This window comes from Eptesicus fuscus, chromosome 13, assembly GCF_027574615.1.
Source record: "Eptesicus fuscus isolate TK198812 chromosome 13, DD_ASM_mEF_20220401, whole genome shotgun sequence".
Lineage (NCBI taxonomy): Eukaryota > Metazoa > Chordata > Mammalia > Chiroptera > Vespertilionidae > Eptesicus > Eptesicus fuscus.
In genome coordinates this window covers 13,967,611-14,038,406 of record NC_072485.1, presented here as the reverse complement: position 1 = coordinate 14,038,406, position 70,796 = coordinate 13,967,611, and the positions used below count along the sequence as shown (strand labels likewise).

At 45.6% G+C, this 70,796-nt stretch overlaps 7 protein-coding genes across 7 annotated transcripts; all 7 read left to right on the top strand.

Annotated features, from left to right (window-relative positions):
• The first annotated feature begins 26,398 nt into the window (after positions 1-26,398).
• Positions 26,399-28,090, top strand: LOC129151131 (beta-catenin-like protein 1). Its single transcript, XM_054725027.1, has one exon. It carries the CDS (start codon positions 26,399-26,401, stop codon positions 28,088-28,090), a length of 1,692 nt encoding a protein of 563 aa, XP_054581002.1.
• A 2,629-nt stretch (positions 28,091-30,719) lies between these two features.
• Positions 30,720-32,411, top strand: LOC129151130 (beta-catenin-like protein 1). The gene has a single exon (XM_054725026.1). It carries the CDS (start codon positions 30,720-30,722, stop codon positions 32,409-32,411), a length of 1,692 nt encoding a protein of 563 aa, XP_054581001.1.
• A 2,634-nt stretch (positions 32,412-35,045) lies between these two features.
• Positions 35,046-36,737, top strand: LOC129151128 (beta-catenin-like protein 1). Its single transcript, XM_054725020.1, has one exon. The coding sequence runs from the start codon at positions 35,046-35,048 to the stop codon at positions 36,735-36,737; it is 1,692 nt and encodes a 563-aa protein (XP_054580995.1).
• A 2,640-nt stretch (positions 36,738-39,377) lies between these two features.
• Positions 39,378-41,069, top strand: LOC129151126 (beta-catenin-like protein 1). The gene has a single exon (XM_054725019.1). It carries the CDS (start codon positions 39,378-39,380, stop codon positions 41,067-41,069), a length of 1,692 nt encoding a protein of 563 aa, XP_054580994.1.
• Positions 41,070-43,701: 2,632 nt separating this feature from the next.
• Positions 43,702-45,393, top strand: LOC129151125 (beta-catenin-like protein 1). Its single transcript, XM_054725018.1, has one exon. It carries the CDS (start codon positions 43,702-43,704, stop codon positions 45,391-45,393), a length of 1,692 nt encoding a protein of 563 aa, XP_054580993.1.
• Positions 45,394-48,027: 2,634 nt separating this feature from the next.
• Positions 48,028-49,719, top strand: LOC129151124 (beta-catenin-like protein 1). Its single transcript, XM_054725017.1, has one exon. It carries the CDS (start codon positions 48,028-48,030, stop codon positions 49,717-49,719), a length of 1,692 nt encoding a protein of 563 aa, XP_054580992.1.
• Positions 49,720-52,357: 2,638 nt separating this feature from the next.
• LOC129151123 (beta-catenin-like protein 1) lies at positions 52,358-54,049 on the top strand. Its single transcript, XM_054725016.1, has one exon. It carries the CDS (start codon positions 52,358-52,360, stop codon positions 54,047-54,049), a length of 1,692 nt encoding a protein of 563 aa, XP_054580991.1.
• Positions 54,050-70,796: the final 16,747 nt, after the last annotated feature.

The following is a 70,796-nucleotide window of genomic DNA, read 5'->3' as shown; positions in this document are numbered from 1 at the left end:
GGCCTCTTCTGGTAAAAAAAAAAAAAAAACAGTCAGGAAGGGGTAGATTTTGTACTTTTTGCTTTCTAAATGCCATGTCCTATACCCTCACTCCAACCTCATACCTAAGTCTTAAACTGGAGTCTACAGTGTGAAAAAGTGATTGACCCACTGATAAACTTAGGAAAGTGCTTCCAAAATATTTTATTAGTTACACTTGTTTACGCATAAGTGGTTATTTCAAGTTGAATGGCAGGAATTCAATGACATCAGAAAGACACCATTTTCCCCTTCTATTTGCCACTGTGTAAAGTTCCAACTGAGCCCTTAACTAACATAAGAGCTTGATTCCAGTGGTTTAAGTTGTAAGTCCCTGTCAAGTACATTGGAGAGAGATCATAGGTGTCACCAGTATTTTGTGCTTCAGTATGGAGCAGTCTTCTAGAGATCCTGTGATAGAAAGGACCGGAGGAAGTGTAAGTCCCTAAGTTCCAAAGGGCAGCCATCATCAGAAGAACAAGGAAAGGAGAGGCCAGAGGACACACTTCTAAAGCTTTGCCCTGTGGGTTGGACCCCCTCCACCAGTCACAGTGTATCTTGGGCACAAAGTGTGGTGAGAATGTGGTCATGATGTGGCAAGATTATTTGCAGGGTCTACAGAGTTAGTCCTATTTGTTGACTCATAACTCCACTCCTTTACTCCAGTTATATGGCTCTGTTTTTCACAGTTGCCAGCAGTACCCACTGTTTGGCCACATTCCATAGCTAATTCTGGATTGACCACTGATTAGGTGTCATTGCTAGATTAAAAAAAAAAAATTGGTGAGATGATTCCTTTTTTATACCTGTAACATTTGAGAGTTCCTTCAGTAAACAGATACTCATTTCAGAGTCCAGTATATGCTAGCCAGCCATCATCTTGAGTGCCAAAAATATAGCAGTGAGCAATATAGGTAAAATGTTCTTCCCTCATGGGGATTTAGTTCTAGTGAAAAGAGACAAAAATAAAACACTTAAGTTAATTAAGGAGTATGTTATAGGGAGAAAAGTGCTGTAAAGACAATAAAGCAGGAAAAAAGAATAATGAGTGTGCCAGAAGAGAGTGTTGGGATTTTTAAAGGGTGGTCAGAAAAGGACTCACTAAAAAAATGATATTTGAGCAAAGACTTGAAAAAGCCATACATTATATGAGTTAGTTGATTAAAAATTATTTCACTAGAAGGATTTGTTAAACTGGTTTCATCCAAACCCCTAATTCTGCAAATGAGCAAATAGAGATTTTGGTAGGGAGAAGGCAAAAAAAAAAAAAAAAAAAAAAAAAAAAGATGCTTGCTGAATAATGAACCCAAGTAGGGAAGAGGAGTAAAATCTGCTCCTAACCTTGAGGAGCTTATAGTTGAATTAACAGATAAATTTCAATTATGTTCAAGTGTGTAAATAATTATATGTAAAAGGTACTTTGGGAGCACAAAATAAATAATAACTGTGTAAAGGAAAGCTAGAAAATGTTTTCCAGAGGAGTTAATACTTTTGTTGGGTTTTAAAGGGTGAGTAGTAGTTTACCAAGAGGTTAAAAAAAGTGTTTTAGGCTGAAAGAAAAGCATGTTCAAAAGCATAAAGGTAAGAGTGCTGTGCATATTTTGGGAATGTTATGATGTTCATATTGGGAGAGACTTAAAAGAAGTATGAAAAGTAGAAGTAAGCCAGATCATTAGTCTTTTAAGAGTAGCTTTTGAGAATTTGTCTTTTGTGGTCTGTGGGGAGTCAGTGAGAAATTTTGAATATGGAGTTATAGATTTGGATTTTTAAAAAGATAACTCTGGCAGCATCAATGCATAGAATAGATGCAATGGTGGTTGCAGAACTGGATGTAGAGACACCAGTTATAAAGCAACTGCAGTAATCTTGCAATACATGATGAGGGTTTGAACCAATGTGGATGGGGATGAAAAAATATGGATATATTTGACAGCATGTTAAGTTATGGAATTGATGGAGTTGGTGATTACTAGATACATGGTGTGAAAGAGAGAAAGCAGAAAGAGGAGAAAAGGGCAGCGTAGATTTATGCTTTCTATTTTGTGGATTAGGGCAACCCTGCCCTGGGTCCTGCTTAGCTGTCATGACTTGGGGACAAAGTTAATCATTAATAAGAGGGAGTACCAGTGGAGGTTTGGGTTTTGCTTGCACAGCCTGAATGCGTTAGACCCAGGCCATGCTTAGACTGTGACGAAGCTTAGCTCTATGGAGCAGCCTACAATTTGGCATTTGAGCTTCAAGGAATGGTACCATCACTACTATGTAATTTCTAAATGAATACTCATCATCTGTCAAGTTGTAGGAGTTTTCCACATATCTAGAAATATGTGTGTTCTGACATTAGCTTTCAGTCCATGTGTTCTGAGACATGCCTGCAGAGAATTATGAAGTTATATAGGATCTACTATAAACCCTGCTTGACTCTATTGGAATGGAGAAATGATCAGATAGATACCATTGGCAGTGATAAGAATTGATATACTTCTGAGAAGGAATCCTAGGGTATTGGTGAATTTGACGAAAAACCAATATAACTAGGATTAAAGGGAAAAGACCCCAGTTCAAATCTTGGCTCTGCCATTTGGTAGTCATGAGATTTTGGAAAAATTCTTTAATTTTCCATGCTTCAGTTTTATGAAGTTTTGTTGTGTGGATTAAATGAGAAAATAAATGCAAAGGTCTACCAATAGTGGGCAATGAGTGTATTGCAGTTCCTATTTTCCTCCTTTATGTGGATTGGGTAGGAGAGGAAGAGGGTAGCTTTCTGTTAGATTTTTAGTACCAAACTTATATACTTTGTGCTCTAAAGTCACGTTCCAGTCTGTAGGAAAGTGCCTGGCACATGGTAGTTATTCAATAAAAATGTGAATAAATGAATTTAAATTCTGTGGACCCATGCCAGATGAAATATTGTGATACTACTATAGGAGTCTAGCCAGAATCATACCAGAAGCAGAAAAGTAAAAATCAATAAGATATTTGTGATAGTCACCAATTTTATTTGACTTCCAGATTGCAATAACAGTAGCTTCATTGGAATCATTGGCATTTTCCAATAACTTATATCTTCAAAGAATGTGTTGCAAATACAGTGCTCCCCATCACACACTATCCTTACTCCATCCTTGTCTGCATAGCCTAGCAAAGGACCTGAGTCTTAATACCTCCCCTGGCTGGTACAGGAACAGTGAGTCAACCATAGGAACTGAGGCCTAATTTGTTGAAGGAAAAGGATCGGGTAAGTGATCAGTCACCTGGCATTTTCTGTATTCACCAAATCTTCTGCAGTGGGGGAAATGCTGAAGAAGATAGGACCCAATCCTTTCAAAGAGATTCTGACTCTGGGAGACAAGATTTCCGGAATGAAACAACACAAGTAAAATCAAGTTGAAGTGGCAATCACAGTTAAATAATAAGCCATGTTGAATGAATGCAAACTGATCACTGTATAATTATTCATGTTCAGAAAAGGACCCATAAGATTCCACTTATATTTAGACAGAGAAATCTGGGTCAGAAAGTAAGATTTGGAGTTCAGGCTAAGAGAAGCCTAGGCTCTGTCCCTTTGGACTACAAAGCATGTTGCTATCCCTGTACAGCTTTATGAACACTACGGGCGTTGGGCAGAATTGCCATAACCCATTGTTCCTCTTTTTAATCCTTCCACTACTTCACAACGCTCTCAGGCTCTCCATATGGCTCCATGTTCCACTCTGTGCTCTATATCCACTGAAAGATGGTTCCTCTTCTTATGAGGTTTCTGGACTCAATTCCAATGTGTGGAGGGAGAGGCTTCCCACACCAACAGTATAGCACAATTTATATTGAGGCACAATTCTTGGATCCCAGCTGGATGTCCTATAATTCAAGTCAATTCTGACACTGTCTACTGGAGATAGCATCGGATTCCCCAGGTAAAGGGTTCAGTCACACAAAACTGTGCCACCCCTACTTCAGATGCCAGTTGAAGTTTGGGTTGTTACCTGTGTTTCTGAACCACTGACTATAAATTAGAGGTTCCCATGACACTCTCCTTGGGTTTGATTAATTTGCTGGAGTGTCTTACAGAACTCAGAGAAAATATTTTACTTACTAGATCACTGGTTTATTATAAAAAAATATATCTCAGGAATAGTCAGATGGGAGAGAGGCATGGAGCAAAATTTGAGGAAAGGGCATGGAGCCTCCATATCTCTTCAGGTGTTCTACTCTACCCAAATATCCATGTGTTCACCAACCCAAAACTAATCTGAGCCCTGTTCTCTAAGGTTTTTGTGTGGGCTTTATTACACAGGATGGTTGATTAAATAATTTACCATTGTTTATTCAACTCTATAGCCAGCCCCTCTCCCCTTCTAGGAGGTCAGGAGGTGAGAAGGAAATTTCCAACTTTCTAATCTCATGGTTGAATCTACTGGCAACCAGCCACCATCCTTAGGTGCCTCCTCATTAACATAACAAAAGGCACCTATATCACTCTCAAGACTTAAGAAATTCCAAGGGTTTGGGGAACTGCTAGCCAGGAAACTTGGACTAAAACCAAATATATATGAGAAATATGTTTGATCATATGAATCAATGAATGACCAAACACATATCTTTCTCCAAATCACAAACTGCATTTCTTAAAATTATATTTTCTACTTAGATCATTTTCTCTCTCACAATTCAAAATGAAAGTGTAAATTCCTGTCATAATATTATCTGTGACCTATTCCTTTCCTTCTTAGACGTGAACTCTTTACAATATCGAGCATGTATAGTTAGTATTAATCACCAACAATAATTATTAATGATTTAAGATAACATTCTCATTTTCATAGAAACATATAAGGCCTTGGGTAGAAGGAGAACTTTGGGTTCAAGAGGGTTGATCTCAGTACCCTTATCATCCTCCCAAGGGGGTAGCCACCTATCTAAATTTTCCCCCAGCAGGCAAGATCCAGGACAGATTAAGACCTGTAGAGGCAGCAGGCCTTGAAAAAAAGTGTGACTTCTCAATTTATCCCCATATTGTGATTTAATATAAAGATAACACAAAAGTGTAAAATAAATAAGGAAGTCCATGCATAAAGTTGTGTTTTGTTGTTTTGCCATGGCAACTATTTTAATGCTTTGTTAAAATAACTGTTTTTATTTTTTCACATTCAGACTGCCTGATCTAAAATCTAGCCAGCACCAAACAGACCCTAACAGAGTAATTTGACAGCTTAATTGACCTCTGTAAAGGCTAACATCTTGGATCATGACTGAGAGGCTGTCTGTGGAAAGTTAATCAACAAACCCTTTATACCTGCTGGTGTCAGTCCCCAAAGAAGGGGTGCTTTTGGATTCACACTGATACGGTTCCTCCTATGCAGGGAGGAAACACTGGGACCACAGGGTTTTGTCATATCTGGTTGACTCTGCTTTCTACACTGCCCCTAAGGTTTGAGAGTCACCTTGGCTAAGTGGAGCATAAGAGCATGCTGAGTCTTGCAGCCTTTAACCGGTAGGCTCTTTTCCTCTTTGGATGCCACAACTTCCACAGGAGCTGGTGCGGGGCCATCAAGTCATCACTGATGCAGGCCCCCTCTGAGTCACTCTTCCTGTGGACCTGTTGTGGGGTTTGCCCAGCCTTCATTCCCTTCCCTGGAATGCAGAAGAAAGAAAAATATTAAGGAGGAATCTTTAGAAAGACCCCATTTCAACCCAACAGGGCATCATTGTTGACCTTGGTTCTTTTTCCTTCTAGGAATCCACCAATATCATTTAAAGGAAGATTTCATTTAGCACCGCTTATGATCTATTCCATCTAAATTCATTCTGGGTGACTTTGTTTACACCTGCTTTGTATTTAACCAAGATATATTAGTTAACCTTCAAGATAAACTTTCAGGGACTATTATTTCATTTTATAAATGAAAAACAGAGACTTAGAGAGATTGATTTTCCCATGATCACTCAGGTAGTAATTTGTCAAGTCTGGATTTAAATTAAGGTTTGCCTAACTCCAAAGCCTTTATCTTTCTTTTCCATGCCACTAGAGCAAAATACTATTCCTGTGACTTTTTCATATCAATTTTAAATAATTAGATTATTTCTGTGAGACCATTTAAGCACTCTGTGAAGCTCACCTCAATAACAAAGGGACATAGCAAACCAAAAATATATACAGCCTGTTAGAGCACTCCTCAAAATGCAGTACAGGGACCCATTTACATCAGAATCTGAAGGGTGTCTGTGTATAGCAGAGAGTATTATGAAGCCTATTAAATCTATTGGTGACCTGGGCCCTGCCCACAGTTACAGATCTGAACTGCTGGAGATGTCTTAGGAATTTGCATCTTTAGAAAACCCCCCCAAAATGATGTTAACACACACTGAAACCATTTCAGATGGATGCCTAATGAGGAAGAATGAGGATCTTGAAGGACATCTAATATCTGTATATTTTATTAATATTTGAATGGGAAACAGCTAATTTTTCAGGATTCTGTGGAGGACATATGCTAATTATCTGTGGTACTGGTGGAAGAGAAACATTATTTCTCTGTGTAGTAACATGTAGCATTTCTGCTGAAGAGAATGGCCCAGCTTTTTTATCCCTGTTCCTTTTGTTGCCGTGAAGAGATGGAAGAACCTCATGATCCTCAGACCCTGTTATAAGAATCAATAAATCTGACAAGGTCTCTCCTTCTAAAGACAAATAAATGGAATTATGCAGATTGAGTTGGCAAAGTCATTGCCTCTGAAACACACCTAAAAGCTAAGGGCATTCGCTAGATTGTATAAAACAGAGCTGTGGCCCAGAGGCAGTACACAACAGCTCCAAATGAAATGCTACCAAAAAAATAAATAAATAAAAAATAAAATAAAATGCTACCAATATAGCTATTATTATATTGGCATCACTGGTGAAAATAATCAGTCATTCCTTTAGGACTAAAGAAGATCATGTGGTATAACGAAAGTACTAATATTATTCTTTTCCAATGAGTCAGATACAGAGGGAAAACAGCTTAAATTATGTCGAAGAGGAAGGAAGAATGAGGAAAGGGGCGTCTATATGAAAAGTGGGGCCAAGACGTCAAATGTTTGAAATGGAGATTTGGCTTGTTCATTAAAAAATGGTAGTAATGGAATGATTGGAAAGGTTTTGCTATCATTTATTCAATAATGAACTGCTTAAATGATGCTAAAATTTTTGAGTTATTCATTCTTCTCAAAACTCTGTGGATTGGGAGTTGTCCTTACTCATAATTTACTGATGAGAAAACCAGGTTTAGAGAAGGTGGGTGACTTGATGAGGCCACATGGTGACTTGCAGAGCCTGTCTGTCCTTGGAGCTCTGTTTCCCTCGATTCTGTCGGAATCACCCTATTTCTGTGTTGTCTCTGCATTCCCATCCAGGTTCTTTGCTGACAGCAGGTTATGCCTGGTCCAAAATGAGAATTTTTTCCTCTGTGGTTGCCTGCTCCATGAATGCTGAAAATGACATATAGCAAGGGATTCAAAATCCCTCTCAGCTTATTTATGCCACCGGTCTCTACATTCTGATGGAGAAAGAGCTGGCCAGGTGCAGATAACCCATTTTTGAATTGTGATAGGGTCTAGTTAGGAGCATAGTGTCTAGAGTAAGACTACCTGGGTTTAAATGCTGTATCCATGACTTATGAGCCACGTGAAAGTGATTTTGTGCAGGTTAGTTAATCTCTCTACTCCTTAATCTTCGGTTTGCCAAAGCTACTATGAGAATGAAAGAGTGAAAGTGTTGCAGTGAGGATTAAATGAGTTAATATATTAAATAAATGAATATATGACTAGCACAAAGTAAATGCTCAATAGATGTTGTTGCTATGTTTGTTATCGTTAAAAAGTAGTAATTAGGGGCTTCCATCAAGATGGCGGCACAGGTAAATGTGGTACTCAAAGCCTCCTACAACCACATCAAAATTACAACTAAAATACAAAACCACCACCATTCATATAGACCTGAAATCTATTTGAACAGAAGTCCTACAACTTTAGGGTATAAACAAGAAGCCACACAGAGACTGGCAAAAGTAGCAAGATGAGGAAGGGGCTGGTCCAATACCCACATGTGGCAGATAAAAATTGGGAGGGATTTCTGGGCTGCAGAGGTCCCCTCTGTGGAGCGAGTGGGTCCTAGCCCCACCCTAGGTTCTGTAGCCCAGGGTTCCAGTACTAGGAAGAGAAGTACCCATAACTTCTCACTGTGAAAACCAACAGGGATTGTGGCTGCATGAGAATGAGGGCTGCTAAAGTCCCAGGCATTCCTCTTAAAGGTTCCTCACACAGACTTACATGGATTCACTTGCTCTCAGCAATAGTGCTGGGGTGGCAACAAGAAAATTGCCAGGGACATATGGGAAGAACTGAATTGTCTGGCATCTGGGAAAGAGCTGAAAGAGCAGCTTTCTCCCAGACAGAAGTGCTGGCAGAGCCCATTGTTTTTTGCTGAACCCTCCTCCCACAGACTCCAAAAGTGGGCACTATATCTGGTCTCCATCAACCTGTCTAACATGTTCACCCTGCCCTGCTTATTCCCTGAGACCCTCTCCCCCGAACTGGGGGCCTACCCAAGATTTCTCAACAGAAACTTTAAAGGCCAGAAGTGATTGGCACAAAATATTCAAAGTAGTGAAAAGTAAGGATCTGCAACCAAGATTAATCTACCCAACAAAGTTGTCATTTATAATAGAAGGATACAAAAGAGCTTCCCAAACAAACAAAAAACCAACAAAAAACTAAATGAGCCAAAACCAGTTTGGCTCAGTGGATAGAGCGTCGGTCTGCGGACTGAAAGGTCCCAGGTTCGATTCCGGTCAAGGGCATGTACATTGGTTGCGGGCACATCCCCGGTAGGGGGTGTGCAGGAGGCAGCTGGTCGATGTTTCTCTCTCATCGATGTTTCTAGCTCTCTATCCCTCTTCCTTCCTCTCTGTAAAAAATCAATAAAATATAAAACAAACAAACAAACAAACAAACAAAAAAACTAAATGAGTTTATCACCACCAAACCAATATTACATGAAAATGGCCTGTTTTGGCTCATGCTGGCGAATTTCCTAAATTCTCTCCCACAAGAGGCATCTGGCCTCAGTGTGCTCCTTGTTAAAGGACCCCAAGCCCAGCACTAGTGGTAGCTGGCCTTGATTCACAGCTTGGCCTCTCATGGGCACCTCCAAGCCCAACACAAGTGGCAGTCTTCTGAATATTGCTTTGTAGCTCATGCTGGGTGGCCCTGGGTAGGGAACAGGCAGAGATGACCTTTACCTGAACCTCCCAGGAGGCCGTAGAGCCACGGCACTTGGTGGACAGTTTCAGACCATGCCAGAACACTACGCAACACTTCCACAGGCAACACACTCAAGGGGTGGACTCAGCTGGCATCAGAGCCCCTCTAAAGTGAGTATTGTACCCCTGGGGTTGGCCCCTACACAGCTAATCTTCCATGATGGTCACATTAACATATCAATAGCAATGAAGGCTCAACTACAACATGAGGGTGCCCAAAGCCCACAGAGGGGGGGACACAGCTCTTGTATTCAGGGAGGCCATGTCATTGGCCCATACAGAACACCTATTACATAAGGCCACTCTACCAAGACTGGGAAATATATCAGCTCTACCTGATACATAGAAGCAAGCACAGAAAGGCATCCAAAATGAGGAGACAAAAAAACTTGCCCCAAATACAAGAACAGAATAGAACTCCAGAAAGAGAACTAAACAAAATGGAGAAAAACAATCTACCAGATGCAGAGTTAAAAACACTCATTATAAAGATAACTAATGAATTTAGGAGAAGAGTAGATGAACTTAGTGAAAACTTCAACAAAGAGATAGGAAACAAAAATAGAGATAGAAAACATTAAAAAAACAAGTCAGATATGAGTAAGTAATACACTAACTGAAATGAAGAACACATTATAGGGAATCAACAATAGAGTAGATGAAACAGGATCATATCAGTATTTGGAAGATAAGGAAGCAAAAAACACCAATCATAACAGCAAAAAGAAAAGGAATCAAGAGGATAGTTTAAAATCCTCTGGGACAACTTCAAGTGTACCACCATTTGCATCATGGAAGTGCCAGTAAGGGAAGACAGAGAGCAAGAAATTGAAAACCTATTTGAAAAAAGCTTTCCTAATTTGGTGAAGGAGATAAACATACAATTCCAGTAAGTACAGAACAAATGAACACAAAGAGGCCCACACGAAGACATCATAATTAAAATGCCAAAGTGAGAATTGTTAAGCATAAAAAAAAAAAAGCAATTAGTTACCTACAAGGGACCTCCCATCAGACTGTCAGCTGATTTATCAACAGAAACTTTGGAGGCCAGAAGTATTTGGCACAAAATATTCAAAGTGGTGAAAAGCAAGGACCTGCAACCAAGATTAATCTACCCAACAAAGCTATCATTTATAACGGAAGGACATGAAAGAGCTTCCCAGACAATAAAAAGCTAAATGAGCTTATTTCCACCAAACTAGTATTATAAGAAATGTTAAAGGATGTTCTTTAAGAAGAAGAAAAAGGTAAAAATATGAATAATAAAATGTAAATTATCAACGATTACTTTAAATGCAAATGGAATAATTGCTCCAATTAAAAGACATATGGAGGCTGAAAAGATAACAAAACATGACCATTACATATGCTGTCTACAAGAGACTCACTTTAGATGAGAAGACACACATGGACTGCAAGTAAAGAGATAGAAAAATATATTTCATGAAAATTGAAAAAAACAACCTGAGTTAACAATAATTATACCAGACAAAATAGATTTTAAAACAAAGGCCATAACAAGGACAAAGAAGAGCCCAGCAATTCCACTTCTGGATATTTATCTGAAGAAACACAAAACACCAAATCAAAAAGACATATGCTTACATATGTTAACTGCAGCATTATTTACAAGTGCCCATCAATAGATGAATGGGTAAAGAAGTGGTGCATATATACTATGAAATATGACTCAAACATAGAAAAGAATGAAATCTTGCCATCTGCAAAAACATGTATGGTCCTAGAGGGTCTTGTGCTGAGTGAAATAAATCAGACAAAGACAAATGCCAGATGATTTTACTCATAAGTGGATTCTAAAATACAAAGTAAATGAACAAGCAGAACATAAAAAGATTCATAGATACAAAGAACATTTTGAGGGTTGCCAAAGAGGTTGGGGGCATGGGTGAAAAAGGTGAAGGAATTAAGAAGTACAAATTCATAGTTACACGATAGTCATGGGGCTGTAAAGTGCAGCATAGAAAATATAGCCAATGATCCTATATAATAAAAGGCTAATATGCAAATCGACCAAACAGCAGAATGACCGGTTGCTATGACATGCACTGACCACTAGGGGGCAGATACTCAATGCAGGAGCTGTCCCCTGGTGGTCAGTGTGCTCCCACAGGGGGAGTGCCGCTCAGCCAGAAGCTGGGCTCATGGCTGGCTAGCTCAGCAGCGGTGGTGGGAGCCTCTCCCGCCTCCGTGGCAGCACTAGGGATGTTTGACCCATAGGGAGCAGGCCTAAGCCATCAGTTGGACATCCCCTGAGGGCTCCTGGACTATGAGAGGGTGCAATCTGGGCTGAGGCTCCCCGCCCCAAGTGCATGAATTTCGTGCACCGGATCTCTGGTATTGTAATAACTATATGGTGTAAAATGGGTACTGGATTTATCAGGTTGATCACTTTGTAAGTTATATAAATGTCTAATCACTGGGTAGTACACATGAAACTAATATAGCATTGTATGTTAACTGTAATTGAAAAACAAAATTTATTTAGAAAAAATAAATTTATTCCTAGGTTAAAAAAAAAAAGCAATTAAAAACTTTGGAGCCATTGATATGTTAATATGTAATATTACCCAAACAATCCACAACCAGTAAAACCAATAGTAAATTTCAAAGATATAACATAGTGAGGCCCAATGGCTAAGATTGTGGACTATGAACCAGACCACCTGTCTTCAAATCTTGGCTTGTCATTCATTAGCTTGTGACCTTGAGTAATTTTCTCAACTTTTTAATGCCTCAAGTTTTCTATGAAAAAATAGTAATAGTATGAGTATTTATCTCATAGAATTATTATGAATATTAAAAGCAAGTTAACATTTCTAAAGTTATTGGAAAATGGGAAAATGCCCAGCACACAGTACAAATTGCATATTGAGTGAGATTTTTGATTTCCTGGTTAGGCATTCCTTTGTTCAGAAATTAGATCAAGGATATTTATCCTTCCATTCTGAAGGGAGAGAGCTATTGCTCTTTCACCAAGATGGCCTTCGGAATGGCAGATATCCTGGTAAATATGAATCGCTACTCACTGTCCTAACAATCCACCACATCCGTCCCCATTGCTCTGCTACTTCTCTCTTTGCTCTTTCTTGCTTTCACAATGTGCTCCATGTTGGCTGCCTATTATGGCTCCTGCTGTCCCTTATAACCCTTTTCTCCAGGACCCAGTTTCAGTCTTGTTATGTGTGACAGATGCAGTCAGTGCCTCCCCCATATTCCTTTGATATCAGTGAGTATTATGTGGATTCCCTTGTAGTTGGATGGCTTCTTATTGCAATCACTGCAAGTCTTTGCTTGAATGCTTTTCAGGCTGCAGAACAAGCGTGCTGAGCCTTCTGCCATGGCAGCCAGAAGTCCTAGGGAGTTAACATTCCTGGGAGGAGACCACCAACAAAGACAAATGGGAGTTGGTGAATAGATTCCCCAGCTTTCTTGCCCCTAAGATCAATGCAGAGATCTGTTCGACAGAATTTCCTAAAGATTCTAGATTCATTTTTCCCCTGCATAACCGGTGCTTTCTAGAATCAGCTCCTAAATAAACAAGTCTTTGTCTCATTACTATCCCAGTTTTAGACACAAGCTTCCTCTAGTACATAAACTTTTATCTGCCTTTCAGACCTAGAGTAAGAAATCCCAGCCTGTAATTCCTAACATAGTCCCCTCAGAAATGCCTCAATCAAACCAGATCCTCAGCCAGGTTCCTCCAGGTGGGAGGAGCTTCAGACATTACAATGAACTAAATTGATGCAGAATTTCATTGTTTACACAAGTAGATAGACTAAATAGACAGCTTGGGAGGAACTTTCTTAAATTATGTGATTATTTTAGCAATCATTTTGTATGAACTTGGCTTGGTATGGTGAGGCAGTACAATATGGTAGTTAGGAGCTTTTGCTCTGGAGTCACAAAAAACTGGGTTCAGATCCCAGTTCTAACTCATGCGATCTATATGACCTTGGGGCATAGTACCTTATCTCTAGGTCACAATTCCTTTATCTATAAAATGGGAATGTTAATAATAAGACCTACTTCAGAAACATGTGAGAGTTAAATTCCATAATACTAAAGGCTCTTATCATAGAGCCTAACCCATTATACATATCCAAATAAGTATTGGCTATCATTAATATGTCAAAGTATATTCCAAGGCATAAAATAGGATATTATGTCTTATTTCAAGAAAGAGGAAAGTATACAGTATGTCCTTTGGATACATCGGAGATCAGTTCCTATCATACGACATAACGCGATTTTCCCTGAAAGTTGGAACCCACCTACATAAGCACCTACGTCACTCACATGGAGCACATACACAGCAGTAATGAAGTGAAACAGTAAAACAAATTTAAGAGAAATATAACAATTTCTGACCTTTACTTGTGGTAAATAAATAATAAAAAACATAAAGCACATATGTACATACATCGAAATGACGGAATTTTTTTTAAATAAATAAATGGGAGATGGGGCGCAGTAACCATGAAACAATATACATCGAGTCTGATGTAAACCAAGGACTGCCTGTATATGGATAAACTCAGAAATCTGTATATTATATTTTTCTGCTAAATAATAAGTAGAGATTTGGGGGGAAGTAGGGTCCATTTGGACTAACACATTGCTCCTGGTTTGAGGACTTGTCCCCTCAAAGCAGAGCCTGATGTGGGTATTCTGGTACAAGTGACTTATTGTGAGGGAGGTCTCAGGTAAAACCTGCATGAGAGTGGTGAAGCAGGATTGGGCAGAGAGAGTAGCTAAGCAAAGATGGAGATTGAGCTGAATCTAGACTCAGTCTCATCTCTAATCCCAGTAGCTTTAGAGTGTGACTGGCCCCACAGAGTTATTCTATTTTGAGGAAAGGGGCAGCCCTTATGTACCATATATCAGTCAGCCAGTCCCTGTGTGGTGTGCCTGCAAGGGAAAGGCACAATGTCCTAGATATTTCTGGGGGAAGTGGCTTTCATTTGCTGGGAACCCTCTCAGCAGAAGGATGCAGCTGTAAACTCTTAGCAGCCAATACTCCCAGCCGCTATGGGATGGGTAAAGAGGACCTAAGTGGGACCTCAACAGTCACTATTGCACTCCTCTATTTCCATAAAATGTATATCATGTTGGTAATAGAGTTCTACTGTCATTTCTGCTATTGTAATTAGAGAAAGTCCATCAATGCTTATCCTACCTCTTGACCAGTTAGTAACACAAAGTATACTAGTAGTCCGCTTCTTCCCTCTCCAGCCCAAGTGTGTCACTTCCTGTTGGACTTGGTGGTCAAAGGCTATTACCAATGAAGGCTTATATAAACATCTCTCCCTCAGGTACCTCCTAACATTTCCTGCTAATCTTAGGGATTTTGAATTTGCTCTCAGATCTCATTTGGGCAGCATCTCTGCATCTAAGAAAGTTTTGGGGTGGAAAGGCAATTCCACTCTCTGGTCAGTTCATGAGAAACCTATAAGCTTGCTTTTAGATAGACTGTCCATATCTCATAGCAACACGTGTTGGGTCCAGGGATTAAAGTGTTGGACCCATACCATCCTCTTGCCATAATGCCATTTTCTATTAATCTTCCCCTTAACACCCATAGTTGCTCTGTTTACTAATGGCTAACAGAGTTGTCAAGCAAAACGGGGTAGTGGGAAACTAGAACTAAGAATTAGGAGATCTGAGTGTGAATCCTAATTTTAACACCACCACTTGTGTGAGCATCATTTTTCTGTTTGGCACCCTTTTTTTCTTCTTTACAAAACTGGCTCAAGAGACCTGCTTTGAGTCTTACAGAGTCATTGAGTGATCAAATGAGAAAACACATACTAAAGGGCTTTATAAAACACTGCCCCAAGGTAAATTATTCATATTGTTATTGTAATTATTAGTAAATTAACCTGTCTCCAGCCTATGACTTTGGTTGATATGTGTATGGCCCAAAATAATTGTCTATGAGAATCCCCATGAAAGTGACAGCAATGGCTCCTCTTCCCTTGAGCATCATTCCTTAGCTCCTCAGTGATCCATGTTCCTCTATCTCTGACAGCCAAATAATTCCCCTGGGTTACAGAGAAAGATATTCTTTCAGGGTCCACAAGAGATTTACTACGGACAGCCAGTGGAAAGATTCAATTAGGTGAATTCCTGCAGAGTTTATCACCTAAAGGAAAGTGCCCCTTTCCTGGTAAACATTATCCAACTTTTATCCAAGATCAGTTTTCCAAAGAAACAGAATTAGGCTGCTACACCAGGGAAAATAATTTCCAAATCCATTAAAATAAATACTTTAACATCAAAATATTTATTTGGTTTATTGCTTTTAATACAAAAGTTAATTTTTCTTTCAGCAATGTACCGAGAACCCATCAGTACCATCATATCTGGTCAAAGTAACAGCTACATACTTCCTATCTGATACATGAGCAGGGCTCTTTGCGGTCGCTGATAGGAGCTGTGGATTGGTGTATTAGAGGTACTGAATAGTAAGTACCGGGTGTGGGTGTGGGTGTGGGTGTGGGTATGGGGAAGGCTGCCAAAAGTTTTCCCCAAGGTCTGATATTTGGGACTTTTTGTAAAAGTATTGAAAATCCTCAGTTTGCCTTTGTTTGGATATAAATGATCAAATCTATTGCATTGATTTATAACTAAAACATTTATTGACCACATTCTGTATATAAAGGACCTTACTTAGGTAAAAAAAAAATAAAATAAAAAAGGCACAATCCCCTATCTTAAAGGAAATACAAGCTAGGAAATAGAGTTGGGAAGATAAAACGTGGGAGGAGAATGCAAGGCTGGTGAAGAGAGAGGACTGTGTAGACCCGTGGCTGAGGCTCTGACTGGCGGTCAGGACACACCAGACCTTGGAGAGTGTTCTGCCACACCAGAGCTCTTCCGGAATTTAGAATGGGCATAATAGAACACAGAAGACACTATCTGGGTTTTAACACATGTGCACAGATCAAATAAACAAGTTCCCTTCTGTTACTGAGGTCATATAAAATTTTGCCATTCAAAATGTGGTCCATAGACCAGAAACACCGGTATCACATGGGAGCTGTGGACATGCAGAATGGTAGGCCCTACTGCAGGGGTTCTGAGTCAGAATTCTCATTTTAAAAAGGTCCCCAGGTGATTGCACATTATGGTTGATAAGCACTGCTATAAACAACACAAAAAGTATAAGACAGGGTCTCTTCCTTAAGGAATGAGGAAGAGGGCTAAAGTGAATTTAATACAAACTTATGTGAACCAGTTCTGCCATCTACCCCCCTTCCTCAAGAAACAGAGTTTTATTTTAAGGAGCTCAATTTATAGTGGAAAAAGCGGAAAAGTAAATTGATAATTTTAATACAGTGTGATGAATACCACAGACATAAGTGTTTACTTGCAAATAAGAAAAGTTTCACATGGAATATTGCTTAATATTCTCCCTTCCTTCCTTCCTTCCTTCCTTCCTTCCTTCCTTCCTTCCTTCCTTCCTTCTCTCCCCCTGCCCTTTCTCCCTCCTTCCCTTCTTGTTTTTTCCTTTCAGTACTTTATAAACATTTTAAACAACAGAAGGATCCAGGCCCTATTTTTAGCCTCTATGCTTCTAGAATTGAGGCTATTTGATGTCTTTCTTGAAGGTGTTCCGCTACCAGAGGCTCTGGGTGTCCACTCTAACCCAAGACAGCACACTGTGACTCAGGACCAAGGCACCTGTGCGTCATCTGGTTCTGTATCAGGCCCTCTTTCTGAGCCTGCCTGGGCCTTTGTCTTGTTTTGCTGTGTCTGGGTCTTAGCCTTAATCAATGGGCCTTCGCCTTGCTTCATTTAAGACTGAAGTTTTTCTTGATTGCAGCCTGGAGTCATCTTTCCAGATTTCTAAGGGTGACCTGGGAGAGCTTCCTCATTGCTGTGTTTTCTGAACCTCTTACTGCCTTTCTTAGTTACTCAACACAAACACCTTGCTTTTATTATGACCTATTGTTCACTTACCCTTGAATTACCCTGTCATGCTCTCAGCACTTAACATAATTTGATAGTTAAAAAGATGGAAGAAGAGTTCCGTTTTGCATGACTTAGTAAACTCCTAACAGACTGAGCTTTAGTTTACAACTGTAAACTCAGAACAAAAGCAAAAACAACTACCTTAAGTCTCTGGAGAGTTAACAGAGGCAGACAAATTTTGGACTGGAGACGTGAGAGGAAAAAGAGGGCATCATAAGTAAATTTCCTGTTTTGGCAGCTTTTCGCACCAGGGAAAGCTGCAGTCAGACAGCTTGAAAAAAAACTGATAAAAATGCCTGTAATTTTCTGGCTGACAAGACAGACAGTAGAGTTCAGGACAGCTACGGCTGCTGAAAAGGGCAACAGATGAGTTCTGGAAAGCAGAGTATGAGAGAGGCGGATCCTGAATTCTCTGTGTAAACTCTCTTCAAATCTCAGACTGACCACTGAAATAGTCATGCGCAGAGCAGACGAAAGCACCCAACCCGGATCAAAGGACTTCACTGAGATTTGAATTGTCACCCTAAGAGATTGAGTTTTCCATTTGAGTCCAACTAAGTTAATTTCCTTCTAAAACAAAAATGGCAACACTTTTGTGATGGATATAATGGAATCCACAGTCTTTACAATGTAACATTCACAATGGCCAGGATACCATCCAAAATTACTTGACATTTTGGACCAGTAAAGTTGACTCATTCCTGAGGGAAAATACAGTGAACAGAGAACATATGTTAGGTGACTTGGATGTTGGGAATAGCAGATGGGGACTTCAAAGCAGCTATTAGAACTATGCTCAATGAGATTTTAAAAATGTTCATAAAAGAAAGCTAAATAGAAATTCTTGGACTAAAATTAAAAATATCTGAAATTAAAAATGTGTTGGACAAGCCCAACAACAGAGTGGAGACAACAGAAGGAAGACTCAGTGAACTTGAAAATTATCCAATCTGAAGAGCGGAGGGGAAAACAAGATTGTCCAACAAACAAACAAATGAACACTTAACAGGGTCAAGGTACTTGTGGATAATAAAGAAAATGCAAAAATATATATAGTTAGAGTTTCAGAAGAAGAGGAAAGAGATAATGGGACCCAAAATGTTTTAAGTAATAATGATTAGAATTATCTCTGGAGTGAAACACATACAATTACAGTTTCAAGAAGATCAGTTAACCTAAAGCAAGAAAAATAAGAAGTAAACCCCAGCACATCAAAGTTAGTTTTTCTGAAAATTGAAGATAAAGAGAAAAATCTTTAAGTGTTGATATCTGTGTTTGATTCTTTCAATTTTTGCTTCTTGCATATTAATGGTTATATGTATATATATGTGTATATATATGTATATATATGTGTGTGTGTGTATATATATCTAGAGGCCCAGTGCACGAGATTTGTGCAAGGGGGGGGGCAGGTATGCAAGGGGGAGCAGGGGGTCCCTCAGCCCTCGGGGGATGTCCTTAGCCCTCGGGGGATGTCCCTCCACCTCCGCTGTGCTCGCCAACCTTGAGCCGGCTTATGATTGACTGGTGCTCTCTCTATGGGAGTGCACTGACCACCAAGGGACAGCTTCTGCATTGAGCGTCTGCCCCCCTTGCTGATCAGTTCCACTGTTCGGTTTATTTGCATGATACCCTTTTATTAGATAGGATTGTTACATGTTACATTATAAAATGCAGTCTTTATCCCTGGTGATACTTTTTCTCTTGAAATCTATTTTATCTGATATTAATCTGGCTATACCAGTCTTATGGTTTTCATAGTAAATATTTTTCCATCCACTTACTTTCACACTACATCTTCATATTCAAATTATACCTCCTATAGACAGCATATAGTGGGACCTTGCTTATTTTAATCTAGTCTCAAACTCCTTTTAGTTGCAGTGTTTCTTCCATTAGCATCTAGTGTAATTATTGGTATAATAAGGGCTGCAAAGAGAATCTAGGTGTCCAATTTCTCCTTATTCAGATTTTCAATAATTTTTTCCCTAAATTTTGCCCAGTGCCTCATCTTTTTACTCCAAAGCATCCCTGTCTTGATCTTCTGTTTTTCTGGGATTTTTCTATAGGAATTGACTTACATTTTACCAGAATCTCTCCCTGGGAGCATTTTAGTTTTAGCTTCTCCATTCTGGTAAATTAGCTTTCATTATTCTATCTGCTTTCCTTCTTCCAAATGTATTTTGATGTTTTTCTCAACACATATTTTGTATATGACTAGATCAGGCACTACTTTAGGTGTTAAGAATATATCAGAAATAAAGCCTTTGCCCTTCTAAAGTTTAAACTGTAGTGGAGGGAGACAGATAATAAATCCATAAATATATAATGTGGTTTGAAGTATGTTAGTGTGGTTTGAGGTATGTTATGTACTACAGAGAGAATAAGCAGAGTACTCAAGTTAGGGAATGAGGAGTGGGGCTGCTCTTTTATCCAGAGTGGTAAAGAAGGTCCTTCTGATAAGTATCCTCTCTTACCTGATATTTTTTCCTGTTTGCTTTAACATCTCTAATTTTTACTTAAAAAATTCTTTGTAGTCATTTTAATGAGGTTTAAGAAAAGAGCAAAGATAGATTACATGTTACAGATTTTTATATAATTTATTTAGTGTTGCTCTTTTCTCAAAACCTCATTTTACCTCATTAATATATATATATATATATATATATATATATATATATATATATATATATATATATATGTTTCAGGGTGTCCCAAATAATGTATTCACACTGAATAATTAATAATAAATTATTAATTCCAATGGGTTAAATCTGAAAAGAAAGAAACATCAATTGAGCTATTAGCTGTAAAGTGTGTATACATTTTTTGGGACACACTGTGTACACACACACACACACACACACATTAAGATTAAGTGAAAATTTAACTGCATTTTCCAACACAATCATTAATCTCATTGTTTTTCTCTAGGTTGTTAGGCTAAATAGGCTTATGAAAAACTGAGATATTCCCAACTGACTCAGTTTCAATTGAGGTCCTATAGTTAAGGGTTTATCTAATCCTCAGAGATCCCTTCTATAAACATTCACATTCTATTAGACTATATTAAGCACATAATACTATTTCCTAAACACAATTTATTTAGCACTTAAAAATCAGTATCCCCAAACTACCCAACTCTTCATATTTTCTTAATTTTGCAAATAATTTTGTATAAAAATTGGTATCCAATCTGTCCAGAATTGTTATCTAGCCTATCAAAACAGAGAAACATCAAGATTCTATTATGGAGTTTGTGGTTTTTTTTTATCCACTCCCAAGTACTTAGCATTATATTTCTGGGATAAACGGTTTGCTCCTATTACCTTCTCACTACAGGTCTCCTATGGAAATGGGTTCTGTTGTATGTTTGACGTTCATTATTTTTAGCTTTTTATTGAGGAGCATTAACATACCACAAAGAGGAGACATTAAAATGATGTATAAATCAATGGCATAGTTATTAATGGGCTAATGGGATATCAGGCTTTAGTAGGCTGGCGACCATCTAATATGAAAGTTAGCAGCAGGAGAGCCATAAAATCTTATGTCTACTTCTTATTCTGGAGAAAAAAAAAATAGGAAATAACATGTTAAAGCTACAGCTTCAAAGAGTTACAAAGGCATCCTCTCCCCTTTGAGGTGAAATATTTCTCTTTTGAAATTATCTTTAAAGTAGAAGGATACTATATCATAGACTGTGGTTCCTGTTGGTGAAACGTGTGCTTTTTAGTGCAGCTACTGCCTTGCTTAACACCAGGTGGTTTTCTGCTTGCTTATTTACTCAAATAAATATTTATTTAGTACCTTCCTTTCACTGGGCACTGTTTGAGCACTGAGGAAATAATACAAAATTGAAAAACACTTCTCTCCTTTTGCAGATGATAGTCAAGTGGGGAAGAGAAATTGGTTGATAATTACAATTATAAGTAGAGGTATTCAGTCCTGGAAGCACCCAATCTTTGCATTAAGAGCCAGGCAAGGACTCCAGAGAAGAAAGCTTTTTTTGAATTTCTAAAGAGGTGGAGGTATAATGTATTGATGGAAGGCATTCTAGGAACACTACATTTCCACAATGGTAGAAGCCATGTCTCTTAATCTTTATATTCTGTCACTTAGCTCAGCACTAGTACACTGAAGACCATTAATATATATTTATTGAAGGAAAGGAGAGCATAGGACAAAATACATATTAGATACAGTGTCAAGTGAATTTGTGTGTGTGCATCTGAAGCTATTCATGCTAATTGAATCTCCATACCCATCTCAGTCGTAGAATTGTTTTCTCAATGGCAATAACTGACTGATATTCCATCCCCAGTTGCTTGCCTAAACAATGGATTTGGGAATGTTTGATAATCATTCAATTGTATTATAAAATAGATGATCATTTTCATTTTTCATATGATTAAATAAGACTTCCACCCTGGCTCTTTCTATTGTATAGTTTCCATACAACAGAGTAAGATTTTAAAAGAATAGAATAAGATTCACATAAAGTGTAGGAACTAATTAAATTACTTATTCATCACATATCTATTGAGAGTCTATTATGTTCCAGGCTCTGTAAAAAGTTTCAGAGATAGGAAGATGAGCAAACATAGTCTCTAACCTCAAGGTGTTTACAGTCTTTGAAAGAAGCAGATGCTGAACCAGATAATTACAATGTGGCGTAGGCATTATTATTATAAAGGTATATATAATATTCTATGGGACCACAGAGGAGGGAAAACTGAGTGTGAGGGATGAGGTAGACTTGGTCATCAGGGAAGATTTCAAAGAGAAAGTGATGCCTTGACTGATTATTATAAGATAAGTAATGATTAGGTTGTCTTGGTAGTAAAGGAGAAGAAAGATGCTTCTTAAAAATGTTGGAAGACAAGAGATTATATGTATTAGTAATGAAAAGTTAGTGAAATGTAGCAAGCAAAGTAGGGATAAGGAGAGGTTATTACAAAAAAATGGTGGGAAATGTTCACTATAACACTATTCACAATAGCCAAGATATGGAAACAACCAATGTGTCCCATCAATAGATGAATGGATAAAGAAACTGTGGTATATACATATAATGGAATATTATTCAGCCTTAAAAATGAAGGAAATCCTGTCATTTGATCTGTCTGCTCTACAACATAATGCCTACCATATAGTTAACCATATAGTATTGTGTACTTCAAACTTTTTAAAAAATGTTGAATCTTATGTTAAACTAGAAGCCTGGTGCATGAAATTCATACACAGGTAGGGTCCTTATGCCTGGCTGGCGATCAGGGCAGATTAGGACCAGGCCAATCAGGACCTGCCAGCTGGGGGGATATACAGGGGCAGGGATCGGGCATGGGAGGTTGGTCACTGGCCCCGAGGAGGGAGCCAGCCCTCAGCCCCCCTGGGAAAGGGGTCATGTCAACTGTCACCCACTCCTGGTTCTGCATCCCAGACCAGAGTCTGAAGGCCCTGGCAGGGTCAGGAGAGGAGGTGACAGTTGCCCAGCCATGTGTGGAAGGAATGGACATTGCCACGCAGTTCCCAGTCTCCCCTCTGCCTCCTTCTCTCACCACCACACTACCACCATGGCGGATGGGCGGTGGGCAGATCAGGGCTGCTGGCCAGGGGTAGGAATGGGGTGCAGGAGGTTGGCCACCAGCCCCGAGGAGGGAGCCGGTCCTTGGCCAACCTGGGAAAGAGGCTGCGTCTGCCTCCACCCACCCCTGTTTCCCTGTCAGAGCCCAGGGCCCGGCCCCTATCAAGCGATTGGGGCCTGCTGGCCAGGGGGAGGGACTGTGGGAAGTTGGCCAGCAGGGGGACGTTGGCTGTGGGAACACACTGACCACCAGGGGGGCAGCACCTGCATTGAGCACCTGCCCCCTGGTGGTCAGTGCATGTCATAGAGACCAGTCATTCTGGTCATTCTGGTTGTTCAGTTGCTTAGGCTTTTATATATATAGATGTTATTACACATAAAAAAACCCAAAGCAAACAAATAGCCCTCCCCCTAAAAATATACCAAGAAACTCTGGGAGATATTCATATGTCTATTACCTTCATTGTGGTGATGGTATCATGGGTGTTTGCATGTGTCCAAGCTCAAATTGTATACAATAAATATGCACAATTCTTTGTATACCACTTATACCTCAGCAAAGCTGTATAAAAAAAGAGAGATGTTGGAAAATGGGACTAGAAATATAAATGGAGTCAAATCATATAAAACCCTGTATGTTATGCAAAAGAGTTAATATTTCATTCTATAGAGAATTTGAAGGTTTTGAGGAGGGGAATAATGTGGTGGTCAAATTTGAATTTTGGAGGTATGGCCCAGGCTTTCTAGGAAATCATGCCTATGTTCAGAGAAGTTTGCTGCAGTTTTTCATGTTATGAGAAAAGAGATATTTTTAAGGCACATATCAAGAAGAGGGGAGAGGTTGTATAACTGGTGGACTGAAATTCCAAAGTGTCAGAAGGGAATCAAATCAAGAACTCAGACAAGAATTAGAGCTTTGGAGGTGGAGAGTCTCTTTTCCATGGAGTTGAAACTGTCAGCATCTCTCAATGCAGATAATGAGTTATGAAGATCACCTTCATACAGTTTTTGCTGCAAAGAAATCAGACACTATCTCTTTACTGCCATTCTGATCAAACTACAAGCGTTTCTGTGGGCAGGCCTATGTCTCATCTTTTTCATATACTCATGTACGCATACCTATAGTAAATGAAGCATAGTAGATAATCAGTAAATGTGCTTTCTTTCTTATAAAGCAGTAAGGGGACAGTTTCTTATATGGATCCAGTGTGTGAGTAAATGTGTAATTTATATGAACAATTTGGGGATTAATAGCCTTTATAAGTAGACACAGTCAGAGCTCTTCTTGAGACACAATTGTACAGAAGTACTACAAATATACTTTATATAGGTTTATTACATTACAGCCCAGGAAGAAAGGGTCAGTAGGAGAGAATCATTGTTGTTTAGCAGTTGATCTCAAGAAACTCAGAGAACTGTATAGAATGAATTATGAGCATTTTCTCTATGAGAATGTGTATACTAAGTTCTGAGAACTTGCTGGTATGGCTAAGGGGCAGAAGCTCTTCTGGTGACATGGGAACACAACAGAGGTGCACGTATTCATGAAAAGTTCTTGAGAAAAATCATATTACGGGACTCGACATCATTTTTGTTTTCTAAGAACACTAACAAGGTAATTTAAAGCTTTTAAAGTAGATTTCTAGTTTTCAAGGTGATGGTTTGAGGAAGTGGGGCCTTGAGGAGGTGATTGGGTCATAAGGTGGAGCCCTTATGAATGGGATTAGTGCTTATATAAGAGGCAGGAGAAAGCTCGCTCACCTCCTTCTGCCAGGGGAGGACCCACTTACAAGGCGCACTTAGGAACTACAAAGCGTGCCCTCGTGTGACAACAAATCTGCTAGCGCCTTGATCTTTAACTTCCCATCCTCCGGAACTGTGAGAAATAAACTTGTCGTTTATAAGCCACCCAGTCTATGATTTCCCCGCCTTCACCACAGAGCCTGAAAGACTAAGACAACATAAACCCGAAGGCCCGATGGCCAAAGGCTAAGGGGAGTGAGGGATAGGCTTAACACCCTTTGGAGAGAGAGACTAATTCCAGTCACGGGCCTTCAGATGCTCTCTTTGACTTATTCTTTCCCAAGGATGGACTCCTTTCTCCTACAAACAGCCTTTTGTTGTTTCTTGGGTTTAAACAAGATCATCCACTTTCCAACGGGTCTTGCCTAAACCGATAAACAGAAGCCCAAAGAGGGAAATCCGATCACCAACAGGTTTTCAGCCAGTCAGAGTTGTATGGCCTTGGGCGATATACGAGGACTTTCTGAGCCAGCACTATTCAACACATACACAATGGGAGCAAGACACAAAAAGAGCCACCTCTGTAGGTTACATCCTCTACCACACACAATAAAAAGATAAAGAAACGTGTGAAATTAAGTTTGAGAGTTTATTTGAGTCAAAATGTCACTTCAATACGTAATCGATAGAGGTCTTAAAAATCCAGTGAGGCTTTAGCCAGTTTGGCTCAGTGGATAGAGCGTCGGCCTGCGGACGAAGGGTCCCAGGTTGATTCCGGTCAAGGGCACGTACCTTGGTTGCGGGCACGTCCCCGGTAGGGAGTGTGCAGGAGGCAGCTCATCAATGTTTCTCTCTCATCGATGTTTCTAACTCTCTATCCCTCTCCCTTCCTCTCTGTAAAAACTCAATAAAGTATATATATTTTTTTAAAAAACTCAAGTGAGCCTTTTTATTTGACGTCATGGTACATTTCAATTTAACCTAGCCATATTTCTAGTTTTCTTTTAAAAAAATTGTTTTTTCCTAAATGTATTTTTATGGATTGCAGAGAGGAAGAGATAGAAACCTCAATGATGAGAGAAAGCCATTGATACAACGTCTCCTGCATGTCCCATCCTGGAGATTCAGTCTGAAACCCAGGAATGCGCCTTTGACCTGAAGTTAAAAGCAAGACTCTTGGATCCCCAGGCGGACACTCTACCCCCTGAACAAACCGTCAGGTACCCTTTAGCCACATGTGGTTGGTGGTATAGTACTGGAGAGTGCAGTTCTATATCTTAGCTTCCTCATCGGTGAAATGAGGATAACATCGCCTAGGCCACTGGAAGGACCAGGAGAGATCTCTTCCTGGGAAACCCCTGCATCCCGCCCTGCCCTGGGGAAGTCCCCAATCAATCTAGTTTCTCAAGGTCTTCTCTCTCCTGGCCCCGCCCTCCTGCAAAGGGCCCAATAAATGTAGTTCCCCAAGGTCTTTTCTCTCGTGGCCCCGCCCCCTTCAAGTCTCCGCCCCTTTCCCCGCCCCCTGCCCGCTCAGGGAGGAAGCGGCCAGGCCATAAATGCAGTGTGCTTCAAGGCAGCACAGCCTTCAAACACAGTGGGGCTGGCTCCTGCTCCTCGCACCCTTGACCTCCTTGGCTCTGCGTCCCCGCTCAGGGCTTGGGCAGTGTGGCTGCGGCGCTGCTGAAGGGGCCACGGCTTGGTTGTGAGCGGAAGCCAGGAGCCAGGGTTGCCCGTGGGAGCCGCGCCTGGAAGCATGGATGTGGGCGAACTGCTCAGCTACCAGCCCAACAGGGGCACAAAACGTCCCCGGGATGAGGAAGAGGAAGAGCGGAACAGGCCCAGGAAACACGCTGGTCCTGGAGAACTTGGCCGCTTTCGGGAAGAGGGAACGAAGGTGGGAAGAGCGGCGGAGGAGGCCCCCAAAAGGCTGCTTCCGATTAGGGACAGCGAGGGGGAGGGGGGAGAGGAGGAGGAGGAACCATTGGATGCAAGCTCCGTGAAGAAGATGATCCTCACCTTTGAAAAGAGGTCGTACAGAAACCAAGAGCTGCGCGTCAAGTTCCCAGACAGGCCCGAGAGGTTTATGGAGTCCGAGCTGGACCTCGATGACATCATTCAGGAGATGCACGTGGTAGCCACCCGGCCAGACCTGTACCCCCTCCTCGTGGAGCTGGGCGCCGTTCGGTCTCTCCTCGGGCTGCTGGGACACGACAACACCGACGTGTCCATAGCTGTGGTCCGTCTGCTGGAGGAGTTCACGGATGTAGACGCCCTCCACGAGGGCGAAGAGGGAGCAGAAGTGCTCATCGAGGCTCTGGCGGACGGACAAGTGGTGGCGCTGCTCGTGCAGAACCTGGGGCGCCTGCAGGAGTCGGTGAGCGAGGAGGCGCAGGGCGTGCACGACACCCTGGCTCTTGTGGAGAACATGGCCGAGTTCCGGCCCCAGACGTGCGAGGAGGCGGCCCAGCAGGGCCTTCTGCGGTGGCTGCTGAAGAGGCTGAAGGCCAAGATGCCGTTCGATGCCAACAAGCTGTACTGCAGCGAAGTGCTGGCCATCTTGCTGCAGGACAGTGACGCCAACAGGGCACTGCTTGGGGAGCTGGAAGGAATCGACGTGCTTCTTCAGCAGGTGTCCGCCTTTAAAAGACGCAATCCCCGCACTGCGGAGGAGCAGGAGATGATGGAGAACCTGTTTGACGCGCTCTGTTCCTGCCTGCTGCTCGGTTCCAATCGGGAGCGCTTCCTGAAGGGCGAGGGTGTTCAGCTGATGAATCTCATGCTCAGGGAAAAGCAGGTGGCCAGGAGCAGCGCCCTGAAGGTGCTGGACCATGCCATGCTGGGGCCCGAGGGCTCCGACACTTGCCGTAAGTTTGTGGACATTCTGGGCTTGCGAACCATCTTTCCTCTCTTCATGAAGTCTCCCAAGAAGATCAAGAAGGCGGGGAGCACTGAGAAGGAGCACGAAGAGCACGTCTGCTCCATCCTGGCCTCCCTCCTGCGGAACCTGAGAGGGCAGCGGCGAACCCGGCTGCTCAGGAAATTCACTGAACACGGCAGCGAGAAGGTTGACAGACTGATGGAGCTGCATTTTAAGTATCTGGAGGCCGTGCAGGTGGCCGACGAGAAGATGGAAGGGGCGAAGCACCACAGGCTCCTGCGAGGGGAAATGCCAGACAGCGACTCAGACGAGGAGTTCTACCTCCGGCGCTTGGACGCGGGGCTCTTTGTCCTGCAGCACATCTGCTACATCCTGGCGGAGATCTGCAATGCCAAGGACCCCCAGATCCGGCAGAGGGTTCACCAGATCTTAAACATGAGAGGGAGCTCCATCGACACGGTCAGGCACATCGTCGAGGAGTACGCGGAGAGCCTCGGGGACGGCCGGAGCCCGGAGTTCCGCGAGAGCGAGCAGAGGCGCATCCTGGGCCTGCTGGTCAACCTCTAGAGCCCGCCCTGGGCGGCACCCACACTCTCAGGGCCTTCCTCCCAGTTTCCTCTGGGCTCAGTGTGACTTCCCGACACAGCGAACCCGTGTTTTGTGTGGGTTTTTTGTTTTAAATAGTACCAAAGAGTGTAAAACATTGTATTACTGTGGTACTGTACCCGTTTCCACGTAGATCGTTAGGAAGGGTTGTTCTAATGAAAGGGTCTGGGCTTGGCAACACATATATTAAAAGGCCTAAAGTTTTCTCTTGCTGTAGAAAAAAAAAAAATCAAAAATTAAAAAAAAAAAAACTTTTAGTGTCGTCTCATGTTCTTAGCATGAAATTCAGTCTCCTGATCATGACCCACAAGGCACTTTGAGGAAACTCCCTCCTCTGTCAGGCGCTGTAGGAGGCTTTTTGTAACAGGGTTTAAGGGGGAGCAGGGCATGTAGAACTCCAGCTCTCGTGGACTCTCAGCCAGTAAGTAGAAATTACAAAGGCAGGCACGTGCAGTACAGCGGGTGCTAAGAAAGGGCATAATGAGGAGGGGCTGCTTACTCAGACCGAAGGGGACTTGAGCGACTCTAACAAAGTGACATTTGAGGCCTGAAGAATGAGAAAGAATTGGATGAGGAGCGGGGCTGGTGGCCTGACAGAAAGGGGGAGGATTGGGCACTTTGAGGCATAAACATAATTTTTGTGTAATTGGAGACAGTAAAGATGGGCTGTGGAGGATGCTTATAAATATTGCTATGGTCTGAATATTTGTGTCCTCCCAAAATTCACAAGTAGATTTCTAGTTTTCAAGGTGATGGTATTAGGAAGTGGGGCCTCGAGGAGGTGATTGGGTCATCAGGTGGAGCCCGTATGAATGGGATTAGCGCTTATATAAGAGGCAGGAGAAAGCTCGCTCACCTCCTTCTGCCAGGGGAGGACCCACTTACAAGGCGCACTTAGGAACTACAAAGCGTGCCCTCGTGTGACAACAAATCTGCTAGCGCCTTGATCTTTAACTTCCCATCCTCCGGAACTGTGAGAAATAAACTTGTCGTTTATAAGCCACCCAGTCTATGATTTCCCCGCCTTCACCACAGAGCCTGAAAGACTAAGACAACATAAACCCGAAGGCCCGATGGCCAAAGGCTAAGGGGAGTGAGGGATAGGCTTAACACCCTTTGGAGAGAGAGACTAATTCCAGTCACGGGCCTTCAGATGCTCTCTTTGACTTATTCTTTCCCAAGGATGGACTCCTTTCTCCTACAAACAGCCTTTTGATGTTTCTTGGGTTTAAACAAGATCATCCACTTTCCAACGGGTCTTGCCTAAACCGATAAACAGAAGCCCAAAGAGGGAAATCCGATCACCAACAGGTTTTCAGCCAGTCAGAGTTGTATGGCCTTGGGCGATATACGAGGACTTTCTGAGCCAGCACTATTCAACACATACACAATGGGAGCAAGACACAAAAAGAGCCACCTCTGTAGGTTACATCCTCTACCACACACAATAAAAAGATAAAGAAACGTGTGAAATTAAGTTTGAGAGTTTATTTGAGTCAAAATGTCACTTCAATACGTAATCGATAGAGGTCTTAAAAATCCAGTGAGGCTTTAGCCAGTTTGGCTCAGTGGATAGAGCGTCGGCCTGCGGACGAAGGGTCCCAGGTTGATTCCGGTCAAGGGCACGTACCTTGGTTGCGGGCACGTCCCCGGTAGGGAGTGTGCAGGAGGCAGCTCATCAATGTTTCTCTCTCATCGATGTTTCTAACTCTCTATCCCTCTCCCTTCCTCTCTGTAAAAACTCAATAAAGTATATATATTTTTTTAAAAAACTCAAGTGAGCCCTTTTATTTACGTCATGGTACATTTCAATTTAACCTAGCCATATTTCTAGTTTTCTTTTAAAAAAATTGTTTTTTCCTAAATGTATTTTTATGGATTGCAGAGAGGAAGAGATAGAAACCTCAATGATGAGAGAAAGCCATTGATACAACGTCTCCTGCATGTCCCATCCTGGAGATTCAGTCTGAAACCCAGGAATGCGCCTTTGACCTGAAGTTAAAAGCAAGACTCTTGGATCCCCAGGCGGACACTCTACCCCCTGAACAAACCCTCAGGTACCCTTTAGCCACATGTGGTTGGTGGTATAGTACTGGAGAGTGCAGTTCTATATCTTAGCTTCCTCATCGGTGAAATGAGGATAACATCGCCTAGGCCACTGGAAGGACCAGGAGAGATCTCTTCCTGGGAAACCCCTGCATCCCGCCCTGCCCTGGGGAAGTCCCCAATCAATCTAGTTTCTCAAGGTCTTCTCTCTCCTGGCCCCGCCCTCCTGCAAAGGGCCCAATAAATGTAGTTTCCCAAGGTCTTTTCTCTCGTGGCCCCGCCCCCTTCAAGTCTCCGCCCCTTTCCCCGCCCCCTGCCCGCTCAGGGAGGAAGCGGCCAGGCCATAAATGCAGTGTGCTTCAAGGCAGCACAGCCTTCAAACACAGTGGGGCTGGCTCCTGCTCCTCGCACCCTTGACCTCCTTGGCTCTGCGTCCCCGCTCAGGGCTTGGGCAGTGTGGCTGCGGCGCTGCTGAAGGGGCCACGGCTTGGTTGTGAGCGGAAGCCAGGAGCCAGGGTTGCCCGTGGGAGCCGCGCCTGGAAGCATGGATGTGGGCGAACTGCTCAGCTACCAGCCCAACAGGGGCACAAAACGTCCCCGGGATGAGGAAGAGGAAGAGCGGAACAGGCCCAGGAAACACGCTGGTCCTGGAGAACTTGGCCGCTTTCGGGAAGAGGGAACGAAGGTGGGAAGAGCGGCGGAGGAGGCCCCCAAAAGGCTGCTTCCGATTAGGGACAGCGAGGGGGAGGGGGGAGAGGAGGAGGAGGAACCATTGGATGCAAGCTCCGTGAAGAAGATGATCCTCACCTTTGAAAAGAGGTCGTACAGAAACCAAGAGCTGCGCGTCAAGTTCCCAGACAGGCCCGAGAGGTTTATGGAGTCCGAGCTGGACCTCGATGACATCATTCAGGAGATGCACGTGGTAGCCACCCGGCCAGACCTGTACCCCCTCCTCGTGGAGCTGGGCGCCGTTCGGTCTCTCCTCGGGCTGCTGGGACACGACAACACCGACGTGTCCATAGCTGTGGTCCGTCTGCTGGAGGAGTTCACGGATGTAGACGCCCTCCACGAGGGCGAAGAGGGAGCAGAAGTGCTCATCGAGGCTCTGGCGGACGGACAAGTGGTGGCGCTGCTCGTGCAGAACCTGGGGCGCCTGCAGGAGTCGGTGAGCGAGGAGGCGCAGGGCGTGCACGACACCCTGGCTCTTGTGGAGAACATGGCCGAGTTCCGGCCCCAGACGTGCGAGGAGGCGGCCCAGCAGGGCCTTCTGCGGTGGCTGCTGAAGAGGCTGAAGGCCAAGATGCCGTTCGATGCCAACAAGCTGTACTGCAGCGAAGTGCTGGCCATCTTGCTGCAGGACAGTGACGCCAACAGGGCACTGCTTGGGGAGCTGGAAGGAATCGACGTGCTTCTTCAGCAGGTGTCCGCCTTTAAAAGACGCAATCCCCGCACTGCGGAGGAGCAGGAGATGATGGAGAACCTGTTTGACGCGCTCTGTTCCTGCCTGCTGCTCGGTTCCAATCGGGAGCGCTTCCTGAAGGGCGAGGGTGTTCAGCTGATGAATCTCATGCTCAGGGAAAAGCAGGTGGCCAGGAGCAGCGCCCTGAAGGTGCTGGACCATGCCATGCTGGGGCCCGAGGGCTCCGACACTTGCCGTAAGTTTGTGGACATTCTGGGCTTGCGAACCATCTTTCCTCTCTTCATGAAGTCTCCCAAGAAGATCAAGAAGGCGGGGAGCACTGAGAAGGAGCACGAAGAGCACGTCTGCTCCATCCTGGCCTCCCTCCTGCGGAACCTGAGAGGGCAGCGGCGAACCCGGCTGCTCAGGAAATTCACTGAACACGGCAGCGAGAAGGTTGACAGACTGATGGAGCTGCATTTTAAGTATCTGGAGGCCGTGCAGGTGGCCGACGAGAAGATGGAAGGGGCGAAGCACCACAGGCTCCTGCGAGGGGAAATGCCAGACAGCGACTCAGACGAGGAGTTCTACCTCCGGCGCTTGGACGCGGGGCTCTTTGTCCTGCAGCACATCTGCTACATCCTGGCGGAGATCTGCAATGCCAAGGACCCCCAGATCCGGCAGAGGGTTCACCAGATCTTAAACATGAGAGGGAGCTCCATCGACACGGTCAGGCACATCGTCGAGGAGTACGCGGAGAGCCTCGGGGACGGCCGGAGCCCGGAGTTCCGCGAGAGCGAGCAGAGGCGCATCCTGGGCCTGCTGGTCAACCTCTAGAGCCCGCCCTGGGCGGCACCCACACTCTCAGGGCCTTCCTCCCAGTTTCTTCTGGGCTCAGTGTGACTTCCCGACACAGCGAACCCGTGTTTTGTGTGGGTTTTTTGTTTTAAATAGTACCAAAGAGTGTAAAACATTGTATTACTGTGGTACTGTACCCGTTTCCACGTAGATCGTTAGGAAGGGTTGTTCTAATGAAAGGGTCTGGGCTTGGCAACACATATATTAAAAGGCCTAAAGTTGTCTCTTGCTGTAGAAAAAAAAAAAAATCAAAAATTAAAAAAAAAAAAAACTTTTAGTGTCGTCTCATGTTCTTAGCATGAAATTCAGTCTCCTGATCATGACCCACAAGGCACTTTGAGGAAACTCCCTCCTCTGTCAGGCGCTGTAGGAGGCTTTTTGTAACAGGGTTTAAGGGGGAGCAGGGCATGTAGAACTCCAGCTCTCGTGGACTCTCAGCCAGTAAGTAGAAATTACAAAGGCAGACACGTGCAGTACAGCGGGTGCTAAGAAAGGGCATAATGAGGAGGGGCTGCTTACTCAGACCGAAGGGGACTTGAGCGACTCTAACAAAGTGACATTTGAGGCCTGAAGAATGAGAAAGAATTGGATGAGGAGCGGGGCTGGTGGCCTGACAGAAAGGGGGAGGATTGGGCACTTTGAGGCATAAACATAATTTTTGTGTAATTGGAGACAGTAAAGATGGGCTGTGGAGGATGCTTATAAATATTGCTATGGTCTGAATATTTGTGTCCTCCCAAAATTCACAAGTAGATTTCTAGTTTTCAAGGTGATGGTATGAGGAAGTGGGGCCTCGAGGAGGTGATTGGGTCATCAGGTGGAGCCCTTATGAATGGGATTAGCGCTTATATAAGAGGCAGGAGAAAGCTCGCTCACCTCCTTCTGCCAGGGGAGGACCCACTTACAAGGCGCACTTAGGAACTACAAAGCGTGCCCTCACGTGACAACAAATCTGCTAGCGCCTTGATCTTGAACTTCCCATCCTCCGGAACTGTGAGAAATAAACTTGTCGTTTATAAGCCACCCAGTCTATGATTTCCCCGCCTTCACCACAGAGCCTGAAAGACTAAGACAACATAAACCCGAAGGCCCGATGGCCAAAGGCTAAGGGGAGTGAGGGATAGACTTAACACCCTTTGGAGAGAGAGACTAATTCCAGTCACGGGCCTTCAGATGCTCTCTTTGACTTATTCTTTCCCAAGGATGGACTCCTTTCTCCTACAAACAGCCTTTTGATGTTTCTTGGGTTTAAACAAGATCATCCACTTTCCAACGGGTCTTGCCTAAACCGATAAACAGAAGCCCAAAGAGGGAAATCCGATCACCAACAGGTTTTCAGCCAGTCAGAGTTGTATGGCCTTGGGCGATATACGAGGACTTTCTGAGCCAGCACTATTCAACACATACACAATGGGAGCAAGACACAAAAAGAGCCACCTCTGTAGGTTACATCCTCTACCACACACAATAAAAAGATAAAGAAACGTGTGAAATTAAGTTTGAGAGTTTATTTGAGTCAAAATGTCACTTCAATACGTAATCGATAGAGGTCTTAAAAATCCAGTGAGGCTTTAGCCAGTTTGGCTCAGTGGATAGAGCGTCGGCCTGCGGACGAAGGGTCCCAGGTTGATTCCGGTCAAGGGCACGTACCTTGGTTGCGGGCACGTCCCCGGTAGGGAGTGTGCAGGAGGCAGCTCATCAATGTTTCTCTCTCATCGATGTTTCTAACTCTCTATCCCTCTCCCTTCCTCTCTGTAAAAACTCAATAAAGTATATATATATTTTTTTAAAAAACTCAAGTGAGCCTTTTTATTTGACGTCATGGTACATTTCAATTTAACCTAGCCATATTTCTAGTTTTCTTTTAAAAAAATTGTTTTTTCCTAAATGTATTTTTATGGATTGCAGAGAGGAAGAGATAGAAACCTCAATGATGAGAGAAAACCATTGATACAACGTCTCCTGCATGTCCCATCCTGGAGATTCAGTCTGAAACCCAGGAATGCGCCTTTGACCTGAAGTTAAAAGCAAGACTCTTGGATCCCCAGGCGGACACTCTACCCCCTGAACAAACCGTCAGGTACCCTTTAGCCACATGTGGTTGGTGGTATAGTACTGGAGAGTGCAGTTCTATATCTTAGCTTCCTCATCGGTGAAATGAGGATAACATCGCCTAGGCCACTGGAAGGACCAGGAGAGATCTCTTCCTGGGAAACCCCTGCATCCCGCCCTGCCCTGGGGAAGTCCCCAATCAATCTAGTTTCTCAAGGTCTTCTCTCTCCTGGCCCCGCCCTCCTGCAAAGGGCCCAATAAATGTAGTTTCCCAAGGTCTTTTCTCTCGTGGCCCCGCCCCCTTCAAGTCTCCGCCCCTTTCCCCGCCCCCTGCCCGCTCAGGGAGGAAGCGGCCAGGCCATAAATGCAGTGTGCTTCAAGGCAGCACAGCCTTCAACCACAGTGGGGCTGGCTCCTGCTTCTCGCACCCTTGACCTCCTTGGCTCTGCGTCCCCGCTCAGGGCTTGGGCAGTGTGGCTGCGGCGCTGCTGAAGGGGCCACGGCTTGGTTGGGAGCGGAAGCCAGGAGCCAGGGTTGCCCGTGGGAGCCGCGCCTGGAAGCATGGATGTGGGCGAACTGCTCAGCTACCAGCCCAACAGGGGCACAAAACGTCCCCGGGATGAGGAAGAGGAAGAGCGGAACAGGCCCAGGAAACACGCTGGTCCTGGAGAACTTGGCCGCTTTCGGGAAGAGGGAACGAAGGTGGGAAGAGCGGCGGAGGAGGCCCCCAAAAGGCTGCTTCCGATTAGGGACAGCGAGGGGGAGGGGGGAGAGGAGGAGGAGGAACCATTGGATGCAAGCTCCGTGAAGAAGATGATCCTCACCTTTGAAAAGAGATCGTACAGAAACCAAGAGCTGCGCGTCAAGTTCCCAGACAGGCCCGAGAGGTTTATGGAGTCCGAGCTGGACCTCGATGACATCATTCAGGAGATGCACGTGGTAGCCACCCGGCCAGACCTGTACCCCCTCCTCGTGGAGCTGGGCGCCGTTCGGTCTCTCCTCGGGCTGCTGGGACACGACAACACCGACGTGTCCATAGCTGTGGTCCGTCTGCTGGAGGAGTTCACGGATGTAGACGCCCTCCACGAGGGCGAAGAGGGAGCAGAAGTGCTCATCGAGGCTCTGGCGGACGGACAAGTGGTGGCGCTGCTCGTGCAGAACCTGGGGCGCCTGCAGGAGTCGGTGAGCGAGGAGGCGCAGGGCGTGCACGACACCCTGGCTCTTGTGGAGAACATGGCCGAGTTCCGGCCCCAGACGTGCGAGGAGGCGGCCCAGCAGGGCCTTCTGCGGTGGCTGCTGAAGAGGCTGAAGGCCAAGATGCCGTTCGATGCCAACAAGCTGTACTGCAGCGAAGTGCTGGCCATCTTGCTGCAGGACAGTGACGCCAACAGGGCACTGCTTGGGGAGCTGGAAGGAATCGACGTGCTTCTTCAGCAGGTGTCCGCCTTTAAAAGACGCAATCCCCGCACTGCGGAGGAGCAGGAGATGATGGAGAACCTGTTTGACGCGCTCTGTTCCTGCCTGCTGCTCGGTTCCAATCGGGAGCGCTTCCTGAAGGGCGAGGGTGTTCAGCTGATGAATCTCATGCTCAGGGAAAAGCAGGTGGCCAGGAGCAGCGCCCTGAAGGTGCTGGACCATGCCATGCTGGGGCCCGAGGGCTCCGACACTTGCCGTAAGTTTGTGGACATTCTGGGCTTGCGAACCATCTTTCCTCTCTTCATGAAGTCTCCCAAGAAGATCAAGAAGGCGGGGAGCACTGAGAAGGAGCACGAAGAGCACGTCTGCTCCATCCTGGCCTCCCTCCTGCGGAACCTGAGAGGGCAGCGGCGAACCCGGCTGCTCAGGAAATTCACTGAACACGGCAGCGAGAAGGTTGACAGACTGATGGAGCTGCATTTTAAGTATCTGGAGGCCGTGCAGGTGGCCGACGAGAAGATGGAAGGGGCGAAGCACCACAGGCTCCTGCGAGGGGAAATGCCAGACAGCGACTCAGACGAGGAGTTCTACCTCCGGCGCTTGGACGCGGGGCTCTTTGTCCTGCAGCACATCTGCTACATCCTGGCGGAGATCTGCAATGCCAAGGACCCCCAGATCCGGCAGAGGGTTCACCAGATCTTAAACATGAGAGGGAGCTCCATCGACACGGTCAGGCACATCGTCGAGGAGTACGCGGAGAGCCTCGGGGACGGCCGGAGCCCGGAGTTCCGCGAGAGCGAGCAGAGGCGCATCCTGGGCCTGCTGGTCAACCTCTAGAGCCCGCCCTGGGCGGCACCCACACTCTCAGGGCCTTCCTCCCAGTTTCTTCTGGGCTCAGTGTGACTTCCCGACACAGCGAACCCGTGTTTTGTGTGGGTTTTTTGTTTTAAATAGTACCAAAGAGTGTAAAACATTGTATTACTGTGGTACTGTACCCGTTTCCACGTAGATCGTTAGGAAGGGTTGTTCTAATGAAAGGGTCTGGGCTTGGCAACACATATATTAAAAGGCCTAAAGTTTTCTCTTGCTGTAGAAAAAAAAAAAAATCAAAAATTAAAAAAAAATAAATAAAACCTTTTAGTGTCGTCTCATGTTCTTAGCATGAAATTCAGTCTCCTGATCATGACCCACAAGGCACTTTGAGGAAACTCCCTCCTCTGTCAGGCGCTGTAGGAGGCTTTTTGTAACAGGGTTTAAGGGGGAGCAGGGCATGTAGAACTCCAGCTCTCGTGGACTCTCAGCCAGTAAGTAGAAATTACAAAGGCAGACACGTGCAGTACAGCGGGTGCTAAGAAAGGGCATAATGAGGAGGGGCTGCTTACTCAGACCGAAGGGGACTTGAGCGACTCTAACAAAGTGACATTTGAGGCCTGAAGAATGAGAAAGAATTGGATGAGGAGCGGGGCTGGTGGCCTGACAGAAAGGGGGAGGATTGGGCACTTTGAGGCATAAACATAATTTTTGTGTAATTGGAGACAGTAAAGATGGGCTGTGGAGGATGCTTATAAATATTGCTATGGTCTGAATATTTGTGTCCTCCCAAAATTCACAAGTAGATTTCTAGTTTTCAAGGTGATGGTATGAGGAAGTGGGGCCTTGAGGAGGTGATTGGGTCATAAGGTGGAGCCCTTATGAATGGGATTAGTGCTTATATAAGAGGCAGGAGAAAGCTCGCTCACCTCCTTCTGCCAGGGGAGGACCCACTTACAAGGCGCACTTAGGAACTACAAAGCGTGCCCTCGTGTGACAACAAATCTGCTAGCGCCTTGATCTTGAACTTCCCATCCTCCGGAACTGTGAGAAATAAACTTGTCGTTTATAAGCCACCCAGTCTATGATTTCCCCGCCTTCACCACAGAGCCTGAAAGACTAAGACAACATAAACCCGAAGGCCCGATGGCCAAAGGCTAAGGGGAGTGAGGGATAGACTTAACACCCTTTGGAGAGAGAGACTAATTCCAGTCACGGGCCTTCAGATGCTCTCTTTGACTTATTCTTTCCCAAGGATGGACTCCTTTCTCCTACAAACAGCCTTTTGATGTTTCTTGGGTTTAAACAAGATCATCCACTTTCCAACGGGTCTTGCCTAAACCGATAAACAGAAGCCCAAAGAGGGAAATCCGATCACCAACAGGTTTTCAGCCAGTCAGAGTTGTATGGCCTTGGGCGATATACGAGGACTTTCTGAGCCAGCACTATTCAACACATACACAATGGGAGCAAGACACAAAAAGAGCCACCTCTGTAGGTTACATCCTCTACCACACACAATAAAAAGATAAAGAAACGTGTGAAATTAAGTTTGAGAGTTTATTTGAGTCAAAATGTCACTTCAATACGTAATCGATAGAGGTCTTAAAAATCCAGTGAGGCTTTAGCCAGTTTGGCTCAGTGGATAGAGCGTCGGCCTGCGGACGAAGGGTCCCAGCTTGATTCCGGTCAAGGGCATGTACCTTGGTTGCGGGCACGTCCCCGGTAGGGAGTGTGCAGGAGGCAGCTCATCAATGTTTCTCTCTCATCGATGTTTCTAACTCTCTATCCCTCTCCCTTCCTCTCTGTAAAAACTCAATAAAGTATATATATATTTTTTTAAAAAACTCAAGTGAGCCTTTTTATTTGACGTCATGGTACATTTCAATTTAACCTAGCCATATTTCTAGTTTTCTTTTAAAAAAATTGTTTTTTCCTAAATGTATTTTTATGGATTGCAGAGAGGAAGAGATAGAAACCTCAATGATGAGAGAAAACCATTGATACAACGTCTCCTGCATGTCCCATCCTGGAGATTCAGTCTGAAACCCAGGAATGCGCCTTTGACCTGAAGTTAAAAGCAAGACTCTTGGATCCCCAGGCGGACACTCTACCCCCTGAACAAACCGTCAGGTACCCTTTAGCCACATGTGGTTGGTGGTATAGTACTGGAGAGTGCAGTTCTATATCTTAGCTTCCTCATCTGTGAAATGAGGATAACATCGCCTAGGCCACTGGAAGGACCAGGAGAGATCTCTTCCTGGGAAACCCCTGCATCCCGCCCTGCCCTGGGGAAGTCCCCAATCAATCTAGTTTCTCAAGGTCTTCTCTCTCCTGGCCCCGCCCTCCTGCAAAGGGCCCAATAAATGTAGTTTCCCAAGGTCTTTTCTCTCGTGGCCCCGCCCCCTTCAAGTCTCCGCCCCTTTCCCCGCCCCCCTGCCCGCTCAGGGAGGAAGCGGCCAGGCCATAAATGCAGTGTGCTTCAAGGCAGCACAGCCTTCAACCACAGTGGGGCTGGCTCCTGCTTCTCGCACCCTTGACCTCCTTGGCTCTGCGTCCCCGCTCAGGGCTTGGGCAGTGTGGCTGCGGCGCTGCTGAAGGGGCCACGGCTTGGTTGGGAGCGGAAGCCAGGAGCCAGGGTTGCCCGTGGGAGCCGCGCCTGGAAGCATGGATGTGGGCGAACTGCTCAGCTACCAGCCCAACAGGGGCACAAAACGTCCCCGGGATGAGGAAGAGGAAGAGCGGAACAGGCCCAGGAAACACGCTGGTCCTGGAGAACTTGGCCGCTTTCGGGAAGAGGGAACGAAGGTGGGAAGAGCGGCGGAGGAGGCCCCCAAAAGGCTGCTTCCGATTAGGGACAGCGAGGGGGAGGGGGGAGAGGAGGAGGAGGAACCATTGGATGCAAGCTCCGTGAAGAAGATGATCCTCACCTTTGAAAAGAGATCGTACAGAAACCAAGAGCTGCGCGTCAAGTTCCCAGACAGGCCCGAGAGGTTTATGGAGTCCGAGCTGGACCTCGATGACATCATTCAGGAGATGCACGTGGTAGCCACCCGGCCAGACCTGTACCCCCTCCTCGTGGAGCTGGGCGCCGTTCGGTCTCTCCTCGGGCTGCTGGGACACGACAACACCGACGTGTCCATAGCTGTGGTCCGTCTGCTGGAGGAGTTCACGGATGTAGACGCCCTCCACGAGGGCGAAGAGGGAGCAGAAGTGCTCATCGAGGCTCTGGCGGACGGACAAGTGGTGGCGCTGCTCGTGCAGAACCTGGGGCGCCTGCAGGAGTCGGTGAGCGAGGAGGCGCAGGGCGTGCACGACACCCTGGCTCTTGTGGAGAACATGGCCGAGTTCCGGCCCCAGACGTGCGAGGAGGCGGCCCAGCAGGGCCTTCTGCGGTGGCTGCTGAAGAGGCTGAAGGCCAAGATGCCGTTCGATGCCAACAAGCTGTACTGCAGCGAAGTGCTGGCCATCTTGCTGCAGGACAGTGACGCCAACAGGGCACTGCTTGGGGAGCTGGAAGGAATCGACGTGCTTCTTCAGCAGGTGTCCGCCTTTAAAAGACGCAATCCCCGCACTGCGGAGGAGCAGGAGATGATGGAGAACCTGTTTGACGCGCTCTGTTCCTGCCTGCTGCTCGGTTCCAATCGGGAGCGCTTCCTGAAGGGCGAGGGTGTTCAGCTGATGAATCTCATGCTCAGGGAAAAGCAGGTGGCCAGGAGCAGCGCCCTGAAGGTGCTGGACCATGCCATGCTGGGGCCCGAGGGCTCCGACACTTGCCGTAAGTTTGTGGACATTCTGGGCTTGCGAACCATCTTTCCTCTCTTCATGAAGTCTCCCAAGAAGATCAAGAAGGCGGGGAGCACTGAGAAGGAGCACGAAGAGCACGTCTGCTCCATCCTGGCCTCCCTCCTGCGGAACCTGAGAGGGCAGCGGCGAACCCGGCTGCTCAGGAAATTCACTGAACACGGCAGCGAGAAGGTTGACAGACTGATGGAGCTGCATTTTAAGTATCTGGAGGCCGTGCAGGTGGCCGACGAGAAGATGGAAGGGGCGAAGCACCACAGGCTCCTGCGAGGGGAAATGCCAGACAGCGACTCAGACGAGGAGTTCTACCTCCGGCGCTTGGACGCGGGGCTCTTTGTCCTGCAGCACATCTGCTACATCCTGGCGGAGATCTGCAATGCCAAGGACCCCCAGATCCGGCAGAGGGTTCACCAGATCTTAAACATGAGACGGAGCTCCATCGACACGGTCAGGCACATCGTCGAGGAGTACGCGGAGAGCCTCGGGGACGGCCGGAGCCCGGAGTTCCGCGAGAGCGAGCAGAGGCGCATCCTGGGCCTGCTGGTCAACCTCTAGAGCCCGCCCTGGGCGGCACCCACACTCTCAGGGCCTTCCTCCCAGTTTCCTCTGGGCTCAGTGTGACTTCCCGACACAGCGAACCCGTGTTTTGTGTGGGTTTTTTGTTTTAAATAGTACCAAAGAGTGTAAAACATTGTATTACTGTGGTACTGTACCCGTTTCCACGTAGATCGTTAGGAAGGGTTGTTCTAATGAAAGGGTCTGGGCTTGGCAACACATATATTAAAAGGCCTAAAGTTTTCTCTTGCTGTAGAAAAAAAAAAAAATCAAAAATTAAAAAAAAAAAAAACCTTTTAGTGTCGTCTCATGTTCTTAGCATGAAATTCAGTCTCCTGATCATGACCCACAAGGCACTTTGAGGAAACTCCCTCCTCTGTCAGGCGCTGTAGGAGGCTTTTTGTAACAGGGTTTAAGGGGGAGCAGGGCATGTAGAACTCCAGCTCTCGTGGACTCTCAGCCAGTAAGTAGAAATTACAAAGGCAGGCACGTGCAGTACAGCGGGTGCTAAGAAAGGGCATAATGAGGAGGGGCTGCTTACTCAGACCGAAGGGGACTTGAGCGACTCTAACAAAGTGACATTTGAGGCCTGAAGAATGAGAAAGAATTGGATGAGGAGCGGGGCTGGTGGCCTGACAGAAAGGGGGAGGATTGGGCACTTTGAGGCATAAACATAATTTTTGTGTAATTGGAGACAGTAAAGATGGGCTGTGGAGGATGCTTATAAATATTGCTATGGTCTGAATATTTGTGTCCTCCCAAAATTCACAAGTAGATTTCTAGTTTTCAAGGTGATGGTATGAGGAAGTGGGGCCTCGAGGAGGTGATTGGGTCATCAGGTGGAGCCCTTATGAATGGGATTAGCGCTTATATAAGAGGCAGGAGAAAGCTCGCTCACCTCCTTCTGCCAGGGGAGGACCCACTTACAAGGCGCACTTAGGAACTACAAAGCGTGCCCTCACGTGACAACAAATCTGCTAGCGCCTTGATCTTTAACTTCCCATCCTCCGGAACTGTGAGAAATAAACTTGTCGTTTATAAGCCACCCAGTCTATGATTTCCCCGCCTTCACCACAGAGCCTGAAAGACTAAGACAACATAAACCCGAAGGCCCGATGGCCAAAGGCTAAGGGGAGTGAGGGATAGGCTTAACACCCTTTGGAGAGAGAGACTAATTCCAGTCACGGGCCTTCAGATGCTCTCTTTGACTTATTCTTTCCCAAGGATGGACTCCTTTCTCCTACAAACAGCCTTTTGATGTTTCTTGGGTTTAAACAAGATCATCCACTTTCCAACGGGTCTTGCCTAAACCGATAAACAGAAGCCCAAAGAGGGAAATCCGATCACCAACAGGTTTTCAGCCAGTCAGAGTTGTATGGCCTTGGGCGATATACGAGGACTTTCTGAGCCAGCACTACTCAACACATACACAATGGGAGCAAGACACAAAAAGAGCCACCTCTGTAGGTTACATCCTCTACCACACACAATAAAAAGATAAAGAAACGTGTGAAATTAAGTTTGAGAGTTTATTTGAGTCAAAATGTCACTTCAATACGTAATCGATAGAGGTCTTAAAAATCCAGTGAGGCTTTAGCCAGTTTGGCTCAGTGGATAGAGCGTCGGCCTGCGGACGAAGGGTCCCAGGTTGATTCCGGTCAAGGGCACGTACGTTGGTTGCGGGCACGTCCCCGGTAGGGAGTGTGCAGGAGGCAGCTCATCAATGTTTCTCTCTCATCGATGTTTCTAACTCTCTATCCCTCTCCCTTCCTCTCTGTAAAAACTCAATAAAGTATATATATTTTTTTAAAAAACTCAAGTGAGCCTTTTTATTTACGTCACGGTACATTTCAATTTAACCTAGCCATATTTCTAGTTTTCTTTTAAAAAAATTGTTTTTTCCTAAATGTATTTTTATGGATTGCAGAGAGGAAGAGATAGAAACCTCAATGATGAGAGAAAGCCATTGATACAACGTCTCCTGCATGTCCCATCCTGGAGATTCAGTCTGAAACCCAGGAATGCGCCTTTGACCTGAAGTTAAAAGCAAGACTCTTGGATCCCCAGGCGGACACTCTACCCCCTGAACAAACCATCAGGTACCCTTTAGCCACATGTGGTTGGTGGTATAGTACTGGAGAGTGCAGTTCTATATCTTAGCTTCCTCATCTGTGAAATGAGGATAACATCGCCTAGGCCACTGGAAGGACCAGGAGAGATCTCTTCCTGGGAAACCCCTGCATCCCGCCCTGCCCTGGGGAAGTCCCCAATCAATCTAGTTTCTCAAGGTCTTCTCTCTCCTGGCCCCGCCCTCCTGCAAAGGGCCCAATAAATGTAGTTTCCCAAGGTCTTTTCTCTCGTGGCCCCGCCCCCTTCAAGTCTCCGCCCCTTTCCCCGCCCCCTGCCCGCTCAGGGAGGAAGCGGCCAGGCCATAAATGCAGTGTGCTTCAAGGCAGCACAGCCTTCAACCACAGTGGGGCTGGCTCCTGCTTCTCGCACCCTTGACCTCCTTGGCTCTGCGTCCCCGCTCAGGGCTTGGGCAGTGTGGCTGCGGCGCTGCTGAAGGGGCCACGGCTTGGTTGGGAGCGGAAGCCAGGAGCCAGGGTTGCCCGTGGGAGCCGCGCCTGGAAGCATGGATGTGGGCGAACTGCTCAGCTACCAGCCCAACAGGGGCACAAAACGTCCCCGGGATGAGGAAGAGGAAGAGCGGAACAGGCCCAGGAAACACGCTGGTCCTGGAGAACTTGGCCGCTTTCGGGAAGAGGGAACGAAGGTGGGAAGAGCGGCGGAGGAGGCCCCCAAAAGGCTGCTTCCGATTAGGGACAGCGAGGGGGAGGGGGGAGAGGAGGAGGAGGAACCATTGGATGCAAGCTCCGTGAAGAAGATGATCCTCACCTTTGAAAAGAGATCGTACAGAAACCAAGAGCTGCGCGTCAAGTTCCCAGACAGGCCCGAGAGGTTTATGGAGTCCGAGCTGGACCTCGATGACATCATTCAGGAGATGCACGTGGTAGCCACCCGGCCAGACCTGTACCCCCTCCTCGTGGAGCTGGGCGCCGTTCGGTCTCTCCTCGGGCTGCTGGGACACGACAACACCGACGTGTCCATAGCTGTGGTCCGTCTGCTGGAGGAGTTCACGGATGTAGACGCCCTCCACGAGGGCGAAGAGGGAGCAGAAGTGCTCATCGAGGCTCTGGCGGACGGACAAGTGGTGGCGCTGCTCGTGCAGAACCTGGGGCGCCTGCAGGAGTCGGTGAGCGAGGAGGCGCAGGGCGTGCACGACACCCTGGCTCTTGTGGAGAACATGGCCGAGTTCCGGCCCCAGACGTGCGAGGAGGCGGCCCAGCAGGGCCTTCTGCGGTGGCTGCTGAAGAGGCTGAAGGCCAAGATGCCGTTCGATGCCAACAAGCTGTACTGCAGCGAAGTGCTGGCCATCTTGCTGCAGGACAGTGACGCCAACAGGGCACTGCTTGGGGAGCTGGAAGGAATCGACGTGCTTCTTCAGCAGGTGTCCGCCTTTAAAAGACGCAATCCCCGCACTGCGGAGGAGCAGGAGATGATGGAGAACCTGTTTGACGCGCTCTGTTCCTGCCTGCTGCTCGGTTCCAATCGGGAGCGCTTCCTGAAGGGCGAGGGTGTTCAGCTGATGAATCTCATGCTCAGGGAAAAGCAGGTGGCCAGGAGCAGCGCCCTGAAGGTGCTGGACCATGCCATGCTGGGGCCCGAGGGCTCCGACACTTGCCGTAAGTTTGTGGACATTCTGGGCTTGCGAACCATCTTTCCTCTCTTCATGAAGTCTCCCAAGAAGATCAAGAAGGCGGGGAGCACTGAGAAGGAGCACGAAGAGCACGTCTGCTCCATCCTGGCCTCCCTCCTGCGGAACCTGAGAGGGCAGCGGCGAACCCGGCTGCTCAGGAAATTCACTGAACACGGCAGCGAGAAGGTTGACAGACTGATGGAGCTGCATTTTAAGTATCTGGAGGCCGTGCAGGTGGCCGACGAGAAGATGGAAGGGGCGAAGCACCACAGGCTCCTGCGAGGGGAAATGCCAGACAGCGACTCAGACGAGGAGTTCTACCTCCGGCGCTTGGACGCGGGGCTCTTTGTCCTGCAGCACATCTGCTACATCCTGGCGGAGATCTGCAATGCCAAGGACCCCCAGATCCGGCAGAGGGTTCACCAGATCTTAAACATGAGAGGGAGCTCCATCGACACGGTCAGGCACATCGTCGAGGAGTACGCGGAGAGCCTCGGGGACGGCCGGAGCCCGGAGTTCCGCGAGAGCGAGCAGAGGCGCATCCTGGGCCTGCTGGTCAACCTCTAGAGCCCGCCCTGGGCGGCACCCACACTCTCAGGGCCTTCCTCCCAGTTTCCTCTGGGCTCAGTGTGACTTCCCGACACAGCGAACCCGTGTTTTGTGTGGGTTTTTTGTTTTAAATAGTACCAAAGAGTGTAAAACATTGTATTACTGTGGTACTGTACCCGTTTCCACGTAGATCGTTAGGAAGGGTTGTTCTAATGAAAGGGTCTGGGCTTGGCAACACATATATTAAAAGGCCTAAAGTTTTCTCTTGCTGTAGAAAAAAAAAAAATCAAAAATTAAAAAAAAAAAAAAACCTTTTAGTGTCGTCTCATGTTCTTAGCATGAAATTCAGTCTCCTGATCATGACCCACAAGGCACTTTGAGGAAACTCCCTCCTCTGTCAGGCGCTGTAGGAGGCTTTTTGTAACAGGGTTTAAGGGGGAGCAGGGCATGTAGAACTCCAGCTCTCGTGGACTCTCAGCCAGTAAGTAGAAATTACAAAGGCAGACACGTGCAGTACAGCGGGTGCTAAGAAAGGGCATAATGAGGAGGGGCTGCTTACTCAGACCGAAGGGGACTTGAGCGACTCTAACAAAGTGACATTTGAGGCCTGAAGAATGAGAAAGAATTGGATGAGGAGCGGGGCTGGTGGCCTGACAGAAAGGGGGAGGATTGGGCACTTTGAGGCATAAACATAATTTTTGTGTAATTGGAGACAGTAAAGATGGGCTGTGGAGGATGCTTATAAATATTGCTATGGTCTGAATATTTGTGTCCTCCCAAAATTCACAAGTAGATTTCTAGTTTTCAAGGTGATGGTATGAGGAAGTGGGGCCTCGAGGAGGTGATTGGGTCATCAGGTGGAGCCCTTATGAATGGGATTAGCGCTTATATAAGAGGCAGGAGAAAGCTCGCTCACCTCCTTCTGCCAGGGGAGGACCCACTTACAAGGCGCACTTAGGAACTACAAAGCGTGCCCTCACGTGACAACAAATCTGCTAGCGCCTTGATCTTTAACTTCCCATCCTCCGGAACTGTGAGAAATAAACTTGTCGTTTATAAGCCACCCAGTCTATGATTTCCCCGCCTTCACCACAGAGCCTGAAAGACTAAGACAACATAAACCCGAAGGCCCGATGGCCAAAGGCTAAGGGGAGTGAGGGATAGACTTAACACCCTTTGGAGAGAGAGACTAATTCCAGTCACGGGCCTTCAGATGCTCTCTTTGACTTATTCTTTCCCAAGGATGGACTCCTTTCTCCTACAAACAGCCTTTTGATGTTTCTTGGGTTTAAACAAGATCATCCACTTTCCAACGGGTCTTGCCTAAGCCGATAAACAGAAGCCCAAAGAGGGAAATCCGATCACCACCAGGTTTTCAGCCAGTCAGAGTTGTATGGCCTTGGGCGATATACGAGTACTTTCTGAGCCAGCACTACTCAACACATACACAATGGGAGCAAGACACAAAAAGAGCCACCTCTGTAGGTTACATCCTCTACCACACACAATAAAAAGATAAAGAAACGTGTGAAATTAAGTTTGAGAGTTTATTTGAGTCAAAATGTCACTTCAATACGTAATCGATAGAGGTCTTAAAAATCCAGTGAGGCTTTAGCCAGTTTGGCTCAGTGGATAGAGCGTCGGCCTGCGGACGAAGGGTCCCAGGTTGATTCCGGTCAAGGGCATGTACGTTGGTTGCGGGCACGTCCCCGGTAGGGAGTGTGCAGGAGGCAGCTCATCAATGTTTCTCTCTCATCGATGTTTCTAACTCTCTATCCCTCTCCCTTCCTCTCTGTAAAAACTCAATAAAGTATATATATTTTTTTAAAAAACTCAAGTGAGCCCTTTTATTTACGTCATGGTACATTTCAATTTAACCTAGCCATATTTCTAGTTTTCTTTTAAAAACATTGTTTTTTCCTAAATGTAATTTTATGGATTGCAGAGAGGAAGAGATAGAAACCTCAATGATGAGAGAAAGCCATTGATACAACGTCTCCTGCATGTCCCATCCTGGAGATTCAGTCTGAAACCCAGGAATGCGCCTTTGACCTGAAGTTAAAAGCAAGACTCTTGGATCCCCAGGCGGACACTCTACCCCCTGAACAAACCATCAGGTACCCTTTAGCCACATGTGGTTGGTGGTATAGTACTGGAGAGTGCAGTTCTATATCTTAGCTTCCTCATCTGTGAAATGAGGATAACATCGCCTAGGCCACTGGAAGGACCAGGAGAGATCTCTTCCTGGGAAACCCCTGCATCCCGCCCTGCCCTGGGGAAGTCCCCAATCAATCTAGTTTCTCAAGGTCTTCTCTCTCCTGGCCCCGCCCTCCTGCAAAGGGGCCCAATAAATGTAGTTTCCCAAGGTCTTTTCTCTCGTGGCCCCGCCCCCTTCAAGTCTCCGCCCCTTTCCCCGCCCCCCTGCCCGCTCAGGGAGGAAGCGGCCAGGCCATAAATGCAGTGTGCTTCAAGGCAGCACAGCCTTCAACCACAGTGGGGCTGGCTCCTGCTTCTCGCACCCTTGACCTCCTTGGCTCTGCGTCCCCGCTCAGGGCTTGGGCAGTGTGGCTGCGGCGCTGCTGAAGGGGCCACGGCTTGGTTGGGAGCGGAAGCCAGGAGCCAGGGTTGCCCGTGGGAGCCGCGCCTGGAAGCATGGATGTGGGCGAACTGCTCAGCTACCAGCCCAACAGGGGCACAAAACGTCCCCGGGATGAGGAAGAGGAAGAGCGGAACAGGCCCAGGAAACACGCTGGTCCTGGAGAACTTGGCCGCTTTCGGGAAGAGGGAACGAAGGTGGGAAGAGCGGCGGAGGAGGCCCCCAAAAGGCTGCTTCCGATTAGGGACAGCGAGGGGGAGGGGGGAGAGGAGGAGGAGGAACCATTGGATGCAAGCTCCGTGAAGAAGATGATCCTCACCTTTGAAAAGAGGTCGTACAGAAACCAAGAGCTGCGCGTCAAGTTCCCAGACAGGCCCGAGAGGTTTATGGAGTCCGAGCTGGACCTCGATGACATCATTCAGGAGATGCACGTGGTAGCCACCCGGCCAGACCTGTACCCCCTCCTCGTGGAGCTGGGCGCCGTTCGGTCTCTCCTCGGGCTGCTGGGACACGACAACACCGACGTGTCCATAGCTGTGGTCCGTCTGCTGGAGGAGTTCACGGATGTAGACGCCCTCCACGAGGGCGAAGAGGGAGCAGAAGTGCTCATCGAGGCTCTGGCGGACGGACAAGTGGTGGCGCTGCTCGTGCAGAACCTGGGGCGCCTGCAGGAGTCGGTGAGCGAGGAGGCGCAGGGCGTGCACGACACCCTGGCTCTTGTGGAGAACATGGCCGAGTTCCGGCCCCAGACGTGCGAGGAGGCGGCCCAGCAGGGCCTTCTGCGGTGGCTGCTGAAGAGGCTGAAGGCCAAGATGCCGTTCGATGCCAACAAGCTGTACTGCAGCGAAGTGCTGGCCATCTTGCTGCAGGACAGTGACGCCAACAGGGCACTGCTTGGGGAGCTGGAAGGAATCGACGTGCTTCTTCAGCAGGTGTCCGCCTTTAAAAGACGCAATCCCCGCACTGCGGAGGAGCAGGAGATGATGGAGAACCTGTTTGACGCGCTCTGTTCCTGCCTGCTGCTCGGTTCCAATCGGGAGCGCTTCCTGAAGGGCGAGGGTGTTCAGCTGATGAATCTCATGCTCAGGGAAAAGCAGGTGGCCAGGAGCAGCGCCCTGAAGGTGCTGGACCATGCCATGCTGGGGCCCGAGGGCTCCGACACTTGCCGTAAGTTTGTGGACATTCTGGGCTTGCGAACCATCTTTCCTCTCTTCATGAAGTCTCCCAAGAAGATCAAGAAGGCGGGGAGCACTGAGAAGGAGCACGAAGAGCACGTCTGCTCCATCCTGGCCTCCCTCCTGCGGAACCTGAGAGGGCAGCGGCGAACCCGGCTGCTCAGGAAATTCACTGAACGCGGCAGCGAGAAGGTTGACAGACTGATGGAGCTGCATTTTAAGTATCTGGAGGCCGTGCAGGTGGCCGACGAGAAGATGGAAGGGGCGAAGCACCACAGGCTCCTGCGAGGGGAAATGCCAGACAGCGACTCAGACGAGGAGTTCTACCTCCGGCGCTTGGACGCGGGGCTCTTTGTCCTGCAGCACATCTGCTACATCCTGGCGGAGATCTGCAATGCCAAGGACCCCCAGATCCGGCAGAGGGTTCACCAGATCTTAAACATGAGAGGGAGCTCCATCGACACGGTCAGGCACATCGTCGAGGAGTACGCGGAGAGCCTCGGGGACGGCCGGAGCCCGGAGTTCCGCGAGAGCGAGCAGAGGCGCATCCTGGGCCTGCTGGTCAACCTCTAGAGCCCGCCCTGGGCGGCACCCACACTCTCAGGGCCTTCCTCCCAGTTTCTTCTGGGCTCAGTGTGACTTCCCGACACAGCGAACCCGTGTTTTGTGTGGGTTTTTTGTTTTAAATAGTACCAAAGAGTGTAAAACATTGTATTACTGTGGTACTGTACCCGTTTCCACGTAGATCGTTAGGAAGGGTTGTTCTAGTGAAAGGGTCTGGGCTTGGCAACACATATATTAAAAGGCCTAAAGTTTTCTCTTGCTGTAGAAAAAAAAAAAAATCAAAAATTAAAAAATAAATAAATAAAACCTTTTAGTGTCGTCTCATGTTCTTAGCATGAAATTCAGTCTCCTGATCATGACCCACAAGGCACTTTGAGGAAACTCCCTCCTCTGTCAGGCGCTGTAGGAGGCTTTTTGTAACAGGGTTTAAGGGGGAGCAGGGCATGTAGAACTCCAGCTCTCGTGGACTCTCAGCCAGTAAGTAGAAATTACAAAGGCAGGCACGTGCAGTACAGCGGGTGCTAAGAAAGGGCATAATGAGGAGGGGCTGCTTACTCAGACCGAAGGGGACTGGAGCGACTCTAACAAAGTGACATTTGAGGCCTGAAGAATGAGAAAGAATTGGATGAGGAGCGGGGCTGGTGGCCTGACAGAAAGGGGGAGGATTGGGCACTTTGAGGCATAAACATAATTTTTGTGTAATTGGAGACAGTAAAGATGGGCTGTGGAGGATGCTTATAAATATTGCTATGGTCTGAATATTTGTGTCCTCCCAAAATTCACAAGTAGATTTCTAGTTTTCAAGGTGATGGTATTAGGAAGTGGGGCCTCGAGGAGGTGATTGGGTCATAAGGTGGAGCCCTTATGAATGGGATTAGTGCTTATATAAGAGGCAGGAGAAAGCTCGCTCACCTCCTTCTGCCAGGGGAGGACCCACTTACAAGGCGCACTTAGGAACTACAAAGCGTGCCCTCGTGTGACAACAAATCTGCTAGCGCCTTGATCTTGAACTTCCCATCCTCCGGAACTGTGAGAAATAAACTTGTCGTTTATAAGCCACCCAGTCTATGATTTCCCCGCCTTCACCACAGAGCCTGAAAGACTAAGACAACATAAACCCGAAGGCCCGATGGCCAAAGGCTAAGGGGAGTGAGGGATAGACTTAACACCCTTTGGAGAGAGAGACTAATTCCAGTCACGGGCCTTCAGATGCTCTCTTTGACTTATTCTTTCCCAAGGATGGACTCCTTTCTCCTACAAACAGCCTTTTGATGTTTCTTGGGTTTAAACAAGATCATCCACTTTCCAACGGGTCTCGCCTAAGCCGATAAACAGAAGCCCAAAGAGGGAAATCCGATCACCAACAGGTTTTCACCCAGTCAGAGTTGTATGGCCTTGGGCGATATACGAGGACTTTCTGAGCCAGCACTACTCAACACATACACAATGGGAGCAAGACACAAAAAGAGCCACCTCTGTAGGTTACATCCTCTACCACACACAATAAAAAGATAAAGAAACGTGTGAAATTAAGTTTGAGAGTTTATTTGAGTCAAAATGTCACTTCAATACGTAATCGATAGAGGTCTTAAAAATCCAGTGAGGCTTTAGCCAGTTTGGCTCAGTGGATAGAGCGTCGGCCTGCGGACGAAGGGTCCCAGGTTGATTCCGGTCAAGGGCATGTACCTTGGTTGCGGGCACGTCCCCGGTAGGGAGTGTGCAGGAGGCAGCTCATCAATGTTTCTCTCTCATCGATGTTTCTAACTCTCTATCCCTCTCCCTTCCTCTCTGTAAAAACTCAATAAAGTATATATATTTTTTTAAAAAACTCAAGTGAGCCTTTTTATTTGACGTCATGGTACATTTCAATTTAACCTAGCCATATTTCTAGTTTTCTTTTAAAAAAATTGTTTTTTCCTAAATGTATTTTTATGGATTGCAGAGAGGAAGAGATAGAAACCTCAATGATGAGAGAAAACCATTGATACAACGTCTCCTGCATGTCCCATCCTGGAGATTCAGTCTGAAACCCAGGAATGCGCCTTTGACCTGAAGTTAAAAGCAAGACTCTTGGATCCCCAGGCGGACACTCTACCCCCTGAACAAACCGTCAGGTACCCTTTAGCCACATGTGGTTGGTGGTATAGTACTGGAGAGTGCAGTTCTATATCTTAGCTTCCTCATCGGTGAAATGAGGATAACATCGCCTAGGCCACTGGAAGGACCAGGAGAGATCTCTTCCTGGGAAACCCCTGCATCCCGCCCTGCCCTGGGGAAGTCCCCAATCAATCTAGTTTCTCAAGGTCTTCTCTCTCCTGGCCCCGCCCTCCTGCAAAGGGCCCAATAAATGTAGTTCCCCAAGGTCTTTTCTCTCGTGGCCCCGCCCCCTTCAAGTCTCCGCCCCTTTCCCCGCCCCCTGCCCGCTCAGGGAGGAAGCGGCCAGGCCATAAATGCAGTGTGCTTCAAGGCAGCACAGCCTTCAAACACAGTGGGGCTGGCTCCTGCTTCTCGCACCCTTGACCTCCTTGGCTCTGCGTCCCCGCTCAGGGCTTGGGCAGTGTGGCTGCGGCGCTGCTGAAGGGGCCACGGCTTGGTTGGGAGCGGAAGCCAGGAGCCAGGGTTGCCCGTGGGAGCCGCGCCTGGAAGCATGGATGTGGGCGAACTGCTCAGCTACCAGCCCAACAGGGGCACAAAACGTCCCCGGGATGAGGAAGAGGAAGAGCGGAACAGGCCCAGGAAACACGCTGGTCCTGGAGAACTTGGCCGCTTTCGGGAAGAGGGAACGAAGGTGGGAAGAGCGGCGGAGGAGGCCCCCAAAAGGCTGCTTCCGATTAGGGACAGCGAGGGGGAGGGGGGAGAGGAGGAGGAGGAACCATTGGATGCAAGCTCCGTGAAGAAGATGATCCTCACCTTTGAAAAGAGATCGTACAGAAACCAAGAGCTGCGCGTCAAGTTCCCAGACAGGCCCGAGAGGTTTATGGAGTCCGAGCTGGACCTCGATGACATCATTCAGGAGATGCACGTGGTAGCCACCCGGCCAGACCTGTACCCCCTCCTCGTGGAGCTGGGCGCCGTTCGGTCTCTCCTCGGGCTGCTGGGACACGACAACACCGACGTGTCCATAGCTGTGGTCCGTCTGCTGGAGGAGTTCACGGATGTAGACGCCCTCCACGAGGGCGAAGAGGGAGCAGAAGTGCTCATCGAGGCTCTGGCGGACGGACAAGTGGTGGCGCTGCTCGTGCAGAACCTGGGGCGCCTGCAGGAGTCGGTGAGCGAGGAGGCGCAGGGCGTGCACGACACCCTGGCTCTTGTGGAGAACATGGCCGAGTTCCGGCCCCAGACGTGCGAGGAGGCGGCCCAGCAGGGCCTTCTGCGGTGGCTGCTGAAGAGGCTGAAGGCCAAGATGCCGTTCGATGCCAACAAGCTGTACTGCAGCGAAGTGCTGGCCATCTTGCTGCAGGACAGTGACGCCAACAGGGCACTGCTTGGGGAGCTGGAAGGAATCGACGTGCTTCTTCAGCAGGTGTCCGCCTTTAAAAGACGCAATCCCCGCACTGCGGAGGAGCAGGAGATGATGGAGAACCTGTTTGACGCGCTCTGTTCCTGCCTGCTGCTCGGTTCCAATCGGGAGCGCTTCCTGAAGGGCGAGGGTGTTCAGCTGATGAATCTCATGCTCAGGGAAAAGCAGGTGGCCAGGAGCAGCGCCCTGAAGGTGCTGGACCATGCCATGCTGGGGCCCGAGGGCTCCGACACTTGCCGTAAGTTTGTGGACATTCTGGGCTTGCGAACCATCTTTCCTCTCTTCATGAAGTCTCCCAAGAAGATCAAGAAGGCGGGGAGCACTGAGAAGGAGCACGAAGAGCACGTCTGCTCCATCCTGGCCTCCCTCCTGCGGAACCTGAGAGGGCAGCGGCGAACCCGGCTGCTCAGGAAATTCACTGAACGCGGCAGCGAGAAGGTTGACAGACTGATGGAGCTGCATTTTAAGTATCTGGAGGCCGTGCAGGTGGCCGACGAGAAGATGGAAGGGGCGAAGCACCACAGGCTCCTGCGAGGGGAAATGCCAGACAGCGACTCAGACGAGGAGTTCTACCTCCGGCGCTTGGACGCGGGGCTCTTTGTCCTGCAGCACATCTGCTACATCCTGGCGGAGATCTGCAATGCCAAGGACCCCCAGATCCGGCAGAGGGTTCACCAGATCTTAAACATGAGACGGAGCTCCATCGACACGGTCAGGCACATCGTCGAGGAGTACGCGGAGAGCCTCGGGGACGGCCGGAGCCCGGAGTTCCGCGAGAGCGAGCAGAGGCGCATCCTGGGCCTGCTGGTCAACCTCTAGAGCCCGCCCTGGGCGGCACCCACACTCTCAGGGCCTTCCTCCCAGTTTCTTCTGGGCTCAGTGTGACTTCCCGACACAGCGAACCCGTGTTTTGTGTGGGTTTTTTGTTTTAAATAGTACCAAAGAGTGTAAAACATTGTATTACTGTGGTACTGTACCCGTTTCCACGTAGATCGTTAGGAAGGGTTGTTCTAATGAAAGGGTCTGGGCTTGGCAACACATATATTAAAAGGCCTAAAGTTTTCTCTTGCTGTAGAAAAAAAAAAATCAAAAATTAAAAAAAAATAAATAAAACCTTTTAGTGTCGTCTCATGTTCTTAGCATGAAATTCAGTTTCCTGATCATGACCCACAAGGCACATTGAGGAAACTCCCTCCTCTGTCAGGCGCTGTAGGAGGCTTTTTGTAACAGGGTTTAAGGGGGAGCAGGGCATGTAGAACTCCAGCTCTCGTGGACTCTCAGCCAGTAAGTAGAAATTACAAAGGCAGACACGTGCAATACAGCGGGTGCTAAGAAAGGGCATAATGAGGAGGGGCTGCTTACTCAGACCGAAGGGGACTTGAGCGACTCTAACAAAGTGACATTTGAGGCCTGAAGAATGAGAAAGAATTGGATGAGGAGTGGGGCTGGTGGCCTGACAGAAAGGGGGAGGATTGGGCACTGTGGGGAATAAACATAATTTTTGTGTAATTGGAGACAGTAAAGATGGGCTGTGGAGAATGCTTATAAATATTGCTATGGTCGGAATATTTGTGTCCTCCCAAAATTCATAAGTAGATTTCTAGTTTTCAAGGTGATGGTATGAGGAAGTGGGGCCTCGAGGAGGTGATTGGGTCATAAGGTGGAGCCCTTATGAATGGGATTAGTGCTTATATAAGAGGCAGGAGAAAGCTCGCTCACCTCCTTCTGCCAGGGGAGGACCCACTTACAAGGCGCACTTAGGAACTACAAAGCATGCCCTCGTGTGACAACAAATCTGCTAGCGCCTTGATCTTGAACTTCCCATCCTCCGGAACTGTGAGAAATAAACTTGTCGTTTATAAGCCACCCAGTCTATGATTTCCCCGCCTTCACCACAGAGCCTGAAAGACTAAGACAACATAAACCCGAAGGCCCGATGGCCAAAGGCTAAGGGGAGTGAGGGATAGACTTAACACCCTTTGGAGAGAGAGACTAATTCCAGTCACGGGCCTTCAGATGCTCTCTTTGACTTATTCTTTCCCAAGGATGGACTCCTTTCTCCTACAAACAGCCTTTTGATGTTTCTTGGGTTTAAACAAGATTATCCACTTTCCACCAGGTCTTGCATAAACCGATAAACAGAAGCCCAAAGAGGGAAATCTGATCACCAACAGGTTTTCAGCCAGTAATAGTTGTATGGCCTTGGGCAATATACTAGTACTTTCTGAGCCAGCACTATTCAACACATACACAATGGGAGCAAGGCACAGAGAGCCATATCTGTAGTTTATATCTTCTACCAAACACATTAAAAAGATAAAGAAATGAGTGAAATTAAATTTATGAATTTATTTGAGTCAAAATATCACTTCAATATGTAATCAATAGAAGTCTTAAAAATTCTATGAGCCGTTTATTTACCTCATGGTACATTTCCATTCAAACTAGCCATATTTGAAGTTTTCTTTTAAAAAATTTTTTTTCTAAATATATTTTTATGGATTACATAGAGGAAGAGATAGAAACATCAATGATGAGAGAAAACCATTGATACGATGTCTCCTGCATGACCCATACTTAGGATTGAGCCCACAACCCAGGAATGTGCCTTTGATCAGGAATCATATCCGAGACTCTTGGGCTTATGAACCATCTTTACTCTATGAAATCTCTTGATTGCCCCACTAGTCGCCCCATAGATTGGCACTGATTGCCAGCCAGGCCTAGTAACTCTACCTGTGCATGGGAGGATATGTACCAGGCCTCTAGTACACATCTAAATCAATATTTAAATGCAACTAGCATAGTTCCTGGCCATTAAGTGTGTGCTGATTAAATGAGGAACAAGGGTACAGCTCTTCCATAAACAAGCCATGGGAGAAGGGGGTAAAGTTCAGCCAGAGCCAGAGGGGAGTGAGAGCCACACTGAGAATAAAGATGTTGGCACCAGTGTTTATTAAAATACATTTCATTTTCAAAATTGAGCTATCAGCTGTTAAAGTATATATACATATTTTGGGGGGATATATATATATTTCTTTGATGCTGGGACAAAGAGGAAATTTCATGTTGCCCTGGCCCCAGAGCCTCCCTCATCCAGGGACATTGGGACTTTGGGGCTGTTAGGCCCAGTTTCCCAGATAGTCTCTGCTTCCTGGGTTGTCTCATCTGCAACTTCTCCCTGTCAGGATTTCTTATTCATGTATCAGCTGTGTGGCCCAATTGCGATTTCTTCTTTTCATTTGCTAGTTTTTCGTTGTTTATCCAGGTTTATTCATCTGCTTCTCTTTGAATTTGTTATCTAAATATATATCTGATGAGCATGAATTATTTTTACTTCTTTTCCTTCTAGTTCCCTGGCCAATTTTGAAAGCTGCCTCTCTAAACAGTCAATTTATAAGTGGGTGATTCGGAACATCTTTAAGCAAAGCTCAATCTCATTATTTTTATAAACCCCCTCCTTCCTTTCCTCTCTCCTCCCCAAGAAACACCAACTCCATAAAATTCATGCGCTATGTGAGGGACGTGGAGACATAATGAAGCAAATCCTGGGAAATGTGGTTGGTAGAACTATCCCTGGGAGCAGATGGCAGTTCTGAAGCAAAGGATGCTGGCACCAGGGATGTCTCTTGAGACAGGCAGTGCCCACCCCTGGGGAAAAAATGCAGTGAAATAGTGATGTGACAGCAGCACCCTTGGGATGGACATTTAAAGTTTGGGGACAATGAGGCCATGGGGACCACATGTAGTAGCACAGATGCTTTGGTCACACACCATTTACACTGGGTGCTCTGAGAGGACAGATAGCCCTGCCTCTCAGGGCAGCACCATCTCTCAGAGTGTCTATAAACAGAGTAGTCTGCAGAGGTGGCCTCATCCTAGCTTAAGTTAGCTCTCAACCCATCTGTTACCATTTATCTGGGTCAGTGATACTTAAGAATTTAACAAGTTAGAAGAAAAATAGTCTAGCTTGATTTGGGTTGCTTTTTCTTTTTCCTTTTAGAGAATCATCTGTAACCCACCTACATTACATGTGTCCACTCTTGGATAAGGGTCTATGGTGATCTATTCAAGTTTAAGAATTCACATTCTTGTGGATATAAAATAGTTGTTTAAAAACCTAATTGTTCATAAATCAAAAAACTTCTGAAGTTGCTATTGCACTGGGGACACTAGACTACAGTGAGATATAATATTTTCCAGAGGAAAACATATGGATCTAACATAAGGAACCAGGAAGAACAAGCCAGTGGAGGGAAGAGGAAAATCTCTTAGAGAGAGCCACCCACACAGTGAGCAGTGAAGAGGCCTTGGTTCTGGGTCTAGGGCTGATAACTAGCAATTCATGCATGTCTGTGTGAGAGCATAGGGTTCTCTCTACAACAGTGAGGTTAATCAGCCTCTCTACTTGATTCTGAGTTGGAAGGAGGCTTGTTGAACTAGGTGTAAAACTGCGCAAACTATGCACATGTATTAACTAACAAGAAAAAAATTACTTCCCAAAAGCAAAGAAGCAGAATTTTAAATCCTGGCTTTGGTTTTTGTTTGTTTGTTTTTTTAATAATAATGGGAAGAGAGAGAGGAGGGGGAGAAAAATGGGAATGAGGTGGGGGGAGAAAAAGAGGGAAAGAGAAATAGCGCTGGCATTATATCCCAGATCTATGATTGAGCAAAGTTTTTAACATTCCCTGAATCCCAGTTTCTTCATCTTTAAAGAAAGTAAAATAAGACCTATGCTGCAAAACATTATGAGGATCAAGTGTGAGATGATATTTGTAAAACATCTGGCACATGGAATAAGGGCAATGGGGGAATAATGATGATCGTGATGACTAATGACAGAAACAACATCGATGGAAGGAAAAAGGGCAAGAGAGAAGGTGAAGGAGGAAGGGGAAGGAAAATAAATCAACCAAATCTAACTCTTTAGAAAGAGGGGGAATAACAATCTCTATAAAAGTAAGTCAAAGTCATTTACAGAGAAAGGGCAACATAGAAAGACAGGTTCCTTTTTAATTCAATTTTCTTCTAGATAACAGAAAAAAACCTTTTAAATGCTCAAACAAGATTGAAAGATACTGCTTCTAGCTCTTGAGAATTCCACAAAATGTAGACTTGTTTACTTTTTAATAGGAAGTTTGTTCTATTTCATGGATTGTCAAAAGCCTTGGGTTCAATTCAATTTCAAAAACACTTAATGAGGTCACACTAAGTCTCAGTTCTTGTACTAAGTGCGAGGCATCCAAAATTATATAAATGGGAAAAAGGAGTTTGTGACTTGGACAGGAAAAAAACAAATTGATAGACCACAGAAGAGAATGCCAAGTGGTGATGCCACAAAATCACTATCAGAAAGCACAGTGGGAGCACAGATAAGACAGTACTGAACTGTCTGGTGAATTTGGGGCTCTTCACTGAAAAAGTAACATTTGCACTGGGCCTGGAATATTTATTGACTAGTAGTGGGCAAAGCAGACAATAGAGGGAAACCCACCAGCCAGAGGGAACAGAATGACCAAGACCACAAAATGGATGTTGATCAGATCTGTATTTTAGGAAGATAAAGCTGGAGCTGATGTGGAGAATGAACTGAGTTGGGTTTCTAGAAGGAAGCAAACAGGTTAATAGCACCTGCAATATTTCAGGTGAGAGACAAAGGGGCCAAACTAAGTCAGAGGTAGGAGATGCTGGTTAAATCCAAACAAAAACATGATTTTTAAAAAAGTATCACATCACCCAAAGAATGGCATGATTCTCTAAATTATTGGCCATGTGGTCATCAAATCCATGAGCTAAACTGGGCACAAAGCTTGCTTTTATAATTTTCTCCATCTCTTTATCTGCGTTAGGGGTTCCCCATTTGACTCCCCATTATAGGAACCAGTGTCTGTGCTGTCTTTTGAGTGCTTAGAACCTGCATTCCCAGGAAACACCCAGGCTTCAGACTTCCTTACTTTCTAATTCTTGAACAATTCTTGAAAAACTGAAGCAACTTGTCTACCTAAGCTTCTTATTCTTTTATAAAAAACTAGAGGCCCAATGCACGAAATTTGTGCAAGGGCCTTGGCCCCAGCCCCTGCCCACTGCAGCCATGGCCAGTGGCCTCTGCCACCTCTGCCACAGCCCCTGCCCGATCTAATTAGCACATTACACTTTTATTATTATAGATTGGCTGGTTCCCAATATTTCACACTAAAATGTTCATGATCGTTTGGGGTATTTTAGCAGTTACCTCCTAGAAACATAACACATAATCCCAAAAGGATGACTCCAATAGTGAGAATTTCTAACATGTTGGTATGTCAGAGTCAGGGCAGGGGAAGAGGAGATGGATAATTCGAGACAGAGAGCCACATCAGCACCCATCAGATAAAAACATTTCCCAGTATTTTCCTGAGTCACAGCTATGTGTGAGCAGCTGCTGTAGGAAAAAGGAAATCCATCATTGATTCTAAACACAAGAAAAGAAAGAAAGGGGTAAAGATTTTTTTGGTCTGTTTAAATGTATGTTCACAAGTCCCATATGGAGAAGGGAAGGTTGGGTGTGCGTGACGTGCTGCGTGATTTGCAAATGTGTCTTATTTTCCCTGCTATGACGAGTAAGGTGTTACTACAGCCTGCCTAGTTTGGGGTGGGGTACTTGGTGAAATCATGATGGCAAATGTAGTGATCACAAAAAGTCTGGCAGTCTCGTGAGTGAAGACTCATTGTGATGCCGAAGCTAGAGCTGCAAGTGGAGTGGCAGAACTGAAACACGCAGTCTAAGCTCATGTCTCCACTCGGCACTCGTGCGATAGAAATGAGCTCCTACAACATGCGAGACAACAAGAGGCACCAAATGGCATAACCCCTAGTTCTCTCCCTCAGAGAATTTAAAACTTATTGAAGAGCTCAGGAAATGCAGGAATAAAATAAAAATTAACAAAAGTAGGCATCTTGGTGTAGTGGAAAGAGCACTAGAGCAGAAATCAAGAAACCTTGATTCAGATCATGAGTTTGATATTTAGTTGCTGTGTATCCTCTTGGACAACTCATTAAGTCTATTTTCTCAGCTATTATAGACTTCATCAAGAATGGAAAATAGATTTAAAGTTGGGTGCTAACCAATCAATAGCTACTTCCTGGAGCAGTTTGATGTTATGGATTCTAAAATACACCTGGAGTCAGTGGGAAAGGTGCCATTTTTGATTAGCAATGACAATGACTACCATTAATTTGAAAGGGGGGAGGGTGTTGCCCTGGCCAGTGTTGCTCAGTGGTTTCAGCATCAGCCCATTCACCAAAGGATCACAGGTTTGATTCCCAGTCAAGGGCAGGTATCTGGGTCAGGGTGAGTGAAGAGCCAACCAATCGATAAGTCCCCCTCACATCAATATTTCTCTCTCTCTCCCTCTCTCTCTTTCTCTTTCTCTCTCTCTCTTCTTCTCTCCCTCTCTTTCCTCTCCCCCCTCCACTCTCTCTAAAAATTAATAGAAAAACTCCATGAACCACAGCAGGATGTTGTCTGAGGCAAGTCTTGCATAAGAAAGAGTTTGATAGTATAGAACCAACTGTCTGAAAACACTTATGTAAATTTTTAAAGAAGATCTTCCAATTTGAGAGAACGTCATATATTCTATTTTATTATCCATTTCTTTCTATTTTCTTCATAGTCTTAAAAGTAAAGAGACCAGATTTCATAGGGTTAGAAACCACCTGTGGAGAGGAAAGTCAAGTAGAACAGCCCACAGAAATCAGTGAACATAAGGAATGAGTTGCTAGGGAGGCGACTGCGACAGAGCACATAACCAGTGTGGTTGACAACACCTACAGAATGCTATTTCTAGAGATGCAGGGATGGCGGAAAGTGGTAAGAGGAACAGGAAGCCAAGTGTGGGATGAACCAAAAACACTCAAGAGGGCCTTTCCTGTTCCTGAAATTCCTTCATAGACTCTCAAAATTGGATTTACCTCTTTTTACAATGGTTACTTCTCAGTATCTACACTAGTTTTCATTAACAGTTTCCAAATGCACATATCTCGGTGCTGTCCCTCAGAATGGCCCATTTGGGAGAAGAGCTTGGGACAGGTGCCTTCATATTTAGCTTCTTAGCAGCACTGGGAGCTGTGTAGCCAAAGCCAAAGCCAGCTCCTGGAGAGCTCTGAGTGGGTAAGAAATATGTATCTATGGAGGGCGTGGGGGGCAGGGCGGGGCCTGGCTTGCCTGAGGAACAGTACCTTTGTAGAAATTATTAAAGGAAATCATTTCTCCAACCAATAAAACCCAGTGCAAGAGCACATGGCTTATGGGCAGAGCAGAAACTGAGTTTCAGCCCCTGCTCCCCTTGGCCGTCTGTCACCCTTATGTGAGGCACAACCTGAACAATCACATAGGATGGCCCTGTCTGTCCCGCTCCTCCCATGCACTTTCCATGGTAGATCCTTTGAAAACAATGGTCTTCCTCTTTCTTCTGCTGCAGGGGTCCTGAATCACAAGAGTGTCCGCTGGAGACTGCAAAGCTGTAACCAACCAGAAAATGTGCTGAACTAAAATGCATACCATTTCTTTCAGCTCCAGCCTTGCCGCTTAGTGAACTGAATTTGGGCAAACTATTTCACCTCGAGGGATTTTGTCGATTGCAGCAGTGGCTGTAATTCTTCACAGTGCCTTCCATATATCCATGGGGTGTGCGCTGAACATGGCAGGCATCAGCTGCGGTGGGATGGTGGAGCAGGTGAGCGGAGGCGCTAGACCAAGGTGGGGCGCTGGTCACTGTCATTAGGGGTGAGCCTCTGGTGGTTACTGAAAATTCTTTGCTCCCATGTGCTGGGTCCTCCCCCCCGCTCCCCCCCCCCACCCACACACACACACACACACTCGCACCCGCTGCTGGCGCCTGGCACTGGCCTTGATCGCTCAGCTCAGCAATTCAGAACCGTGTCAAAGGCAGTAAGACCACATACCCTCTCATCTCCATACTCAGCCCTTCTCCAGTCCAGCCTCTACTTGGATGCATGATTGACCTTCCCAAAGCATGAATCCAGTTATGTCCCGCCTCTCTTCAAAGACCTTGAATGTTTTCCCTCCACCTACGCAATGATGTTTAAATTATTTTAGTTCAGGATCGAGACCTCTCTAAACAGGTCCCAATCCAACTTTTCAGCCTTATCTCTCATTAACCTTTTATACCTACACCTCATGCACTCATATTATCCTTTATAATTTCCATTAACTTTTATACAGTACTAAAAAAATAGAACCACACTCATATGAATACATATGGTGTGATGATGTCTTTTTAAAATTTAGTTACCAAAAAAAAGTCAATTGCTTTATTTGCAGGTCCATGTCAAAAGTGTACAATTTAGAATAGATAGATCATCTTTGACTGTCCAGGGAGAGACAAGTTCCAAAGCAGACAAAACAAATACAGCATCTATCCTCAGTGGTCCTTCAACCTACAACATAAATTACTAAAACAAATGAATACACCACGAATATTGAGCTAGAGCGATGCTTGACTAAACAGATGATATGTTTTCAGTATTGCATAGTGTACAGTGTAGGTTAAGGGCATTTTAGGGATGAGTGGGAGGAAAGGTGACAGAATTTCTCAAATATTGTTCAACAAATGCACTTGAAAGTAATAGACTGTAAGTAGAGCCAGCATCTTCTAAGGTAGTGTAACACAATTCTTTGTAATAGCTGATCTTTGTTCATACTTATGCAAAAAGGAACTCTTTGAGTACATAGTCTTCAGCCTGGACACAAAGCAAATGCTCTGAAACAACTGCTGAATTGAAATCCTTTGATCAGAGTGTGTAAAAACAGATAGGAGCATCTCCAACCTGAATACATGACTTGACTAAAACCTTAGAAAATCTAATGAAATTGGAGAATGTGAAACCATAAAATCCTAGAAGTAACTATAAGCAGCAAAATCTCTCATAGCAATATGTTTGCAGATACATCTCCTAGGGCAAGGGAAAATAAACAACTGGGACTATATCAAAATAAAAAGCTTCTGCACAGCAACAGAAACTATCAACAAAATGAAAAGGGAGCCCACTGTGTGGGAGAACATATTTGCCGATGATACATCTGATAAAGTGTTAATGTTCAAAAAATATAAGAAACTCATACAACTTAGCAAAAGGAAGGCAAACAATCCAATTAAAAAATGGGTAAAGGATCTAAATAGACACTTCTCCTAAGTGGACGTACAGATGGCCAAAGGACATATGAAAAAATGCTCAAAGTCACTGATCATCAGAGAGATGCATATTAAAATGACAATGAGATATCACTTCATATCTGTCAGAATGGCTACCCTCAACAAATCAACAAATGACAAGTGCTGGCAAGGATGTGGAGAAAGGGAACCTTAGTGCACTGCTGGTAGGAATGCAGACTGGTGCAGCCATTATGAAGAACAGTATGCAGTTTCTTCAAAAAATTAAATATGGAACTGTCATTTGACCCAATGATCCAACTTCTAAGAATATATCCTAAGAAACCAATCAGAAAGAATATATGCACCTCTATATTCATAGCAGCACAATTTACAATAGTGAAGATCTGAAAAACAGCCCAAGTACCTATCAGTGGATGAGGGGATAAAACTGCTGTGGTACCTTTACAACATGGAATCCTATGCAACAGTAAAAAAGAAAGATCTCTTACCCTTTGAGACAGTATGGAGGGACCTGGAGAATATTATGCTAAGTGAAATAAGCCAGTCAGAGAAAGACAAGTATCACATGACCTCACTCATATTTGGAATCTAATGAACAAAATAAACTGATGAAGAAAATAGATCCAGAGAAAGAAGCATGGAACAGATTGTCCAATCTCAGATGGAAGGCAGGGGTGGGTGGGTGGGTGGGAAGAGATCAACCAAAGACCTTGTGTATATATATATATATATATATATATATATATATATATATATATATATATAGAGAGAGAGAGAGAGAGAGAGAGAGAGAGTATATAAGCATAACCCATGGACACAGACAATAGTGTGTTGAAGGCCTGCGACTGCAGGCAGGAGTTGGCTAGAAAGGGTCAATGGGGGGCGGGGGGACATATGTAATACTTTTAACAATAAAGATTAAGAAAAAAGAAATTGGAGAATGTGGGACTGGAGAAAAAAATGCCTCAGTTTGATTACTTTCTGTATGCCTTTCTATAAGCTGCTAATAAGACTGCACACTGGAGTGGTGTCTGTAGTAAACATCCACTCCAGCATGCAGTCTTATTAGCAGCTTGTTATTAGTAGTTTTATTATGCACTACTGAACCCAAAATATGGTTGGATGACTGCCAGTGAATGGCTACACCTGGAAGATGGTCCCACCTTTTAGGCCACACAGCAGAGCACCTGACAGAAATGTGTATACATTCTTTACCACCAGTGAAGCTTGGTAGACTGATCCAGCAACTTTAGAACATCCAATCTATCTGTCCTTGGCCCACTTTCTACTGCACCAAAGCAGTGTAAACCAACGAAACATGAAACATCAGCAATTGCCCTACTTGGTCAAATAGAGACCATAGTTAATTCAGGCCTTAGAAATGCTTTTATTCCTTTTAACTGGAATAATATGATTTTATTCTCTGCTTTAATATAGCTAACAAACTCACCAGATCCATTATAGGGCAAAAATGTCATGAAGTATGTTTACAGTACAATCAGTATATTAAGTTCATATGCCCCAGAGAAATCTAGGCTGAAAGTATTTTAGAATAACTTGTATCTCTAACAAGATTTTATAAAACTTTATAATTGACAGATTCTAAATGAAGAAAATTATTGTTTCACCTATGCATGCTGAGTTAGACAGCTTAACATTTCAAAGTTGATAGCATGATGAGAACCCAGTAATTCCCCAAATGCCCTTAGTGTCAGAGGTACATGGGCCATTATTGAAGGACTAGAAGCATAGAGTGCTTTATCTTTCTGGTGAAGGTCACACTTTACATTGGGGATGAAAGATATGGAAACAGTTGTTGCAAAGAGCAAGTTTCCAGACTGTGATTTATGATTCCATAATTGAAGGCTAGGGGCAGACAAAGGACACATCCCATAGAAAACAAGAAAAAAATGAATTCCCATCATGACCCTGAACACTAAAAACAAATTGCCTAGAGAGATGAAGATAAGCACCCAGATAATACAGTGGAACCACAGAAAGAAAGCAAACTAGTGGAATAGAGACCTCTTCCCCCCAAAACAAAAAGAGAAATCAGCAAGAACTGAGTTTAGGAAGGACACTGTATGTAATTAATTTCCTAGGGCTGCCATAACAAATAACCACAAACTAAGTAGATTTAGAACAATAGTCATGTGTTCTCTCACAGTTGTGGAGGCAGGAAGTCTGAAATCAAGATGTAATCATGGTTGGTTCCTACCGAGGCTCTGAAGGAAAATCTGTCCAATGCGTCTCTTCTAGATTCTGGGGGTTGCTGACAATCTTTGGCAGCCCTTGGCTTGTATAGACATGTAAGTCCAATTTCTGCTCTGAACTTCACATGGCCATCTCCTCTGTCCATCTTAATGCAGCATTCACTTCACTTCACGTCCTTGCATGTACATGTGTGTCCAAATTTCCCTCTTATTATAAGGACACACATCATATTGGATTTAGGCTCCACTCTAATATAGTATGACTTCATCTTAACTTGGTTATATCTTCAAAGACCCTATTTCCAAACAGAAATATTGGGAGACACTATTTAGCCCAGTAGAGTAAGGCTACATGAAAATGAGGAGGCTAGATTTATCCTATTCACATTGAGACCTTAGCATATAGCATTAGTATGTGGTAGGATACACACACACACTAAACAAATGAATTGTCCTAATATCATTGCATAGATTAATAAATTGTATATATGAAATATATTTGATATTCTATTTAATAAAAGCTTGATATGCAATTGACTGAACAGCGGAATGACCAGTTGAATGACTGGTCACTATTATGCGCACTGACCACCAGGGGGCAGATGCTCAATGAAGGAGCTACCCCAGCCCGCAGGCCCCAGGCCAGCCAAGGCAGGTGCCAGCGAGGGCCCCTGATTGCCCTGCCAGTCACCCCACAGAGGGAGGTGACTGGCAGCAGGTGCCAGTGGGGGCCCCCCGATCACCCTGCTAGTCACCCCACAGATTGGCCCTGATCTCCAGACAGGCCTAAGGACACTACCCATGCACAAATTTCATGCACCAGGCCTCTAGTTTACATATAAGATTAAAATATTACGTACTAGAGGCCCGGTGCACGAAATTCGTGCATGGGGGCGGGGGTGTGTCCCTCAGCCCAGCCTGCACCCTCTCCAATCTGGGACCCCTCGAGGGACATCCCCCTCACAATCCAGGACTGCTGGCTCCCAACTGCTTGCCTGCCTGCCTTCCTGATTGCTCCTAACCGCTTCTGCCTGCCAGCCTGATCACCCCTTAACCACTCCTCTGCCAGCCTGATTGATGTCTAACTGCTTCCCTGCCAGCCTGATTGCCCCTAACTGCCCTCCCCTGCCAGCCTGATCACCCGTAACTTCCCTCCCCTGCAGGCTTGATAGCCCCAACTGCCCTCCCTTACGGGCCTGGTCCCTCCCAACTGCCCTCCCCTGCTGGCTTGATCGCCCACAACTGCCCTCCTTTGCAGACCTGATTCCTCCCAACTGCCCTCCCCTGCTGGCCATCTTGTGGCAGCCATCTTATGTCCACATGGGGGCAGCCATCTTGTGTGTTAGAGTGATGGTCAATTTGCATATTACTCTTTTATTAGATAGGATAGAGGCCTGGTGCAGAGGTGGAGGCTGGCTGATTTGCCCTGAAGGGTGTCCCAGATCAGGGTGGAGGTTCCCTTGGGGCATGGGGTGGCCTGGGCAAGGGGCCTGTGGTGGTTTGCAGGCCGGCCATGGCCCCCAGCTACCCAAGCGGAGGCCCTGGTATCTGGAATTTATTTATCTTCTATAATTGAAACTTTGTAGCCTTGAGCAGAGGCCAAGGCAGGCCAGGAAGCTTGGCTTCCTCCATCGTCGGGGGCAACCTAAGGCTCCTGCTCTCTCCAGCTCCATGGCCACAGCCATTTTTGTTGGGATTTATTTATCTTCTATAATTAAAACTTTGTAGCCTGCCGAAACTGGTTTGGCTCAGTGGATAGAGCATCGGCCTGCGGACTGAAGGGTCCCGGGTTTGATTCAGTCAAGGGCATGTACCTTGGTTGCGGGCACATCCCCAATAGGGGATGTGCAGGAGGCAGCTGATCGATGTTTCTCTCTCATCGATGTTTCTAACTCTCTATCCCTCTCCCTTCCTCTCTGTAAAAAATCAATAAAATATATTAAAAAAAAAAAAAAAGCTTAAAACTTTGTAGCCTTGAGGGGAGTCTAGGGCTGGCCAGGGTGTTGTGGAAGCTTGGCTTCTTCCATTGCCGGGGAAACCCAAGCCTCCTGCTCACTCCGTGGCCACAGCCATCTTAGTTGGGTTAATTTGTATACTCACTCCTGATTGGCTGGTGGGTGTGGCTGGTGGGTGTAGTGGAGGTATGGTCAATTTGCATATTACTACTTTATTAGATAGGATTCCCAAGATTTGACTGGATAGAACTCATGACTAGAATTCATCAGGAGAGAGTATATAGTATCTAAAAGAAACATTTTATTTTTTATTATTATTTTTAATCTTTATTATTGAAAGCATTACATATGTTCCCTTTTGTCCCCCATTGATCCCCTCCAGACCGCTCTGCCCCCCACCCTAGGCCTTCACCACCCTATTGTCTGTGTATATGGGTTATGCATAAATGCATATAAGGTCTTTGGTTGATTACATGCTACCCATAGACACTCCCCTGCCTTCCCTCAGAGATTCCACACACTGTTCCATGTTCCCATGTCTTTACTCCATTCATCAGTCTATTTTTGTTAACTACATTAAAAGAAACATTTTAAAGATGGGTTTAAAAAGAGTATTCTAAGTCAAGATGACAAATTCTTTTAACCAAACCTAGAACTTGAATATGGAAGTACATGGTGGAGAGATAATTCTGAGGACAAGATAAGTAACAGAAAAACAGAAATAATATGTTTGTGGCAATATTCCACAAACCATTTGGACAGAGGAAAGAAAGTAGTATTTCATTACAAGGACATATCTACCGCTGGACTTAACATCACAAGAAAAGAGGAAATTATGTGAATCAGTGGAAATTAGAAGAGTGCAGCAAAGCTCTCTAGAGAGTTCACAGTAACTGAGAAGTAAACACCAAGTAGACTCAATCACGTATCACTTTAGAATGGCAAATTAAGCAAAGAGTGGAGAAAACATGCCCATTCTTTTGGCAATCTAAAGGAAGAAGAGAATTCAAGAGAGAAGAACAATAGTGATTCCCCTTACTCAGTGCCTGTCATATACCTGACACTTTATATGTTATTCTATATAATCTCTACTACAAGCCTTTAGGTTACAAAAGAGAACAGTCAGAAACGGACACCAGTCGTACTATTCCAAACAATTATCAGTTCTTCTGGGCAGAACAGCAGTCCCTGAGCTGGCAAAAGGACAAAAACAGGGGAAAAGAAACCAAGGAAGACAATACAGGGAGAGATAAACAAATAGAGGCAGAGAGATGCAGGAACAAAGAGAGATAAAGAGATAAGAGAGGAAGAAGGGACACAAACACACACACACACACACACACACACACACACACACGAGAGAGAGAGAGAGAGAGAGAGAGAGAGAGAGAGAGAGAGAGAGAGAGAGAGAGAGAGAGAGAATGAATTATGAATATTTTCTCTGGCTCTGTGGCTTTTCTCTTTATTCTCCATCACAGGTTGGGTTATCTAGGAGGCAAACTCAGGCAAAGTTTAGCATGCAGAATATTTATTAAGGAGTACCTTATGGCTAATAACTGTGGAAGGGAAAAGCTAGAAACAGGATTGAACACATAAATCAACTTGTGATGCAGGACCAACATCCTCAACTGAGCCTGCAGGGAGTTTTGGAGTAACAATGACCTTATAGAGTTGTCCCAAATGGTTAGAGATAGCCAAACCTTTATACTCCTGCAACAATCACTCATTGGCTTATGTGCCATCCCAGAAAGAGGCGTGATCGTGGGCAGGGCAGGTCTGTGTAGCAGAGATCATTCCTGAATGACCTGACATCTTCTAGCTGGCTACCAACAACACTCCCAGCAAGTGAGGCAGTAAGTTCTTCTTCGGAGAGGAATCTTAGTGACACATTAGTGACACTGAACCCTCTTAGTGCTGTTTTTGTGTGTGTGCTTTTTGAGAAACAGAAGTTTATATTAATGTAGTCCAATTTAGTAATCATTTCCTTCATATTTAGTGAATTTTGTTTTCTACTTAAAAATCTTTCTATACCCAAATCCATGAAGACATTCTGCTATGTTTTCTTCACATTCAGATATATAATCTACTTGGAAATTGATTTTTTTGTGTATAGTGCGAGTCAGGTTTTATTTTTCAACATTGATTTCTAACTCTTCTCAGCTTCAATATATCAGATAAATAGAATTGAATTGGTCACATAGTCACCAGGAGAAATCCAGATGACTCTTATGAATAGCTTAGGAAAACAGGAGAGAGTGATGGGGAAGAAATATTAACTAGCATGGATTCCATTTGAGACACCTTCTCACATTCAAATGGGAAGCACAACAGTGTCTGATAAACCAGTTGGAGACCTTTACTTGTAAGGATTAAATTAAAATAAATAAATATAAAATGATGGGCATATTCTAAGAGCTCAATAAATGATAGTTAATCATATTATTCTGGGGCTAGGGTCAGCCCCAACACATAGCTATTTAGAACATGATAGGCTATCACATTCTCATTTTAGTAAAACATATTTAATTGTTTTATTTTTCTACAGAGAAAAAGCTTATTATTTTCCTCTTCTATCTTATTTTACCAAGGCCCTATAAAATCTGATAAGATTTGACCAGTAGCCAGAACAACATTTTCTATACCTATTCAAAAGCAGGTAAACTGTGTGCTACCATTTCTAGGCACAGACCAAAGGCAATTCATTGACTCCAGTGAGGAAAGTGGCCAGCATAATGTCCACCATCACACTCACCAACTTGCAAACACTTTGCAAAATAAATTCTAATCAGGTCAGTAATGCAAATGATTAATAAAGACTGTGCTCCCAAAGCACATATGCACATAAGGACATTCTCAGTTCAAATGCATTTTCCTGCACTAGAGTAACATTTAATCAAAATATAATGTCTAAAGGGCACAAAGCATAAAATATGACACCTCCCTTTTCTGGAAGATTCTGACTGTTCTCCTACTTCTGATAAGAATGGTCTTCTTCAAACTCAGCCCATGCTTTGTTCAGCACAGTTTTTCAAAAGAACTGTGCATGAGAGAGAATGTGTTCAACAGCAGTAACAACAAAAACTAACACTGCTTGCACCATTTTGACATTTATTATTTATTAACAAGAAGCTGGGTTAGTTAGCCAACTTCACAGAATCATTAAAGACCCAGGTTCCTTTCAACCTCCCACTCCATCATCCGCAGGGTATTGACTTGCATCCCG

Bases quoted from the DNA above. Each gene is read 5' to 3' on its own strand.
- LOC129151131 (XM_054725027.1), top strand. From the start codon at position 26,399: ATGGATGTGGGCGAACTGCTCAGCTACCAGCCCAACAGGGGCACAAAA.
- LOC129151130 (XM_054725026.1), top strand. From the start codon at position 30,720: ATGGATGTGGGCGAACTGCTCAGCTACCAGCCCAACAGGGGCACAAAA.
- LOC129151128 (XM_054725020.1), top strand. From the start codon at position 35,046: ATGGATGTGGGCGAACTGCTCAGCTACCAGCCCAACAGGGGCACAAAA.
- LOC129151126 (XM_054725019.1), top strand. From the start codon at position 39,378: ATGGATGTGGGCGAACTGCTCAGCTACCAGCCCAACAGGGGCACAAAA.
- LOC129151125 (XM_054725018.1), top strand. From the start codon at position 43,702: ATGGATGTGGGCGAACTGCTCAGCTACCAGCCCAACAGGGGCACAAAA.
- LOC129151124 (XM_054725017.1), top strand. From the start codon at position 48,028: ATGGATGTGGGCGAACTGCTCAGCTACCAGCCCAACAGGGGCACAAAA.
- LOC129151123 (XM_054725016.1), top strand. From the start codon at position 52,358: ATGGATGTGGGCGAACTGCTCAGCTACCAGCCCAACAGGGGCACAAAA.